Source organism: Heptranchias perlo, chromosome 12 (genome assembly GCF_035084215.1).
Source record: "Heptranchias perlo isolate sHepPer1 chromosome 12, sHepPer1.hap1, whole genome shotgun sequence".
Lineage (NCBI taxonomy): Eukaryota > Metazoa > Chordata > Chondrichthyes > Hexanchiformes > Hexanchidae > Heptranchias > Heptranchias perlo.
The window spans coordinates 18,878,520-18,950,608 of record NC_090336.1 but is presented as its reverse complement, the minus strand read 5'-3'; the positions used below and the strand labels follow the sequence as shown (position 1 = coordinate 18,950,608).

General features: G+C 43.8%; 1 protein-coding gene across 2 annotated transcripts; it reads left to right on the top strand.

The window, feature by feature from the left end:
• The first annotated feature begins 11,718 nt into the window (after window positions 1–11,718).
• th (tyrosine hydroxylase) lies at window positions 11,719–61,515 on the top strand. Of its 2 annotated transcripts, none has more exons than XM_067993479.1 (13): window positions 11,719–11,796; window positions 17,996–18,199; window positions 28,303–28,477; window positions 30,436–30,524; window positions 37,212–37,279; window positions 37,418–37,468; window positions 47,593–47,738; window positions 49,105–49,240; window positions 55,177–55,246; window positions 58,127–58,183; window positions 58,347–58,442; window positions 59,412–59,545; window positions 61,356–61,515. In XM_067993479.1, exons 1-13 carry the CDS (start codon window positions 11,719–11,721, stop codon window positions 61,513–61,515), a joined length of 1,464 nt encoding a protein of 487 aa, XP_067849580.1. The 2 variants fall into 2 exon arrangements, with proteins under 2 accessions (XP_067849580.1, XP_067849579.1); XM_067993478.1 differs by having other exon boundaries at window positions 11,719–11,802.
• Window positions 61,516–72,089: the final 10,574 nt, after the last annotated feature.

The window sequence follows — 72,089 nt, the reverse complement described above, 5'->3', positions numbered from 1 at the left end:
ATAGCAGCACTTTACAGCAGAACCCGATTCTGTCCTCACATTAGCTCCACACAATTCCAAATGATTTCTTGCTCAGTCTTGGTTGAGGCTGCAAGGTAAATCCTTGAATTATTAGGAAAGTTATTTTAAATTGCTGAATATGCTGAATATTGTTATTGAAACTCAGAAACTATATAATTTCATGTGTGGTTCAGAAAAATTAGAAACCTGGATGCTCTGAGGCATGTCTATAGCAGGAAACAATTCCCAGCTGTCTGCTGGTCAGTTTGAAGTTATATCAATTTTAACTCTTTCTCTGCAGGCGTCACGAATGGTTACACAGTTCATGGTCATGTTTGGATCCATCCAACATAAACATTTTATTATGTGATTGATCGGGCTTGAATTGTGTAAGAAACTAGATTGACTAATACTAAACTATGAAAATGCAGTGTGGTGGAAAGAAAGGAATAGGAGCAAACCAATCAGCCACACAAATCTGTTCCATCATGGCTGATCTGTAACTTTAACTCCATTTAGCCGTTTTTGTTCAATATTCCTCGATATCCTTACTTAATAAAAATCTGTCGATCTTAGTCTTGAAAATTTCAAGTGATCCACAGCCTTTTGGAGGAGTAGGTTCCGGATTTCCACTACTCTTTGGGTGAAAAAATGCTTCCTAAATGGTCTAACTCTAATTTTAAGATTGTGCCCTTCTGTTCTACCAGAGGAAATAGTTTCTCTATCTACCCTAACAAATCATTTTATCAATTTAAGCGCCTTGATCAGATCACCCCTCAATCTTCTAAACTCAAGGGAATACAAGCCAAGTTTATGCAACCTGTCCTCATAATTTAACCCTTTAAGCCCTGGTATAATTCTGGTATTATATATATATATATATATATGTATACTAATATATCTTTCCTGGGGTTCATTGTCCAAAATTGAACGCAGTACTCCAGATGGGATCTAACCAAGGCTCTGTACAACTGAAGCATCATTTCCTCACTTTTGAATTCCAAACCCCTTGAGATAAAGGCCAACATTTCATTAGCCTTTTTGATTACATTTTATACCTATGCACTTTTCGTGATTTGTGCATAAGGACACCTAAATCCCTTTGTTCCTCCACTGCTTCTAGTCTCTCACCCTGTGGAGAATAGAAAGTTTATTCAGAAGGACTGCCACTTCATTTAGCCTCACTGAGAAAAAAATGGAAATCTGCGGCCTTGATTTTGTACGTTTTATTCAGGCTATTTCACCAAATTGGCTATAAATATACAAACCAGTTTATGGTCACGTTAGTGAGGGAAAAAATGCTTCGTTACATTTATACTGAGTTTTTGACGTACAATTACGACGATCGCTAGAACGTCTGTCAAAATACAGCTGTTGCCTCTTTGATCTCCAGCTCACAGAGTGAATGAGTAATAGGTCCAAATCGTACTTTATCGCTTGTACTATACATGTAATTTGTCAAAACTGACAATTTGCAAAGGGTGCTTAGGGGCGATCTGTGTGCAAATACTTGTTATCTTTTTGTGTGTGGACTTTCTGACTCATACAGGGTGGTCGGTGCCTCTCCAATCTGAACGCCCTTTGTCTCTCCATATTCCTTCATATAATAGTGCTATTAAATACTACTGTTTCAAAATGATTCTTTATGGAGAGAAAATTACACTTAAGTAGGGCTGAATCGATCGGGACAGGAAGAGTTTATGCGTTTTGTTTTGTTCTCTGTATGTCAGCGTTTACACCCAATATGACATTTGTACTGTTCCAGAATATAGAGCATTCTTCCTTTGAATGTTCTTCTCGCTTTTCCCTGAACTGGCAAACCTTGTTGTAAGGACTCTGCATCCTGTATTTTGACTTCATGGCTCCGAATACAAAACAATTAAATAAACGTGAAAAATCTACATATCCGCAGCTCGGTTTAAGTCTCCAACGATTATTGCTTCAATAAACTCCTACAATCGCTTTATAAGTTCCCCATTTGTCAGCAGGTTTGCTAAGTTTTCAGGGTTAAAGCAAAAAAAAGGTAAACTTTTAAACACCAGAATATAGAATACGATATAGAGTTTAACTGAAAAAAATACTTGTGGCAAATATTACGTCTGCAGTAAATAAATAAAAACTACATGTTGTAAATGCACTGCTATGATACAATTATATAAATATTACTGAAGTGCCACTGACTATAAGAACAACTGTTAGTACACTATATAAATACGACGTGTATCCCTATAACGCTTATAAACGCCAATATACTATGTAAATACAACTTTAGAAGTTCTGCTATACCATTAAATGCTACATATAAATATTCCCGTGCCACCTAAATGCAATAGATGTTATAAACAATACACATAAACAGGGCTCTGCGATATAAATAGCTATCCATTCAATAGAAAGAGAACGAACTTGCATTTATATAGCGCCTTTCATGACCTCATGACCCCTTTACAGCCAATAAAGTATTTTTGAAGTGTAGCCATTATTGTAACATAGAAAACACACAGCCAAATTGCCCTCAGCAAAGTCCCACTAACAGCAATGAGATAAATAACCAGATCACCTGCTTTAGGTGTTGGTTGAGGGAGGAATATTGGCCAGGACACCAGGGATAACTCACCTGCTCTTCTTCAAAATAGTACCATGGGATCTTTTATGTCTACCTGAGAGGGCAGACAGGATCGCAGTTTATAATCTCATCTGAAGGATAGCACCTCCAACAGTCTAGTACTCCCTCAGTACTGCACTGGAGCATCCATCTAGATTATTGGATCAAGTTTCTGGAGTGGGACTTGAACCCACAACTGTGAGGTGAGAGGGCTACTAACTGAGCCATGTCTGACACTTATCATTGATGTGGTTTAGGTGCAATGTTAATTAAAGACCAAGTTATTGTTATCAAATAAAGCTGAATAAATATTCTGGGGACATGCCTCTGATATTATCTTGGCTTGGCATACTAACAATGTTCTTGTTTATGTCTATTGTTTATTACATCTATTGCATTTATGTGGCACGGTAACACTTATGACAATCAGCAGCTCCCATGGTTAGCCCCGAATCTGCCTTTGGGATGTCAAACACTTCCAGTGCCTGTGCTTCTCTAACATCTGTAGCATTGCCAGTTAAAGATGCAGAATATTGTCTTTCAAAGGTAATCCGAGAGTGTTACTTTGCCCAAAGGTGTAGGCGAGGCTCAGCTTCAGAACAGCTGAAACTATGGGATCGAAAAGGTGATACTAATAAAAAACTAGGAAAAACACCTCCGAACCTGAATATTAAAAATATTTGGGAAAAAAAATTAAAATAAAACTTGAATCAATTTCAAAGCATTACCAAAAGAGGAAAAGTGCACGACTTGAAAACAAAAAGATCTTTGAGTAGCAATGTGAAGGACAGATCAGGTTGGATCCAGTCCCAGCAGCAGTGTCCCTGATTAAAACCTGTGTTGAAAGAATGTGCAGGTGCTGTGAAGCTGGAGTTAAATTTTGATAAGAGGTGAGGGGGAAAATTAAAGACTTGCATTTATATAGTGAGGACATCCCAAAGCCTTTCACATCCCATGAAGTACATTTGAAGTGTAGTCACTGTTGTAATGCAGGAAACACCTCAACCAATTTATGCACAGCAAGCTCCCAGCTCCCAGAAAAAGCAATGTGATAACAATCAGATAATCTGTTTTAGTGATGTTGGTCGAGGGATAAATATTGGCCAGGACAGAGGGGGGGGGGGGGGGGGTCTCCTCTGCTGTTTTTTGAAATAGTGCCATGGGATCTTTTACATCCACCAGAGAGGGCAGATGGGGCCTTTGTTTAACATCTCATCTAAAAGATGGTACTTCCAACAGTGTAGCACTCCTTCAGTACTGCATTGGAGTGTCATCCTGGATTAAGGCTTGAACCTATAGCTTTGCTGACTCAAAGGTGAGAGTGCATCCACTGAGCCACGGCTCTACAACAGTAGCAACCCACTAACTTCACCAAGAGGTGTTTGATGAACAATTTTGTCATTTACAAACCCAGGAGATGAGGTACATCGGATCAAACACATCTTTTCGGGTTACATGTGTCCAAACGAACATGTGACTTTTCTCTCTCCCCAGACAGCGTCAAAGTATTTTCTATTTTTTTCCGAGAAGGCAGTTCCCCTTTAAAATGTTTGTTCCACAGCCTGAATGTGACACATTGAAGGTCTAGCCGATCAGAAGAACCCAAACATATACCACCACCTAATGTTTGTGTGCGTTATGCTGGGGCTGGGTAGCAATAGTTAATTCAAAGCATGGTGTATCACAGGAGGTATAATTATCTATTATTAAAAAATGTTTTATGGCTATTTGTGATGCAGGTTTTGGGGGGGAAATATCCAGTAACAGAGAAAACACTGCTCTAACTAGAAAATGTGACACACTGTAATTATGAAAGCTGAAATCAAGCAATTATAACCGAAGGAACCAGCATTCTAAACCAGAAGACAAATCGGGCACTTATTTTTACCGAGACCTTTAAGGACTCAGCACTTTATTGTCCTTGTCTTTGTGTGTGTGCGTTATGTTATCAGCCATATAATCTCACTTAAGAGGAAACATTTAGATAATAAGTGCAAATAAAGGGGCAACTTGTACTTTTTAGGATACTATGGAACAGTCAAAATACACCTGAATATTTTTAATAGGCAGATACTTATATCCAGACGAGGAGTATAAGCGGTCGAACAGTCATAATTGGGTGAGGAAGCCTTAATTACCTGATGTGGCTCAACAGAGAGCGATTTACTTATCATTGGTATAGCCAGTATGAATTGCTTCTTATTACATCATCAACCCACTAACAGGGGACAATTACTTATCACAATAACAGTGACTTCTTACTAAACATCACTTTAGGAACAGGAAATGACTTTAATCTTCAAACTGCTCACATTGGCATTGGTGTTTGTTTAGCATGCTGCAAGTTGTGTATACAGCAACTCACAGAAATATGTTTTCTGATGTCTCACCCTTGTCCATCCTTTGTTTTCCTTTCTAAATTATAACTGCTTTGATGGAGCTGAACCATAAATAATGAATGAAAAAGCTTGCATTTATATAGCACCTTTCATGGCCTCAGGATATCTCAAAGCACTTCACAACCAATGAATTATTTTTGAAGTGCAATCACACTGTTGTAAAGTAGGAAACGCAGCAGCCAAACAGCAATGTTTTTGATGGTGTTGGTTGAGGAATAAATGTTGGTTAGGACACTGGGAGAACTCCCTACTCTTCTTCGAAATAGTACCTTGGGATCTTTTATGTCACCTGAGAAGGCAGATGGGAGCTCGGTTTAATGTCTCATCTGAAAGACGGCACCTACAATGGTGCAGCACTCCTTCAGTACTGCACTGAAGTGTCAGCCTGGATTATAGGCTCAACTCTGTGGAGTGGGACCTAAACCCACGACGTTCTTCACTCAGAGGCCAGTATGCTGCCACTGAGCCACGGCTGACACCTTGAACTGGATTTATTGAAAAAGTAATTGGTCTTCTTAAAAACAAGCCAGGATAATTGATTTACTGTATTTCATGGTATGTTTAACTTTTTATGGAAACATAGCCACATATAGCTGGTATAGCAACACAAACGTTTCAAAATTCCACCTTCATCTCACAACAGTAACATTTGATCTGCCGACATTTGTAAACATTAATAATCTTGCTCTCCTGTCTCTCAGTTTGCAGAAGTTCAACATTGCTATAAATCACATTGAAACACACTGCAACATTGTCATTCTGACAAAAATGCTTTTTTGGCAGTCTTCTCCCTCCCCAGCTTAAAAAAAATGTTGCCTCATACTTTTTCATGAAAACAATCTCCTTTGAAAACCAGTTACCCATTTAGCAGTCACTTGTGACTGTTTCTTGCTTGATGAATTATACCTTTCGTGACATATAAATAATATTACATTGATACTGAGTGTCCATGGCATCTTTTGTGTAGGTGAGAATATGTCTGAGGCCATCGAGTAACTTATAAGCATGTACTGCATTAAACACCAGGGGTCATTTGGAGAGAAGGGACTGAACAGAATGCTGTGAGACATAATTGTCATTAAAGGCCTTTACTGATGAATAATTGAGTGGCATATTTTAGTGAAGAAGAGGTCTAGTCCACCCATCATTAGTCCCGTAAGGAAAGTAAGATCGTACTTTCTTCTGGAAGAAGAGATATACCCTACCTCCTGGAGACTGGCTTTCACACTCAATGCTTTTGTAAGTACTGTTGAGATTGCTCCCAACAAGGATTCAATCCTAAACTTGATTAATACTCAAAACCATGTTTACTATAATATTAGACATACATCCTTGGGTTTTTACATAACCTTCTCTTACTAAGTTGGACAAATATTATTGATATTTCCAATATGGCATATTGATCTAATGGATTATATTCATATTTTTTAGCCTTTTCAAAGTGTGCTGCATTATTTGTGTAAGTTATCCTTAAGAAGCATTTTGCTCCCTAAAAACACCCCAGATGCCCCATGATGTTTACATGTAAACAGACAAATAAAAAGATCCGCCAAGAATGTCCTAATCAAACATTTAATCAAACAGTTCACATTATATTCTAAAATCACTAGATGGTCCAGGACATGCACATGCCTGTGAATGAGATGGTGGGTAGGGAGGGGGGAAGGGGTATATCAGAATAGGTGTACTTTTTGCAAATAAGCAAAAATAGAACAAGCATAATTGCTGTCAGCATTCAGTATCCTACAGTCTAACATGAAACAGTTTCTAATCCACTCAGTTTCAGCATAAACATTAGTGTAGGCAATGGGGAAAGTTGGGTTTGAGATCAGTCGGTATAGGCAATGGGGAAACGTGGGTTTGAGATCAGTCTGTATAGGCAATGGGGAAACGTGGGTTTGAGATCAGTCGGTATAGGCAATGGGGAAAGTTGGGTTAGAGATCAGTCTGTATAGGCAATGGGGAAACGTGGGTTTGAGATCAGTCTGTATAGGCAATGGGGAAAGTTGGGTTTGAGATCAGTCGGTATGGGCAATGGGGAAACGTGGGTTTGAGATCAGTCGGTATAGGCAATGGGGAAACGTGGGTTTGAGATCAGTCTGTATAGGCAATGGGGAAACGTGGGTTTGAGATCAGTCTGTATAGGTGATGGGGAAACGTGGGTTTGAGATCAGTCTGTATAGGTGATGGGGAAACGTGGGTTTGAGATCAATCTGTATAGGTGATGGGGAAACGTGGGTTTGAGATCAATCTGTATAGGCAATGGGGAAACGTGGGTTTGAGATCAGTCTGTATAGGCAATGGGGAAACGTGGGTTTGAGATCAGTCTGTATAGGCAATGGGGAAAGTTGGGTTTGAGATCAGTCGGTATAGGCAATGGGGAAACGTGGGTTTGAGATCAGTCTGTATAGGCAATGGGAAAACGTGGGTTTGAGATCAGTCTGTATAGGTGATGGGGAAACGTGGGTTTGAGATCAGTCGGTATAGGTGATGGGGAAACGTGGGTTTGAGATCAATCTGTATAGGTGATGGGGAAACGTGGGTTTGAGATCAATCTGTATAGGCAATGGGGAAACGTGGGTTTGAGATCAGTCTGTATAGGCAATGGGGAAACGTGGGTTTGAGATCAGTCGGTATAGGCAATGGGGAAAGTTGGGTTTGAGATCAGTCTGTATAGGCAATGGGGAAACGTGGGTTTGAGATCAGTCGGTATAGGCAATGGGGAAAGTTGGGTTTGAGATCAGTCGGTATAGGCAATGGGGAAAGTTGGGTTTGAGATCAGTCGGTATAGGCAATGGGGAAAGTTGGGTTTGAGATCAGTCGGTATAGGCAATGGGGAAAGTTGGGTTTGAGATCAGTCTGTATAGGCAATGGGGAAAGTTGGGTTTGAGATCAGTCGGTATAGGCAATGGGGAAACGTGGGTTTGAGATCAGTCTGTATAGGCAATGGGGAAAGTTGGGTTTGAGATCAGTCGGTATAGGCAATGGGGAAACGTGGGTTTGAGATCAGTCTGTATAGGCAATGGGGAAACGTGGGTTTGAGATCAGTCTGTATAGGCAATGGGGAAACGTGGGTTTGAGATCAGTCTGTATAGGCAATGGGGAAAGTTGGGTTTGAGATCAGTCGGTAGAGGCAATGGGGAAAGTTGGGTTAGAGATCAGTCTGTATAGGCAATGGGGAAAGTTGGGTTTGAGATCAGTCGGTATAGGCAATGGGGAAACGTGGGTTTGAGATCAGTCGGTATAGGCAATGGGGAAACGTGGGTTTGAGATCAGTCTGTATAGGCAATGGGGAAACGTGGGTTTGAGATCAGTCGGTATAGGCAATGGGGAAACGTGGGTTTGAGATCAGTCGGTATAGGCAATGGGGAAACGTGGGTTTGAGATCAGTCTGTATAGGCAATAAGAAAACGTGGGTTTGAGATCAGTCTGTATAGGTGATGGGGAAACGTGGGTTTGAGATCAGTCTGTATAGGCAATGGGGAAACGTGGGTTTGAGATCAGTCGGTATAGGCAATGGGGAAACGTGGGTTTGAGATCAGTCTGTATAGGCAATGGGGAAACGTGGGTTTGAGATCAGTCTGTATAGGCAATGGGGAAAGTTGGGTTTGAGATCAGTTGGTATAGGCAATGGGGAAACGTGGGTTTGAGATCAGTCTGTATAGGCAATGGGGAAACGTGGGTTTGAGATCAGTCTGTATAGGCAATGGGGAAACGTGGGTTTGAGATCAGTCTGTATAGGCAATGGGGAAACGTGGGTTTGAGATCAGTCTGTATAGGCAATGGGGAAACGTGGGTTTGAGATCAGTCTGTATAGGCAATGGGGAAACGTGGGTTTGAGATCAGTCTGTATAGGCAATGGGGAAACGTGCGTTTGAGATCAGTCTGTATAGGCAATGGGGAAACGTGGGTTTGAGATCAATCTGTATAGGAAATGGGGAAACGTGGGTTTGAGATCAGTCTGTATAGGTGATGGGGAAACGTGGGTTTGAGATCAGTCTGTATAGGCAATGGGGAAACGTGGGTTTGAGATCAATCTGTATAGGTGATGGGGAAACGTGGGTTTGAGATCAGTCTGTATAGGCAATGGGGAAACGTGGGTTTGAGATCAATCTGTATAGGTGATGGGGAAAGGTGGATTTGAGATCAAATAGTGTGGGCGATGGGGAAAGGTGGGTTTGAGATCAGTCTGTATAGGTGATGGGGAAAGGAGGGTTTGAGATCAATCTGTATAGGTGATGGGGAAAGGAGGGTTTGAGATCAATCTTTATAGGTGATGGTGAAAGGAGGGTTTGAGATCAGTCTGTATAGATGATGGAGAAAGGAGTGTTTGAGATCAATCAGTGTGGGTGATGGGGAAAGGAGGGTTTGAGATCAATCAGTGTGGGTGATGGGGAAAGGAGGGTTTGAGATCAATCAGTATGGGTGATGGGGAAAGGAGGGTTTGAGATCAATCAGTGTGGGTGATGGGGAAAGGAGGGTTTGAGATCAATCAGTGCGGGTGATGGGGAAAGGAGGGTTTGAGATCAATCAGTGCGGGTGATGGGGAAAGGAGGGTTTGAGATCAATCAGTGCGGGTGATGGGGAAAGGAGGGTTTGAGATCAATCAGTGTGGGTGATGGGGAAAGGAGGGTTTGAGATCAATCAGTATGGGTGATGGGGAAAGGAGGGTTTGAGATCAATCAGTATGGGTGATGGGGAAAGGAGGGTTTGAGATCAATCAGTATGGGTGATGGGGAAAGGAGGGTTTGAGATCAATCAGTGTGGGTGATGAGGAATGATGGGTGTCAGATCAGTGTAGGCGATGGGGTAGGGGATTTGTTGTGTCAAATGTCCTTTGCTGTTCAATCCCTACAGTGTTCCATGTTCCTATTTTGGATGCTTTTTTGTCGTATGCCGTGCTTTTTCGTTTATTAGTGCAGTCCATGTTCATAAACTAATCCCCCTGGATATTTGTCTTTTGCATGTGGACGGAGTTTAACATTCAAGGTTTCCAGTTTAGAAGCAGCATTATTTGGTGATCCTCTGAAGAATGTAACAGATGCGATACGCAATGGAGAGACAAATGCAGCATCTGTAATTTTCTGCTTTTCCTAGGGCCGATTTCGTTTCCTTTTCAGACCAACCTCCAGGGTATTGCCGTTAAAAATGCCGTTCGACTAAAAAAAAATGTCTATTTTTGCAATGCACATAACGCTAGTCATCACTTGGCGTGAGTGTTAAATATTGCACTTGATGCTGCGAAACGCGAGGTAGAATACGCGATTCATTTTAAAAACCATTGACTGTTGTCACTTCTATTGATGCTGTTTAATTAAAGGCACTTAACTACTTTATTTTTACATTTTACCTAAGATTTCATTCTTACTTTAACTCTAGTATGTTATTAAATAGTAAATCATTTGGTGGGTCATAACGACCACCTCATTACAGTTTAAAGTATTAGTTGACCCTTTCAGCCTCCCTGGGCAAAAAAAAAACAGGCTTCATTGAGTATTACCTCTAACCAGAATCCCGGGTTGTTTAACGCTTAGGTTTCCAAACTGGGCTGTCCCGGGTCATCGGGTTTCTTTCCGTCTGTGACTGGACACATTTGTATTTTTCAGTATTTATCATTTCTGTTGCTGTTGTTGCAAAGAAACGAAAAAAAAGGGTTTTTTTTGCAATTATAACGCCTATGGACGCTTCCCTCAGGAGGGTCCTAAGGTGGGTTTTCACACTGCAAAGTTTAATAACCATTGGTTTAAAGTTCTGATCGGTGGAAATGTAATTTTAAGAGACGCCTGGGAGAATCTATCAGAGGTTTTATTATTCCACGTCGTTTCAAACGATTGGTTCTTCACTCCGCAAGTTTATACAGCCCCGAATCGTGTTTTACCTTGTTCTGGTTTTAATATAATTCCGTTCACTAGATTTCCCCGAAAGTCCTTAGAACCGTTGAGTGAAAGCTTGGAATGAAGTAGACACTCATTCCAAGCAAATGCCGACTATTATTTGACTTGACCCACACACAGGATGGAACATTTCTTGCTCCGTGTCGCCCAGGAGCGAAATTGTTGGAGGTAATGCAGTTAGACGCGTCTGGTCTCCTGGGCAACTCACATTTAAAGCTCCGGCTTTATCGTTTCCTCTGCTTCTCCAAGAACGCACAACTTGCCTGATAACATCCCACCCCCCATCTCCACCATCTGCACGTAGCACCACAAGTGAAATAATGGGAAAGGGTCTATTCACAGGTACTGTCCTGCCATACCCGAGTGGTATTTAATGTGACTTTGTGCGGAACCTCCCCTCATATGGGGCTGCATTGCAATAACGGAATAACACACGAGGGAGAAAGGAATAGAAGGATATGCTGATAGGGTGAGATGAAGTCGGGCGGGAGGAGGCTTGTGTGGAGCATAAACACCGGCATAGACCAGTTGGGCCGAATGGCCCGTTTCTGTGCTGTACATTCGGGGGTGGGGGAGGGGGTACTTTTTACAGAACTCTCTTGTTTTTTTGACGGGAGATGGGGGTAGGGGGATAGATTTGCTGTTTGCTCGACATTCAGGAAATCCAATAAATGGGACGCAATGGGGTGTCAGATAAGTAAATGAGAGGAGTTGACGTAAGGCAGAAGATGCAGCTCCCTGGGTGGCTGTCTCTTATAAATAGGAGCGATGGGGACGTGGGCTCGGTCACAAGTTGGCGAACTTGCACGAACGCTCAATGATGCCCACTTCTAGTTCCTCGTCGGCTAAGGGGTTCCGCAGGGCGGTTTCGGAGCTGGATTCCAAGCAAGCCGAGGCTGTGATGGTGAGTTTCCAATTATACTCTTAGACCCACTCGCTCTCTGTATAAACAATGATTGCATTCATTCTCTTATCTCAGCACCCTGGGATCAGTCTGTGCGCATCGGTTTGTATCCGTGCCTCTCTCCTAGTGCATGCAGAGGTGAAAGATTTGTCTTGTCTGCGAGGTATTGATATCTCTCCAATTAAAGGAAAACAGATTCCCGAGAATTTGGCATCCTACCGATTTCTTTTATGGGTTAAAAAAAACACAAAAATCTCAACTGAAGGGAATGTGAAGCCTTTACATAAATTATAATTCAAAGGAATCGCTACAAACCTTGCCATTCTCATCTTAAATTTACAGGAACCCCTTACACGCAATTCCTTTTGTTTAAAATTGGAATTTTTATTTCCACTAGATGGAAATTACCACTCCTAAACACTGCGCGCATAATCGGGTGTGCTGGCGGGTAAAAGAGTGCACTGATTTACCTGGAGTTTGTTTAACTCAAAGCCACACAGATATTCTGCTGCCCAACAGCAGGGCGGTCGATAGAATCACACGGGCGGGGCTCCATACTATACCCCCATTCTGTTTATAATACAAACACACGGCCAGAGCAATTCTGTAGAACCCACTGTGGGAAAATGACATTTACAAAAGATATTTTGAATATTTCCGAATTATTAAATCTAAACAATATTTAAACTGAGAGGATGGGATTGGGTTATAATCAGGATGTTCCTATCGGTGTAATGCTGAGCTCATCTTGAAGTTAGAACTTTTACAGTCTAACTTCGTTTTTTTCTGCAGGGAGTTTATTTCAATTTAGAAATACCTGGAGATATCTTGGAATAAAATGTCCCATCGTCACTGTCACTGAACACCATCGGTTAGTCCCGCGGTTCAGTTACTGAGCCAACTAGAAGCTGGATGAATTCATTTTCTCTTTGTGGTTATAGTTATGTTTTGCATCTTCACAGAGGTTTGGGGGGTAATCGTTACTCTTTCTCTGTGTAATCGAGTGGAGCGCCTTTGCTCCCGGAGATACGACCCCTCCTTTCGGAGGAGCAGGTTGGAAAACATCCCCCTCCCCATATCCCCTGAGTTACCCATTTCATTGAAACTCCCGAATCAGGAGAATTGGGGCAGCCTGCTGGCAAAAAGTCCAACTCGGTCAGACTCTTGAAGTAGATAATGCGATTCCAAAAATATAGAGAGAGATGCACAGCGTGAAGTTTTACATTTAAAATAAAAGCTTCTGAGCAAATGGAAAGTAAAGGTCAACAGCTCATCGCTGTCAACAAAACTTACAGGTTTCCTTCAAACGGATCCCTCTGTAGACACTTTTCACGATGTGCTGCTCAACAGGACCATCTACCCTTTTACTAACTGCTCAGTGCCGCTATATGTAGTTTCTCTCCAGCTGCTGCATGTACTGCTTGGTATTTACTGAATGTGCTGTTAGTCTGTGTTTAAACACAGGAGGATCCCTGCAGATTCTCAGTCCTACTCCCACATCCCAAGTTACGGAGGGAGAGCACTGAGCCGGTGTGAGGATCCTGTTCAATTTTAAAAAATGATTCCTTGATTTCATTTTAAGTCACAAATCTGACAGGGAGTTAACCTTATCCCACCTCCCTTTCCCCGTCTATAAATTACAACCTATCTCTCCGTTTTTCTTTAAACATTACACGTTTCGTTCCCTAGACGTGCCTGTTACTAGTTAGTGGAACACCATTATCAATCTGAAATAAAAACAGAAAACGCTGGAAATACTCTGCAGGTCAGGTAGCAACTGTGGAGAGAGAAACAGAATTAACGTTTCAGGTCGATCAATCTAGCTGATCCGTCCTTGTCCATTCAACTTCTCATCTTCGTCTCTCTCTGCTTGGTCTCACACAATGATCCTTTTCTGCCTTTCTCGGATCCACTCACTGATTTTATGTGTGTGTGTGTGTGGACGTGTACGTGTGATCTCTGTCTCAGGTATGTACTGTTTTTCCGTTTCTCTCTGTCTCACTCTAGAATCCCTCTCTCTGATCCTCTTATGTTCTAATCCTCTTTTTCTTTGATTTCTCCCTTTAATTACTCACTCTCTGGTTCGTACCATTTTCTGTCTTGCTTTCCTCTTTGATTCATCTCTCTAATGTTTACAAGTATCAACCTTGGGTCACTGGTAGCACTCTCACCTCTGAGTTAGAAGGTTAAAGGTCCAAGCCTCAGTCCAGAGACTTGAGCGTGCTTAGTGCAGTGCTGCGAGAGCTGCACCGTGGGACGTGCCACCTTTCTGGTGATATGTTAATCTGCCCCCCTTAGATGGATATAAAAGGTCCCACAGCACTGTTTGCTGAAGAACAAGGGAAGGTATCCTGGCCAACATTTAACCCTCAACCAACATAACTAAAACAGGTTATCTAGTTATTTATCTCATTGCTCATTGTGGGACCTTATGTGCAAACTGGCTGCTGTGTTTGCCCAGATTATAACAATGGCCAGTAATTCATCGACTGTGGAGCACTTTGTGATGTCCTGAGGATGTGAAAGGTACTATATAAATGCAAATTCATTCAATCTCTGATTATCTGTCTCTTTGATCCTTTTCCTGTCTCTGTCCCTCTGTCCTTTATTTTCTCTCTGATTCTCTTTTTGATTCTTTTGCTTTCTCTATTAATTCTACATTGGATTCCCCCTCTGTCTCTCTGATCCTCTGTTTGATGCTATTCTACCATTCCTTTCTCTCTCACCCTCTCTGATTCCTCTCTTTTTGAACATTGTATTCTCCGATGCATTTTTAAAAAAATCCTTTCACTTCTTTCTGATTCCTGTCTGATCTTTCTGGTTTGAACCTTTCTGGTTCCTCTTTCTGATCTTACTATTTGTGTGATACCACTCTTTTTCTTTTGGAACCAACATGTTTGTTTCCTCTTATTCTGTGATAACTGATTCTCCACCCTCTGGTGTTCCCCATCTTTGATTCCTGTCTCGTTCTATGGTCTTTTTCTCTGATTCCACTTTCTCTAATTCTCTCTTTCTGATTCCTTTCTCTCATTGACTTCTTTCTCTTTCTAATCCTATCTCTGATACTGTCTCTGATTTCACTCTCTCTGATCTTCTAATTAATTCTCTCTGATCCATTCTGACTTTGATTCCTTTGTTTTCTATGATTCTTTGTCTCTTTGATCCTCTCTCACTCCTTTGACCCTCTTGTTTTGAGACCAGTCTTTCTCTCCACTCTTTTTGATCCCCCCCCTCTCTAATTGTTCACTTTCTCTATGATCCTCTCCTATTGTTCCTCTCTTTCTGATCCTGTCTGATTCATCTCTTTCTGTTCCACCCTGATGCTTATTTCTCTGAGTTCTATTTTCTTTTTCTGTTCTTTTCTTTCATTGCTTTCTCCCCTTGATTCCTATCTTTGCTACCACTCTCTCACTCTCACCATTCTTCCCCTCTCTGATTCCTCTTTCTTCCTCTGATCATTATCTCGCCCTCTTCCTATTTCTTTGAGCCTATCTCTGATTCCTTTAATTTCACTCTCACTAATGCCCTTTTCTCTGATTTCTCATTCTGGGATCTGTCCCTCTTTCAGATCTCTCTTTTGATTCCTCTTTCTTAGTGATCCTCTCTGGACCTCTCCATCTATTCCCCTATCACCCTGATTCTATCTCTTTCTTACTGATCCTCTCTGGACCTCTCCATCTATTCCCCTATCACCCTGATTCTATCTCTTTCTTAGTGATCCTCTCTGGACCTCTCGACCTATTCCCCTATCACCCTGATTCTATCTCTCTTTCTGATCCTCTCTGGACCTCTCCATCTATTCCCCTATCACCCTAATTCTATCTCTCTTTCTGATCCTCTCTGGACCTCGCCATCTATTCCCCTATCACCCTGATTCTATCTCTCTTTCTGATCCTCTTTCTCTTCAGTTCTTCTCGGATTTCTGTCCCTGATTCCTTTTATTTTCTCTCCATGATCCTTTCTTTGATTGCTCTCTCTCTGATTCCTCTCTCTCATTTCTCTATCTCTCTTTCATTCCTCTCTCTCTCACTGATCCTCTGTCTGAACTGCTAGAGGTGTTCATGAAGGGTTTTGTTAAGGTAAATGGGGAAATTTATTTCCACTGGCTGGTGATTGAGTACTGGAGGACATAGATTTAAAATCATCATCAAAAGAACAAAGTGAATGGTTAGTAGAACTATTTTTTATGTGGAGGGTTGTAAGAATATAGAACACGTCTACTCTCTTAGATTCCTCTTCACTTGTTTCAATTTCCAATACTCTCTCTTTCCTCTCTCTCACTTTGTTCATCTATCTATCTTTGATTCCATTCTTTCTTTTGAATTCTTTTCCTACAGTCGTCTTTCTTTGCCTCATCTCTGCATCACTAATTCTTCTCTCCATCTGATCCAGTGTCTCTGATACTCCCTCTTGCTCTCTCTCTGGTCCCCTCTGATTCCTTTCTCTGATTCCTTGGACCCATCCTTCTCAGATTTCTCTCACTCTCTGATCCTCTCACTCTCTGATCCTCTCACTCTCTGATCCTCTCATTCTCTGATCCTCTCGCTCTCTGATCCTCTCACTCTCTGAACCTCTCACTCTCTGATCCTCTCTTCTCTCTGAACCTCTCACTCTCTGAACCTCTCACTCTCTGATCCTCTCACTCTCTGATCCTCTCATTCTCTGATCCTCTCACTCTCTGATCCTCTCACTCTCTGATCCTCTCATTCTCTGATCCTCTCATTCTCTGATCCTCTCACTCTCTGCTCCTCTCACTCTCTGATCCTCTCATTCTCTGATCCTCTCACTCTCTGATCCTCTCACTCTCTGATCCTCTCACTCTCTGAACCTCTCACTCTCTGATCCTCTCTTCTCTCTGAACCTCTCACTCTCTGATCCTCTCTTCTCTCTGAACCTCTCACTCTCTGAACCTCTCACTCTCTGATCCTCTCACTCTCTGATCCTCTCTTCTCTCTGATCCTCTCGCTCTCTGATCCTCTCGCTCTCTGATCCTCTCTTCTCTCTGAACCTCTCACTCTCTGATCCTCTCACTCTCTGATCCTCTCTTCTCTCTGAACCTCTCACTCTCTGATCCTCTCACTCTCTGATCCTCTCACTCTCTGATCCTCTCACTCTCTGATCCTCTCTTCTCTCTGATCCTCTCACTCTCTGATCCTCTCACTCTCTGATCCTTTCACTCTCTGAACCTCTCACTCTCTGATCCTCTCACTCTCTGATCCTCTCTTCTCTCTGAACCTCTCACTCTCTGATCCTCTCACTCTCTGATCCTCTCTTCTCTCTGATCCTCTCACTCTCTGATCCTCTCTTCTCTCTGATCCTCTCACTCTCTGAACCTCTCACTCTCTGATCCTCTCTTCTCTCTGATCCTCTCACTCTCTGAACCTCTCACTCTCTGATCCTCTCTTCTCTCTGAACCTCTCACTCTCTGATCCTCTCACTCTCTGATCCTCTCACTCTCTGAACCTCTCACTCTCTGTACCTCTCACTCTCTGTACCTCTCACTCTCTGAACCTCTCACTCTCTGATCCTCTCACTCTCTGAACCTCTCACTCTCTGATCCTCTCACTCTCTGAACCTCTCACTCTCTGAACCTCTCTTCTCTCTGATCCTCTCGCTCTCTGATCCTCTCTTCTCTCTGATCCTCTCTTCTCTCTGATCCTCTCGCCTTGAGTCCCTTCTCTCTTTAGGATCCCTTCCTCTTCCTTTCTCTAATTAACTCATCTCCCTATTTGATCCTCACTCTGATTCCTCTGTTTCTTCTGATCCTTTTGCTGATCCCTCTTTCTCTCTCTGACCCTCTTTCTCTGATACCCTTTTCATCTCTCTAATCCCACTTCGATTTCTTTCTCTCTGATTCTTTTCTCCCTCTCTCTTATTTTTCTCTAACTTATCCTTTCTTTGTGTTCTTTTCGCTCTTGATTCTTCTCTTTGATCCTCTTTCTAATTCCTCCCTTTCCCTCTAATCTCACCTCTCTTGATTCCCTCTGACTTTTCTCTGATCCTCTCTCTATCTCTTATTTCTCTCTCTCTCTCTCTCTCCTCTGATCTCCCTTTCTCATTCCGATGTTCCTGCTCGTCTCCCTGATTCATTCGATTGTTCTTTTCTGCTTTGGACTGAGCTGTGTTTTGACCCTGCATTGCAGAACCTCGCTGGCTTCATTCTGACCCTGTTTTCTTTGTTTGCTGGTGTCAGTCCCCTCATTTCATCGGGCGCAGACAGTCCCTGATCGAAGATGCTCGGAAGGAGCGAGAAGCCGCGGCCGCGGCCGCCGAGTCGGCCGATTCTGGGGACCAGCTGGTATTCGAGGAGGAGGACGGGAGGGCCATGGTTAACCTGTTCTTCACACTCCGCTGCACCAAGAGCTCTTCACTCTCCCGTACCCTCAAAGTGTTCGAGGTAAAGGCCCACATTAACCATTGAGTGCAATGAATGAGATTGACACGGGTACAAAATATGATTGAAGGTGTTTAGACTAACCAGGCTGGAGCCCAAGGGAATCCAAGACCAAGTGAACGTTCGCGGTCTTTCAACAGAAAATTAGGTTGACATTGCTCTGGCTACAATTTTTGTTACCTGCGCCGGCTGCAGTTGGGCTGCAGCTCAGTGAAATGCAGTGCTCACATATCGGAGTTATGGTCACTGACTAAGGAGGACTGCACATTAGTGCTCGGGTTGTGTGACTTCAGGCAGGGGCCAGGCTAGGGCAGAGCAAGAAAGTCTTTCAAATCATAAGGGAGTTGTGACTGAGGAAGTTTGCTGGGACTTATATTCTGGTGGGTTTGTAGTGATTGATTGAGTCGATTTTGTTTGAACTTGTGCTTGTTTGTTAATACTTCTAAAAACGAATGTTTATTTATTAAAGTGCAGAAGGGTCTGCCTGCTTTCTGGTAACATTAAAAACATTGAAAACATTTGTCGTAGACTCAAAATTGGTAGTGTAAGTGTAACCTAAATCAGCAGTTATTTTAGGCTATTTTAGATCTTGTATTATGCAATGAGACAGGGTTGATTAGTAATCTCACAGTAAGGGATCCTCTGGGGAAGAGTGATCATAATATGATAGAATTTCACATTGAGTTTGAGAGTGACGTACTTAAGTCAGAAACTAGAGTCTTAAACTTAAATAAAGCCAATTACATAGGTATGAGGGGCAAGTTGGCTAAGGTAGATTGGGAAATTAGATTAAAGGGTATGACGGTTGATAAACAATGGCAAACATTTAAAGAAAAATTTCAATATTCTCAACAAATATACATTCCATTGAGAAATAAAAACTCCATGGGAAAAATAATCCACCCGTGGCCAGCTAAAGAAGCTAAGGATAGTATTAGATTAAAAGAAGAGGCCTATAATGTTGCCAAGAAGAGTAGTAAGCCTGAGGATTGGGAGAGTTTTAGAAACCAGCAAAGGACGACCAAAAAATTGATAAAAAGAGAGAAAATAGAGTATGAAAGTAAACTAGCAGGAAATATAAAAACGGATTGTAAGAGCTTCTACAAGTATGCAAAAAGGAAAAGAGTAACAAAAGTAAACGTTGGTCCCTTAGAGGCTGAGACAGGAGAAATTATAATGGGGAATAAGGAAATGGCAGATGCGTTAAACAAATATTTTGTATTTGTCCTCACTGTAGAAGACACAAATAACATACCAGAAATAATGGGGAACCAAGGGTCCAATGAGAGTAAGGAACTTAAAGTAACTATTATCAGTAGAGAAAAAGTACTTGAGAAATTAATGGGACTAAAAGCCGATAAATCCCCTGGACCTGATGGCTTACATCTGAGGGTTCTAAAAGAGGTGGCTGCAGAGATAGTGGATGCATTGGTTGTGATCTTCCAAAATTCTCTAGATTCTAGAACAGTCCCAGCAGATTGGAAGGTAGCAAATGTAACTCTGCTATTCAAGAAAGGAGGGAGAGAGAAAACAGGGAACTACAGGCTAGTTAGCCTGACATCAGTCATGGGAAAATGCTGGAATCTATTATTAAGGAAGTGGTGAGAGGGCAATTAGAAAATCATAATATGATTAGACAGAGTCAACATGGTTTTATGAAAAGGAAATCATGTTTGACAAACCTATTAGAGTTCTTTGAGGATATAACTAGTAGGATAGATAAAGGGGAACCAGTGGATGTCGTATATATGGATTTTCAAAAGACATTCGATAAGGTGCCACTAAAAGGTTGTTAAGCAAGATAAGGGCTCATGGGGTTGAGGGTAACATATTAGCATAGATAGAGGATTGGATAACGGACAGAAAACAGAGAGTAGGGATAAAAGGGTCATTTTCAGGCTGGCAGGCTGTAACTAGTGGGGTGCTGCAGGATGCTTGGGCCTCGGCTATTTACAATCTACATTGACTTAGATGAAGGGACCGAGTATAATGTATCCAAGTTTGCTGATGATACAAAGCTAGGTGGGAAAGTAAGCTGTGAGGAGGACACAAAGGGTCTGCAAAGGGATATAGACAGGTTAATTGAGTGGGCAAGAAGGTAGCAGGTGGAGTATAATGTGGGGAACTGAGAGGTTATTCACTTTGGTAGGAAGAATAGAAAAGCAGAATATTTTTTAAATGGTGAGAAATTATTAAATGTTGGTGTTCAGAGAGTCTTGAGTGTCCTCGTACAAGAAACACAAAAAGTTAGCATGCAGGTACAGCAAGGAGGTTGGAATACAAGAGTAAGGAAGTCTTACTACAATTGTACAGGGCTTTGGTGAGAAGTCACCTGGAGTACTTTGTACAGTTTTGGTCTCCTTATCTAAGGAAGAATATTCTTGCCTTAGAGGTGGTGCAGCGAAGGTTCACTAGATTAATTCCTGGGATGAGAGGGTTGTCCTATGAGAAGAGGTTGAGTGGAATGGACCTATACTCTCTGAAGTTTAGAAGAATGAGAGGTGATCTCATTGAAATATATAAGATTTTGAGAGGGCTTGACAGGGTAGATGCTGAGAGGTTGTTTCCCCTGGCTGGAGAGTCTAGAACTAGGGGGCATAGTCTCAGGATAAGGGGTCAGCCATTTAAGACTGAGATGAGGAGGAATTTCTTCACTCAGAGGACTGTGAATCTTTGGAATTCTCTACCCCAGAGGGCTGTGGATGCTGAGTCATTGAATATATTCAAGGCTGAGATGGATAGATTTTTGGATCTAGGGATATGGGGATAGGGCAGGAAAGTGGAGTTGAGGTCAAAGATCAGCCGTGATCTGATTGAATGGCGGAGAAGGCTTGAGGGGCCATGTGGCTTACTCCTGCTCTTATTCCTTATGTTCTTATGTTCAGTTACCTGTAGCTAACTCCTACACTTCCACAGTATAACATCAGGATTAGGTGCCAATCTGACTCTGGAGCAGAGCAGTGTGAGGGTTCCACAGGGAGGACCTCTCACTTGGGCTTGTCACCCTGTGCAGTAAAACTCCAGTACGGTGTCAAGCCAGATTTAAAAAGTGCTCCGGTGCTCTGACTGACCTCCTGGGCACTTTATAAAAGTTCTTTTCTTACTGGTTTGAAAGAACCTTTGCAGGTTCCCATTTATGCTCTCAAAACATTCCAAATGTACCCGCTGGGAGTTAAGTGAGCATGTGTGGCATTCTCGCCTGACACCCGGAGTGCGTTTCTCAGCCAAGGGCAGCCTGCTGTATAATATGCTTTTTGCTGGTTGCAAATTGTACTTTGCAGCCTCTGCTTTAAAGTTTCAATGTGTGGAAGAGGTATCTGATTCAACTTAGTACTTGTACGGCTGGTGGCCATTCCGGAGTTCTGTTCATTGCACCTGTACATGTGAGGGGTGAAGTAGTTGCTTAGGTGTTATCATAAGTGGTGGTGAGGGGGGGAATTGGACCCAGATACACCCATTTACGGGCTTAAAATAGGGGCAATGAGGCCCAATTTTGCGGCCAACGTCCTGTGCCCCAAAGACGCCTGAAAAACGTCTGACCCGAAATTGGGTTGTGCCATTTTCAGGCATCCCTAGCGGCAGCCTAATGCAGGTGTTAGATGCTGTAAATATGTAAATGAGGGGTCGGACGCCAGTTTTAGGTCCTCTCATAGAAATTCCATTGTGCTGAGCGGGACAGGCGTCAGGCTTGCCCCACTTAGGATTCTTAAACAGCCACCAATGACAGGTAAGTTTAAAAAAAATTCCCAAAAGAATCGTTTCTGTCGAGCCAGGAGGAGCAGGAGAGCTCCCCGACTCCACTGTTGTTGTGATCACCTTCCCCTTCCATCAACCCCCCCCCCCACTCACTGTGTTGCCCACTCCAAACCCCCCTCCCGAGACTTACCATTAAGCCACTGCCGGCGAGGCAAGCAGTCCAACATTTATGCTCCTCAAATACGTGAGCTGCCTGTAAAGGTGCGACTGGCACTGGCAGCTCAAGTACAGAATGTTAACGAGGTCCAAAGATCAATTTTGGGCCAGCCCCAGGCCTCTGGGTTGGGGTGCGCACTGCGCAGCATTGAGTCTGGGGATAGTAATGGGGCACACGAATTTCTCCCCCCAGGGTCTTTTCACAAGTTTGCCAGGAAGAGCTGGGCTTTTTTAAAAAACATATCATGCCAGTTTATGCATTGTAAATGATCATTGGTGTTTTGAATGTGTTTCCGCTTCTCTGAATTATTTTATAATTGTGAATATACCCGCTCAGTAGTTTGGCCTGTACTAAGTGGTCTAATATTGTGGATATTTTCTGCTGGTCAGATTGACAGATGCAGTGGGCATCCTATGAGCTTTGCAGTAAACATGTTACAGTGATCGAGGTTAATCATTACACCTGGGCTACAGTAAAATAGTATGTCAGACAGTAAAAGACGCATCATAAGTGATGCTGGCCAGGATTCTGCTCCACCATCCTGCCCAATTTTGGACTGGATTGCAGTGGTGAATGAAGGAAAATGCAGGAGAGACCTGCCTATCACCCAACCTGTATTTCCCTCCCCCCACCCCCACAGGGATCACCGATTGCCCCTTTAACTTCACCTGCTGCATGGGGACTGGTGGTAGGGGGAATGGGGCACACATCGCGGGTGGATTTCCCTCTGGTCCACTTGTGTTACTGCCACTTCCATGGGCTGCCATGTGGAAGGTGGTGGTAGGCCTCAGGAGCAGTCCTGCATTGATCCTGTGAAGGGAGAGGGCCTTGTAGCAGCCTCACCTCCCTCTAGTTTGGCCCCCAACAGATACCTGGTGAAGGCCCCAGTCTCAGCCAGGGCCTTCAGTGGGACTACCTCCGATCTTTATGAGGAGGTAATATCCTTATTTTTGAATTGATATTTAGTATCTGTCCCGTCTCTTTTAGTTCTTCTCCATTTTCTGGTTACCATCTCAGGCTATTGACCTGCACTCTCTGTCAACACCATCTTTAGGTGACTGGGTGGTGTATACAAAAAAGATCCTCATAACTAAAGCACTAGCATTTCCCCTGAGATCAGGGTCATGCACAGCAGCTCGCTGTGTGGAAATTGTGGGCCTAGCACAGAAGCAAAGAGCATCAGTGCATGATTTTCCCAGTCTTTGCTGAGTTAGCTGATTTCAGCTGGGACAGCTTTAGAGGGGCTACAATTAACTTCAGAAACTCTGAGACTAAGAAAGGAAAAGTCATCCAGACTTCCGGCTCCTGATTCCTACGCAGCGACTTCTGCTGGAAGAGCACGTGTGTGTGAACATCAGGTGAGGCTGTGCTGAGGTGCCCCTTTCAACAGAAGGCCCTATCAACACTCACTGTCTAGGATCAAACATGAGTAGTAGCCAGTTGAATGAAGTACAGGAGGGCTCCCAGTGACAATGGAAGTGTACCTCAGCCACAGTCAATAGGGGTAATTTTGACTTTGGATGATAGTGTAAGATGAGTGATATCAGATCTAATGCCCATTTATTACACATCTCTCCCAATTTTCGTTTCCACTGAAATAAACAGAATTGAAAATTGGGAGCAATTTATCAAATATCACCCGTTTTACCCGAAGTCAAAATTACCCCCAATGCCTTCAGGAGAAGTTAAGGTTTCTTTCCTAATTATAGTAAATCTAGTGCTGTCACTAAATAGAAAAATACGAGAATTTCCTTGAGGGGGGGAGGCAGGGTTGTCCCGATCGGTTACCGTTACATCGGCAGAAGATCAGCGGAAACCCTGGATTGACGCATAAAGGAGGCCTTCTGCCGAAATTACGGTGGCCGATCGGGAGAACGCTACGAGGAAGTTCCCAGCCAGAGTTTCCTGTGTAGGAGTTTGCAGCAGTACAACATTTTGGGATTGAGAACCCTAATGTGAAAGGTCGTACCGCAGGACACGGCCAAGGTTGAAAAGGGTAGAAGAAATTAATCAAGAATGCCAAGCTGGGCTTTCAAGGACAACAAAGGATTGTAGGCAGAAGGGTGTTATTGAGGGAAGTGAGAAGTCCCACAGTTTAGAGACCCTGGGACAGTATCAGTTAGAGTAGGAGATGGTATACTGAGTCCTCATTTCGACATAGTGGGGATACAGGGAGGAGGAAGAGTATGTAGGATGCATTTCTAGGAAAATAAAAGTCATAACAAAGTCAGAATTACGTGCGGAGGCACTGACACTAATGCACAGTTTCAAATTGGAGTAATTACCTTAAGAAGGGATCAGAGATCTGCAGCCCCACATGAGTGATATGTGAGATAGTGGCATTCATTTCAAGGCCCCTTCTGGCAAAACAAATAAATTGTTAAAACAGATTCGGTTATAATAGTATTTGTATGCTAAAGAACAGCCTCTGGGGCTATAGCCAGAAACCAGCCTTACATTATTGTAGTCACACAGAAGGGTAATTTAATATTCAATGTCAGGTTTTTTTTTCAACTAAATTGATTGAACAAGAGACTTTAAGAAGGAAGGGTGGGAGGCTGAATAACAAACATGCAGAAATTGAATTGAGATATAGCATCACATTTATGTTGATTATATCGATCATGTGAATCAACAACTTTTTTCCCCTGATGCTGGAGATGAATTGAAGAACTCATATGTTAAAAAGGGAATTGAAGTCACTCGTTTTAGTATATTCTTCCCTGATTACCAGTTTATGCTCAGTTGGCTGATCTCAATTAAGATTGCAATAGGGGTACCTCAATCATCCTCTTGACGAGGGAGGAGCAAAATCAGCCATGGTTTATGCTCCTGCTCGCTCTCCAGTAACTCCTGCTGGGAAGTGAACAGCAGGTGAGGAGTGGTTCAGGTTTGGCCGTGTTGTCCCAACATGGTCCAATGGTCCAATGGTCCGCTGGCACTCAAGTTGGGGCTTTCTGGTCCCCCTTGATTGAGGTGCATCTCTGATGGGGCAGGACATCTGCATACCAAGGAGATGTGTCCCTGACCCTGGCTGAAGTTCTGGCTATTTACATTATCAAGGTGGGCTCTCCGGAATCCACCAGGGAGTTGCACTGAAAATTGGCGGAGGACCAAGCCTCGGAGGACTGCCGCAGTGGAAGGTTCTTTTAAAAAAAAATGCTCATTCATTTTTGACCTGTGCAAGGCAGCACACTGAGAGAGCTTGCACAGGCTCTATATATGAAGAATGGCCACTTGGGTAAGGCACCATGATATTGTTAGTGCCCGTGGAGCCATATCCTCAGGAAGTTTCAGGATTGGGAGGCAAGGAGAGAATTTGGCAAAAAAAAGAAAGAGGAGGGGATGGTCTGAATTTCAGACTGTCCAAAGTCAACAGGGGAAGATTCTGCCCTGTAGGTATGTTTGTAAAATACAATAATCGTTCACAAGCATTAAAGATGGTGAACAAGCTGCCAAACCATCTTTACAACTGCGATAAGAAGAGGCACTGTGAGCGCTGGAAAAACATATGAAGTGGATTAGTCAGCATCTGGAATAAAGCACGTTGACACACTTTAGAGTGGTGTAGCTCTGGAATATTTGTAAAAGAGTTTAAGAATAAAATATAAAATCTTAGACACGTGTGAATGAATTGAAGACTACACCTCAACCAAAAGTTTTCAACTACACATAGAACCATTTGATCATTGCACTCGAATCTAGCAACAATTCAGCAAAACCAAGAGCAGCAGAATGCTGAGATTGAAATTATAGGCTTCTGCTCAATCCCATATTCTTGTCTCTTTATGTAATACTTTAAGTATTTTTTTAATGAAATATCACTTCCTTAGGGGTGTGGAGCAGGAACTGAGCAAGGTGATTATGTGGAGACAACGCAACATAAGAGAAAGGGTCTTAAAACTGATTGTGATGTTTGACCTTAAGTGCTGGAGCAGTACAAGCTTTTCAAGTGCAGTTTATTGGTTTATGTATTATTCAGCACACAATATACTGTATTATGTACACAGAATAAATGGTGTCTGGGAGTCCTTTACGAAACTGTAATACACTTAACTGATTCAGGGATTTTGCTGGTTTATGATACATTGCCTAAATGCACCATGTAATGGCCAGAAAGATTCACAAATTTTGATGCATTGGCTAATCTCAGCCAGGGCAGCAACTGCGACACCACAATTGGCCTCAGCACCCCTAGGGGAGAGGAAAAACCCAACTCCTGATCATGACCGAGTGACTCCTCCTGGGAATTACATGTGATTGGATGGCGGGTGAGGGCAAGATAGGCTCAGCCATGATGCCCCTTGGGATCAAATAGTCTGCACATGAAAAGCAACCACATTGGTAAGATACCAGCAGTTGGCCAGCACTTGTAACCCGCACATAGCAGTGCCTTTGAGAGGAGAGGGAGAAAACTGGAAAACCTGAACTGAGCATCATGGCGTTTGTTATTCTCTGGTATCAATGTCACCATGACTACATGGTCTGGTTGTCGGTGTCTATCCTGACAGCGGCTGTCAGCAAAAGCAATAACTGGTTCAAACCTGACTGGAGTCAACCTTACAACTTCACATTATATCCATGTGTATACATTATATACATATCCTGGAGGGATTTGAAGGCTGTATTCTCATCTCAGGATTTAGACACCGGTTATAAAACTGGAAAGACTGAACAGGCTGGGTAGAAAAGAGAAGGCTGAGAGGTGACCTAATAGAGGTCTTTAAAATTATCAATGGGTTTGATAGGGTAGACATAGAGAAGATGTTTCCACTTGAGGGGGAGTCCAAAACTAGGGTTCATAAATATAAGATAGTCACTAATAAATCCAATAGGAAATTCAAGAGAAACTTCTTTATGCAGAGAGTGGTTAGAATGTGGAACTTACTACCATTTGGAGTAGTTGAGGTGATTAGCATGGATACATTTAAGGGGAAGCTAGATAAACATATGAGGGAGAAAGGAATAGAAGGTCATGCTGATAGGGTTAGATGAAGTAGGGTGGGAGGAGGCTCGTGTGTTAAATTCTACGTACACCTTTAAACGTTGCTCGGGTGCTTTCTGGTGTCTCCCAGACCTCTCAATGAGATTACTGCCTTGTGTCTATTATTCTCTTCCTTTGGATTTAGTATTCACCACAATGCTGTGCTATATCATAAGGATTTTTTAAAAATCACTTTTAAAGAAGCTCCAAAAACATGGCTAGTCTCCATCCGCCCATCTATCTATCAAAACGTTACACCTAGCTCATATTTTGTCCATCATGTTATGGGTCCAGTACCGGACTTGGGATGTCAAATTCCATGCATCTCTTGCAACAACTGACAGTTGTCAGCTGTGGCTCAGTGGTAGCACTCTCGCCTCTGAGTCAGAAGGTTGTGGGTTCAAGTCCCACTCCAGGGACTTGAGCACATAATCTATGCTGACACTCCAGTGCAGTACTGAGGGAGTGTTGGAGGTGGTCTCTTTTGGATGAGATGTAAAAGATCCTTTGACATGACTCAAGGAAGAGCAGATGAGTTCTGGCCAATATTTATCGCTCAACCAACATCACTGAAAAACAAATTATGTGGTCATTATCTCATTGCTGTTTGTGAAAACTGTGAAGTTTAGAAAAGCTATAGATCCATTGGAAAGGGTTTGGAGAAGAGTGACCAGGATGACTTTAGGTTTAAGGGGGCTAATTTATGAAGAAAGGTTTGAGCGATTGGAGAAAAGACTGAGAACACATGATATAGATCTGAAGCTGGAGTAAACAAATTACTTATCTTGGGCAATGAACATAGGACTCACAAACCTCAGGCAAGGCTAGAGGTTAGTAAAACAATGTCTTCCTTGATATTGGATATGTGGAACAAGCTCCCAGAGAATGTAGTTGTTTCTGGGTCAATTTGGAGTTCCTTTAAGAAGAAGCTGGAGTGATATCTGTTGAGTTGGGGGGATTGAAGGTTATAAGAGATATTAACACTGCTTTGTTCAGAGGACGTCTGGAAAGTAACTCATTGTTACCTAAAGTAGGAGATCAATGGATAGTGTGGGAGAGAGATCTGAAATAGAATAATCTTACATGGGATTTGGTTGGATTGGGCTCAATAGGCTGAATGGCCTTTTCTTATTATGGATTTTTAAATTTAATTATGGAGTCATGTTCTGTTTGTTTAAATACGATTTTTTTTCTCATTCTGTTATATAGACTTTTGAAGCTAAGATACATCACATTGAAACAAGACCATCAAGGAAATCTAAAGATAACCTGGAGGTATTAGAATTCTTCATCCGTTGTGAGACAAACAGCTCAGATATCAGCACCTTGGTCAGTTCCTTGAAAAGAGTTGCCGAAGACGTAAAAACAACAAAAGAAGAGAAATGTAAGAATGATGACCTTTCACTCTATCTGACCACTGCGTGTTTCCTCTTAGTTCATAAACCCCAACACTTTTAGTCTTCAGTGAATACCATCAATCATTACCCAGTCATGCTCGATACTGTTTGTATTTTTATTCATATTTTTTCCCCATCCTCCACAATTTTCTTCTCTCCTCTGCTGAAGGAATTGATTCATTCTGGGATACAGTTTCATGGTTACTGACCATCCCCAGATACCTACCCAAGTGGGTCATCTGTGAGCCTTAACATTGAGTGTTGGTATCACAGCTGAGCCCAAACAAGTCCAGCAGGAAAGTGGGGGCGGGGCAACTGGATATCAATCACAAGCAGGAACCCTGGTGATTTTTTCCCCATTCGTAGCTCTGGGGTGCTAATGCCACTTGTAGCACTGCTGTTTCCACTGAGAACAGCTAACTCAGCACAGACCAGGGCTAACCCTGACCTTTGCAGGACTCAATACCACATCAGGTGTTGCATTTCACTAACCAGGCCATTGTTGGAACTCCCGTTTACGCTTAAAAAATCCAAACTGTGCACCTGTGGCTCTACAGTGCAGCGTGAATCACCACCTTCAAGAGAGGAGGGACACGAGGAGTAAATCAGAAAGAAAATTGAAGTTAAACAAAGTATTATTGAACTTTTGAATATGGTGCTTAAATAAGACAGTAAGTCGTTGTGGTTGTCAGTGAGATACAGGAAGCAAGTGAATCAAATGGTTCTGATGGCCTGATCATAAACTGGGAAGTTAAGAACTGCAAAACTAAATTATACTCTTAAAAATATTGCATTGATATAGTGCTTTATCTCATGTCTCAAGAATGACCCAGCGCATTTCATGTACAATGATTTGAAGTGTAGTCAATGTTGATATGGTTGGTGCACATGACGGGCATTTTGCACACATCAATGGCCCACAAACAGCAATCAGATGAATTCTAAGTTAATCTGTTTTTGCTGTTAGTTGAGGGAAGAATGTTGTCCAGGTGACCAGGAGAGCTCCCTGTTCTTCTTCAAATAGTGCCACAGGATCTTTAACTTCCCACCTGAAACAGGCATATGGGGTCTCCATTTGTACCGCATCTACTGACAGTGCAGCATTCTCTCAGTACTGCACTGAAGTGTCAGCATACATTATGTGCTCAAGTCCTGGAGTAGGGCTTAAACCCACATCCTTCTACCAATTGAACCATGCGGACACACTTCCAGACATTTCACATGCTTTATATTATATAAAACAGTACGTTTCATTTTATGGATTAATTTTTTTAACCTTTAGGCAGCATTTAAGCTGAATACAACAGGTTTTTTATGTACATGATATATAAAATATGCCTGTCTTTCAATATACTATATAGAATACCGGCTCAGTACATTATAGTATATAATGTTCAGGTTCAAATCAATATACATGTTCCAATCAACACACCAAACCTCCACACCTTTGCTAAGTATTTATGTAACATATTAAAAAAACTGATGAGTGAGGCTGCAAGAACTCAATAGCAATCCTTCCCATCTATCCTCATGCCCTACAGCAGAGCTTTATGTTTGGCATGGATTCTGAAATTGGACGAATGGAAGGATTAAACAACATTAAACAACTGCAGTGCCTCTGATATCTCTGATAATTACATTCTTTCAATGGCTCATTTAGTCAGAATCCACTGAATTCCTTATGAGACTCTCATTGGGCCAAACAGTCTTGCTGCAGGTGCATACAAGTGACATGCAGCATTACCCCTCCCCTGGTTAGCGCCTCTATTTTTCATGCTGGGGTTTTCATTTGAAAATACTGCAGAATTATTCTGTCCATTACTGGCTCTACAAAAGGCGATTGATTACCTTCAGTAATGCTCAGGTTCCCACAGCACAGGGCTTCTCAATGCACTGAGATGTTGCAGCCATTTATTTTGCATTTTGTCTCTGTTTCTACCTCTAGTCCATTGGTTTCCAAAAAAGATGTCAGATTTGGACAGATGCCATCAATTAGTTACAAAATATGACCCGGACCTGGATCTCGATCATCCGGTAAGTTTTGAGAGTTTATTTGAAGTGATCCTTGCTGTGGAGATGGGAGTCAACCAAGCACTTCCAATATAAAACATTTCCCTCCTGCCATTTCTGCCACAGTTAAAGATGAATTACCAAACAGCCCCAACATATTATAAAGGGAGATAACTGTATCCCTTACTGGCCATCTCTCACCTTGCTCCTTGCTTTCATATTGTATGCTTTAGAATTGCGACTTACAGATAGGATTATTTGAGTAGGACTACCCAATAGCATCATTTAGATGGTCCAAGTGTACATGCTGCAATGAGTTGCTGGCCAGTCTGTTCGCACTTACTGCTGGTCCATTCTGCGCTCTCACACAACATTACAGATCTTTTATTCCTTAACAAGCGTATCCATACTCCAGCAGGGCACACATTCAAGGCACAACTTACAATTCAAGTCTTGGCACACTGGCATCCTCAAAGGGCTTCAGTGTAAAATCAATGTAGACAACCTACCTATATGATGCATGGTCACTCACTGACACACAGGATGGACTGCAGGCTGACGCAGGTCTGTCACTGTATGTGCACCGTCAACACTTCAAGATTACTTCTCTGCTTGCATGGCAAGATGACCCATAATACAAGAAAACAGACCCAATCTGGAGGAGGACTTGGAAATTATAAACCCTTGACTTTCTTGGAGGAATCCACAATGGACATCTTTGCATAAAAGGGTACCAATGGATGAGAAGAAGGTGAAGCCTCAGATCTCCCCCAACTTCAGGTTGGGTTCAGTTCTGCTCTTCAGCCTTGTCCCCTTCTTACTTCCTTCCACACAGGTGTATATAGAATGTTAATATCATTTTTGGTATCTCAAAGTGGAAACTTTTTGAAGGCATGTACTGGATCAAGCATTCTAGCATTGATTCCTTTGCTGTCATTGTATGCCTGGAGGAGCAGCCTGCCAGCAGTGTCTATGTCCCAGAACCAGAGAGCGACTCACAGCACCCACTCACTGAAGTTTGCAAGCAGCAGCGTAGCATACACACGTCCTGAAAAATATAATTAGGGAGCTTAAGGAAGTAGCACCAAATGAGTCAAAGTGCATTGGTGAGGAGGAGCAAGTGGTACTGAAAGAAGAGGAGCAGAAACCCATTGCCCGGATGGCCATGTGGATGCCATCAGCAACCTCCTGTACTTTAGGAAATGCAGCAGTGTGATGAAGTTGGGCAGCCGTGTCAGGCTGTTGTTGATGATCAGTGGGAATGGATATGAATTATATTGTAAATTGACTGAAGTTGCATATGTAGCCCTGAAGTAGCTGGGAAAGAACTGGAGACATAAATATTCAATGCTATGTCTACTTTCACAGCCACTGACAAGGCTGTCGCTGTTGCCGATGTTGTCTGCAAGTAAGATTCCAGCAGATGGCACTGTTGCCCTGGCAAAAAGAAGCCTGCAAAGTCAATTGTCCTTGGACATTCTCAGGTACTTGTGAACATAGCTGCATGGATAAGGGTGGGTATAGGCAGTCTACCTCTAGTACAATCGAACCTTTCGCACATCCATCCTTTCATCCTCTTTCTCCACCTCCAAAAGGCTTAGAGAAGAGCATGCAATCCAGTGCCCCATGTTAAGAATTTCGATTGCATCAATGAAAGATACAGCAATTTAGCTTTAAATACTCACTTCCTTTTATGTGGGTGAGCTGAATGCATATAAATGCATTTTGTGTTCGTGCACTTTAAGCCAGTTGGGCGAATTAGATGGGGATGCGGCAAAACGGTTTCCCAGCTCAATTTTCCAGCCCTCATTTGTACATTCCATGCCCGTGGAAGGAATTCCATTCTATTCCCACTGGAAGGAAAATTTACCCTTTTATACCTGCCTTCTGGTCTTAAGTATTTCTGAATCACAGATCATATCCCAGAAATATCCCCACCAAAAAGGCCAAAACTGTAATAATATTTAATAATAATAAAACACATTGTCAAATCTTTTTGATAAAATTGCAGTTTGAAGATTGGTTGTATTGTAGCCCTACACAATATTTGCAGCTGTTCCATTTACAGTCATTTCTCTACATGGCCAACAGAGAGCAACGAAGGTTCATGCCGTTTGATCAGGGAGATCACCAGCACTATTGTCAGGAGGCAAAGGGGGTTATATTGAATGACCCCAAAACCGGGCGCGGGGGTCATGGTGCGCGATCAATGTTGAGATGCCGGCTGCACGTAACATTCGTGCCGCCTGGTGATTTACCTGATAGCTGCGAGCAGCCAGGCCTAGCTGCCCTGTTGAATGGCTGCTCACCAGCAAGGGGGCCCCGATATTGCGAGTGGCTAGCACCACTTAGAGGTAGCTTGCACTTCGTAAAGGCAACCTGCACCTCTTAAAGGCAGCCTGCACCTCTTAAAGGCAGCCTGCACCTCTTATTTGCAAAATGTAAGATATGGGTCTGCATGGAGTCTGAACGGAAATCAGACAGTGCACACATAAAACACAGATGCAGGTCCCGTCCCTGTGTTTACAAACTATTGAGTTATGTTAAAACATTGAATAAAGGTTGTGCACTACTAAATCCATATCCTCCAATCTGCATGCCAGACCTCACCAATCTGCCAATCCGAGTTTGTACCAGGCCTGAGAGAGACCGTGCACCAAGGTTCTCTGATGATGCACTAGAGGACTTGGTAGACGGAAATAGGGACATCCTATATCTGCAGGGGGGCAAGAGGCTCTCCAGACATATGTTTCCGAGGCAGTGGGAGACAGCGGGGGATGAAGTCAATGCCAGGCGCATAGCACCACGAACATGGATGCAGTGCTGGAAGAAGTTCAATGCTTTGACACACGTGGTCAAGGTGAGTGAGGTGAACTGTCAAGTTGCATCTCCTACCAACTGCACCATTAGCCGCATCCACTGCTCCCGTACTACACCCCCCCATCACCCACATACCAACTAATTATTTCAATCAGTACTCAACTCTTCCAATCAGATGCTTCCTCTCACCCTCACACATCACCACTGTTGCAAGCCGAACACCCACAATTGACAGGTTACACACACTGGCAGCTATTCAACTATAACAGCCACATCACCCAAACATCTTGCAGGACACTCACTGACACATGTCCTGCTTTCTTGCAGGAGAAGGTGGCACATAACAGGAGGCAGCAAGTGGCAGTGGCTCCATGGAACATGAACCTGCTGTCTTCTCTAAGGATGACAGCATCCTGTCCCACCCCTGCTACTCTGCCCTTGTTGTTGCCTGTCAGCTAGCCAGCCCACTCCCTGTAGAGTATTGAAACTTTATTATAGGAACAGGAGTAGGCCATTTAGCCCCTCGAGCCTGTTCCTCCATTCAATGAGATCATGGTTGATCTGTGACCTAACTCCCTATACCCGCCTTAGCCCCATATCCCTTAATACCTTTGGTTAACAAAAATCTATCAATCTCAGATTTAAAATTAACAATTGAGCTAGCATCAACTGCCGTTTACGGAAGAGAGTTTCAAACTTCTACCATTCTTTGTGTGTAGAAGCATTTCCTAACTTCACTCCTGCAAGTCCTGGCTCTAATTTTTAGGCTATATCCCCTAGTCCTAGTATTCAAGTATAGGAGACCTCCAAAAACGGGTACAAGTGCATCAGCAGCCAGAAGCAAAGAGGGAAAAAGAAAAAGACACTGGAGAGAAAGAATGAGAGAAAGAGAGGAAAGGAAAATGAGGAAGAAAGGCAGAGAAAACAAGAGAGAAAGGGGCAACAGGGGATGAGAGAGAGGAGAGAACTTATTTGCGCTATTTGACTGTCCCCAGTGGTCTATGTAACAAATTACACTGTTTTTAACTGTGTTTATGTTTTTAGTGAGAGGCAATGCCTCAGATTTTTGGCTTGTAATTAAACATCTCAAACCCAGAGTTTGTTAAACATTGGCTAGCATTTCCAAGAGGATAGACAGGCGAAGAATCTACCAAATATTCAGGCTCCTTTACACTGGCTGCAGGAGGGTATGCCACAGTAGGCCGGGGATGACCGTCTCCTCCAATTTTATCCATCGCCCCGGGGTTGGGGGGGGGGTTCTACTTGGCAACTTGCTCTACCCACTGCTACAGCCTGTATCTGATGTCCAGCAACTCTTGACCTACACCCGTTTGATGAAAACAGAGCTCAACGTCTAACATTTTACAGCTCTTTTTTAATAACAGCATGGTTCAGTGTGATATAAATACCACTCACAGCTTAAATGGTGGTTTATTTAAAATAAACCATCCTTTGACATTGGGCCGCTATTTAACCCAGTCTCCCTTTAGGCTGGCAGATTATGCGGTCCACCATCACTTGGTAGTTTATTATGTTTTGGTCACCGCTGGTCCCTATCGTGTATCCTGAATGTAAGAACCTGCCAAAAAGATCAGCGTAACTTTTTATGATTTGTTTTCTCTAAACTACAGGCCAGAGTCTAAAATCCTGTAAGCTTTCAGCTTCGGCCCAGCAGAGCTCAGGAAGTTTACGGGACTCTAACCAGACTCAACATTCTACTGAAGCACACCATGTACTTTACATCTGTTTCTGTGCACTCGTTCACTGTAGCTGCAGCCAATATCTCTCTCTCTCTACACGTTTATTGTATGTGCGCGCATTTGCTAGTGGCTTGGAACTGGTTTTATAGCTAAGTCTGAGGTGCCCAGAAAATCATAAAATGTAAACCGGACTCCAAAGGGGATGATTTTCAAAGGGGAGGAAAGGGGCCTGAGCAAGGAGCATATCTCAGGAAATCGCACATCCTTAAGATTAAGGAAAGGCAGTGGGTGTATTTATGTGGATTTTGAGAAAGCATTTGATAAGAGACTAATGGCAAAGATAATAGAAGGCATGTGGAATGAAAGGGGAATATGACCACATGGAAGGAAGGGTAAAAGGACTGGAGAGATGCAGGGAATGGTGCTCCGCAGGCATCATCTGTGTCGGGCCCCTTTTATTTATTATATACATTCCTGATCTGACTCTAGGAACTGAGGGAGCAACATGATGTGACCAATTTGGGGGTGTATGACAAATTATCACGAGGGCGGTAAAAGACTGCAGGAGGAATTAGATAGACTGCCTGATGCAGCTCACTATAAAAGAATGTGGTCATACATTTTAGAATAAATAAAGGAAATATGCCTTAAATGGTAAGATTTTAAAAGATGAGAGGAGAAGAGGAATCTTGGTGTGCAGATACAAAAGTCATTAAAGGTGACAGCACAAGCAGGTAAAGGCTATATAAAAAAAAAGGCAAATTGAATCCTTGGTTTTGTACCTAGAGGCACAGAATTCAAAAGCAAAGAGGAAATGATTAACATTTGCAAGACCCTTTTGCATTTGGAGTTTGTATGCAGTTTGGGCATCCCATTGTAGGAAGGATGTAAAAGCAATGAAAGGGTGTAGTATAGATTCACCAGGATATTAGCAGAGATGAGGGCTTACAGTTATGAAGAGAGGCTTGGGAAGTAAAGTTTTTCTCCACCAGGGCTGAGAAGATTAAGGGGTGACCTGATGTAAATCTTTAAGATAATGAAGGATTCTGATGAGGTAAATAGTGGTGATTGTTTCCACTGATTGACAAGACAGTAACAGGAAATCAGAATTTAAGATAATCAGAAAAAGAATTAAAGGGTTAGAAAAAAATCTTTCTACAGGTAATGGTTAGGTGAAATTCTCTGCCACAAACCATTGTTGAAATGGAGTCAATTCTTTTTTTAAAAAAGGGAATCTGATGGTTGCTTAAAAAAGAATATTAAAAAGTATGGGGAGTGAGCAGGAGAGTGGGGTTAGACTGGGTGATTCATGTAGAGAAAAACGCCATTGACCACATTGTCTGTTTCTGTTCAGCAACATTCTATGATTCTATTTTATGATTTTCTCCTTCGAAGAGGTCGTGTGTTTATACACCCAAATTGTTTGCTGCAAGTGTAACAGTACAAACCTACAAATTACTGTTGACAATTAAGAGACAAATGCTTATCATATTCATATGACATTCCCTTGAAGCTGTTAACCCATTTGAAGTGAATGGGTTAATATCTGCATTAAAATACTGGAGCGAGAAATGCCACATCAACATGTAAAGCATTTGTCTGCTAATTGCTAAGAGTCATTTCTAGGCTTTAATCTCATCAGATTTTGTGCTATCTGCTAAGAATTCTGTCAGTGTTTTGCCAAATTTAGACCTGTTGGATTTCAGCAAAAGAAAAAATTGGCATTGACTCCAAGTATTAAATTCAGCAAGGGTACTCTCCCAGAGTAGAGCCTCTCTAGACGCCAAGCAGATCAAAGATAGAGCTATAACACCAAAACCACATTCTCCAATTTGCACTCCTGTCTTGTGAGTGTCTGTGCTGGGAGCCTCACCTTACTAAAGTCACCCTATAATCCCACCCAAAGATCATCCTCTGAAAAATAGACGAAAAAAGACCAAAGTCCATCTAGTTCGCCTTCTACCATCCTGGTAGATGTATGAATCAACAATAATGGAGTTGTTGACAAATCATAGCAATCAATCTCTATCATTTAGTCTACAACAGACCCAGATATGACCTAAAGGATACTGATGTTTTATTACAGATAGTGAGGAACATTCCCACAAGTTCTGCCACCTTGTTGGATTGTGGAATGTAACGCTTTCACCTTGTTTCATTATCATTTTTGTTTTTTGATGATTTACTGCAGGGATATTCTGATACTGAATACAGGGAACGACGGAAACAGATTGCAGAAATTGCATTGAACTATAAACAGTAAGTTCATTATACACTCCAAGTAGCTGTCATCCCACTTCCCATATAGTTGGAATTTGTAGAGTCTCTTTCACCGACTTGCCTTGCTTACTGTAGTGATGTAAAACCATGTGTATTAAGTCCTCCTTGTCTCCACAGTGGTGAGCCAATCCCCAGAGTAGAATACACCCCAGACGAAATTGCGACTTGGTAAGTCTACTTCTTTATTATTTTCTACTGAGACTTCTTGCGAGTAAAATTCTTCCTGTCAGTGAAAAAAATTGGTGCAAATACAAAATGGGACAGTCATAAGAAATATCAAGGTCAATAAAAGGCCATTTGGCCTAATTAAGCTCATCCCTCTAGTGCTCCACCTCTCCTGTTGTACCATTCAGCCTCGTTTTGAATATCATTGAGGTTTCCCCTCTACTAAACCCCCTGGCAGATTGTTCCACATTGATAAGAACATAAGAACATAAGAAATAGGAGCAGGAGTAGGCCAATCGGCCCCTCGAGCCTGCTCCGCCATTCAATAAGATCATGGCTGATCTGATCCTAACCTCAAATCTAAATTCATGTCCAATTTCCTGCCCGCTCCCCGTAACCCCTAATTCCCTTTACTTATGGGAAACTGTCTATTTCTGTTTTAAATTTATTTAATGATGTAGCTTCCACAGCTTCCTGGGGCAGCAAATTCCACAGACCTACTACCCTCTGACTGAAGAAGTTTCTCCTCATCTCAGTTTTGAAAGAGCAGCCCCTTATTCTAAGATTATGCCCCCTAGTTCTAGTTTCACCCATCCTTGGGAACATCCGTACCGCTTGATGTCTTAGGTTAAATGATCTACAGGAGGAACTTCACCCACATTGTGCCTGACCTTGTCTATACTTCAGACCTGTTTGTGGGATCTTGCTGTGTGCATTCCCCTACATTGCAACAGTGACTACGCTTCAAAAGTACTGCATTAGTTGTGTACTTCAACGCTTTGGGATATAGAATCATAGAATCATAGAAAGGTTACAGCATGGAAGAAGGCCATTCAGCCCATCGAGTCCGGCTCTATGAAAAGGCAATCCAGCTAGTCCCACTCCCCACCCTATCCCCGTGGCCCTGCAAATTTTTTCCTTTCAAGTACTTATCCAGTTCCCTTTAGAAAACCACGATTGAATCTGCCTCCATCACCCCCTCGGGCAGTGCATTCCAGATCCTAACCACTTGCTGTGTAAAAAAGTTTTTCCTCATGTCACCTTTGGTTCTTTTGCCAATCACCTTAATTCTATGTCCTCTGGTTCTTGATCCTTCCGCCAATGGGAACAGTTTTTCTCTATCTACTCTGTCTAGACGCTTCATGATTTTGAATACCTCTATCAAATCTCCTCGCAACCGTCTCTGTTCGAAGGAGAACAACCCCAGCTTCTCCAGTCTATCCACGTAACTAAAGTCCCTCATCCCTGGAATCATTCTAGTAAATCTTTTCTGCACCCTCTCTAAGGCCTTCACATCTTTCCTAAAGTGCGGTGCCCAGAGCTGGACACAATACTCCAGTTGTGGTCGAACCAGTGTTTTATAAAGGTTCATCATGACTTCTTTGCTTTTGTACTCTATGCCTCTATTTATAAAGCCCAGGATCCCGTATGCTTTTTTAACTGCTTTCTCAACCTGCCCTGCCACTTTCAACAATTTGTGCACATACATCCCCAGATCTCTCTGTTCCTGTACCCCTTTTAGAATTGTGCCCTCTAGTTTATATTGCCTCACCTCGTTCTTCCTACCAAAATGTATCACTTCGCATTTTTCTGAGTTAAATTTCATCTGCCACGTCTCTGCCCATTTCACCAGCATGTCTATATCCTCTTGAAGTCTATCACTATCCTCCTCACTGTTTACTACCCTTCCAAGTTTAGTGTCATCTGCAAATTTTGAAATTGTGCCCTGTACACCCAAGGCCAAGTCATTAATATATATCAAGAAAAGCAGTGGTCCTAGTACTGACCCCTGGGGAACATCACTGCATACCTTCTTCCAGTCCGAAAAACAACTGTTCACCACTACTCTCTGCTTCCTGTCACTTAGCCAATTTTGCATCCAAGCTGCTACTGCCCCCTTTATTCCATGGGTTTCATCTTGATGACAAGCCTATTATGCGGCACTTTATCAAATGCCTTTTGAAAGCCCATATACACCACATCACCGTATTGCCCTCATCGACCCTTTCTGTTACCTTATCAAAAAGCTCTATCAAGTTAGTTAAACACGATTTGCCTTTAACAAATCTGTGCTGGCTTTCCCTAATCAATCCACACGTGCTCAAGGGACTGCTCATTCTGTCCCGGATTATTGTTTCTAAAAGTTTCCCATCACTGAAGTTAAACTGACTGGCCTATAGTTGCTGGGTTTATCTTTTTTGAACAAGGGTATAACATCTGCAATTCTCCACTCCTCTGGCACCACCCACATATCTACGGATGTTTGGAAGATTTTGGCCAGTACCTCCGCAATTTCCACCCTTACTTCCCTCAGCAACCTAGGATGCATCCCATCTGGACCGGGTGACTTATCTACTTTAAGTACAGCTAGCCTTTCTAGTACCTCCTCTTTATCATTTTTGAGCCAATCCAGTATCTCAACTATTACTTCCTTTACTGAGACTCTGGCAACATCTTCTTCCTTGGTAAAGAGAGATGCAAAGTACACATATCCTGTGGATGGTGAAAGGTGTTATATAAATGCAAATCTTTTCTGTCTTTCTTTGACTGTGACTGGTAAGAGATTTGGGGGGGGGGGGGGAAGTTCGATAGGGCCCATTTTCAGGTGCGGATAGCTTGATCCACTATTACCCCGCGCCCGATGGCCCCTACAAAGGCAGCACGTGAATTTCGAGCTGCCTGCTACTTACCATGATATCTCCGTTCAGCCAATGCTACCTGCACTGCTGAGAGGCTGCACGGAGAAGAGGAAGCCTGAAATGGGGCATGCTCAGCGAACGTCATCGGCAGCCTGCACCTCTTAAAGGTGCACATTTAAAAGGGACATGCACAGTTCACGAGGAGGAGGGAAAGACGGCCGCAATGATGGCAGGACTGGCGTGAGAGAGGGTCCCATGCTTTTCGGAAGATGCACTGGAGGCCCTGGTGGAGGGAGTGGATGAAAGGAGGGCCAGCACATACCCGCAGGCATTGTAAGGCTGTGGCGCAGGAAGTAAACGCCAGGAACATTGCACCACACATGTGGATGCAGTGCCGAAAGAAGTTCAATGATTTGACACGAGTGGTCAAGGTGAGTGAATACAAGTGTCAAGTGGCACATTCTACCAACTGCACCAATACTCCATGCATCACACTCCCCGTCACCCACCCACCAACAAACACTGCCCATCCATACCCAATGCTGCACTCGGCATGCTGCATCTCACCCATACATAGTACCACACTTGCAGGCCACACAACCACCAGTCACAGGTCACACACACAGGCAGCTATTCGAACACGACAGGCACATCACCCACATACCTTGCAGAATACTCACTGACACACTGTCTTGCAGGAGAAGGTGGCGCATGACAGCTGGCAGTAGGAGAGACCCGAGGGTGGACGGGCACGTTTACACATCCTCACCCCCCTAGAGGAGACAGTGCTCAGGATCATTGGGCGGGCCGTCGCTGCAGCCGTCACAACAGCCGCGCTGGAGGTCCCGATGAAGGGGATCTCTGGATATCTAATGCTCCTTCTTGTTTCACACATCTCCCTCCTCCCATAATTTTTTCTGACTCACGTGCTGTCGATGCTGTCGGCATGCACCTCTTACTTGCTCCTCTCCCCGCTCCACAACTCAACCTGTTTCCCTTTGTCATTGCAGATACCCAAGAACACGAGGCAGCACCATCCAAGGAGGAGAAGGAGGAGGAGGACACTGAGGCCACACCGTCACTCGATCTGACACTCGCATCCACCAGCTCATAGACTCACACTGGGTGTCGTTTAGAGGATAGGTTAGAGGAGGGATCTGCACGTGGTGAGACACTGGGCACAAGTGAGCAGGAGCCGGGGCGGGGGGAACGGATACCACAGGTGCCAGCTCGCTGGAGGGCGAGGTCGCTCACTAGTTCTGCAGCAGAGTCATCAGATGAGGACATTGATGGGCCAGGCTACAGAGTACGGCTGATGGGTGTACACCACCAAATGCTTGGGGCACTGGAAAACCTGCCAGAAAGCCTGCGCACAATGAGAAGGGGCATAGAGGAGTCCAGCTCCAACTTGGCACAGGGCTTCGCGCAGAGCTGGGAGCTCATCCTTTCCAACATGGAACGGGTGGTCACCTCCATCAGCACACCTGTGGAACCCACTATGATGCAGCATCTGATGACTGATGTCGCGGCTTCCAAAGCAGCACAAACCGATGTGAATCAAAGGTCTGCAAGATACGGTTGCTGCTCAGACTGTTGCAATGGAAGCTCAGACTGCTTCTATCGTGGCTCTGGGGACCACTGTTGAATGGGGCTTCCAGGGCTTCACAGCACTCCAGCAATCCGTTCTCCAGCTGATCACCAGGATTGCTGAGGCGCCGCCCCTGGAGAGTGCAGTGACGCCATGGCAGTCGGACCTGCTGTCCTCTCTCAGGATGACAGCATCCCTGCTTCCACCCCTGCCACTCAGCCACTGCTCCTGTTGTTGCCTATTGGCCAGCCAGGCCAGACTGCTGCTGCCCATGCTGAGATGGTGCAGTCTGAAGCCCTCCCAGCCCAGAGCTGCTCGAGGTCATCCTCCAAGGCCATCTGCACACTCCTGCATTGAAGACCAGCAGCCTCCCACGACCTATGCTCCAGCCACTGGGGAAGCACCTCGAAGGAGCACCAGGATAGGTAAAGGCACACGAACAATAGGCATTAAGGCAATGCACAAGGGTGAATAGTTCTGTTCTATTTTCATAATTTCATTTATTCATTGATACTGACCGAGCTGGCCGAGTCCTGAAGGACATAGCTGCCAGACTGGGCCTATGGCAGTGGTGAGCGAACCAACATGAGGGATAAACCTAATTGACCTCGTCCTCACCAATCTACCTGTCGCAGATGCATCTGTCCATGACAGTTTGGTAGGAGTGGCCACCGCACAGTCCTTGTGGAGACGAAGTCCAGTCTTCACACTGAGGATAACATCCAACGTGTTGTGTGGCACTACCACCGTGCTCAATGGGATAGATTCAGAACAGATCTCGCAGCTCAAAACTGGGCATCCATGAGGTGCTGTGGGCCATCAGCAGCAGCAGAATTGTATTCCAGCACCTCATGGCCTGGCATATTCCTCACTCTACAATTACCAACAAGCCAGGGGATCAAGCCTGGTTCAATGAGGAGTGTAAAAGAGCAAGCCAGGAGCAGCACCAGGCGTAACTAAAAATGAGGTGCCAACCTGGTCAAGCTACAACTCAGGACTACATGCAAGTTAAACAGCGGAAGCAACATGCTTTCCAAAGAGAGAGCTAAGCGATTCCACAACCAATGGATCAGATCAAAGCTCTGCAGTCCTGCCACATCCAGTCGTGAATGGTGGTGGACAATTAAACAACTAACGGGACGAGGAGGCTCCGTGAACATCTCCATCCTCAATGATGGCGGAGTCCAGAACATGAGTGCAAAAGACAAGGCTGAAGCGTTTACAACCATCTTCAGCCAGAAGTGCCGAGTGGATGATCCATCTGGGCCTCCTCCCGATATCCCCATTATCACAGAAGCTAGTCTTCAGCTAATTTGATTCACTCCATGTAATATCAAGAAACGGCTGAGTGCACTGGATACAGCAAAGCCAAGGGCCCCGACAACATCTCGGCTGTAGTGCTGAAGACTTGTGCTCCAGAACTAGCCACACCTCCAGCCAGGTTGCTCCAGTACAGCTACAACACTGGCATCTACCCGACAGTGTGGAAAATTGCCCGGGCATGTCCTGTCCACAAAAAGCAGGACAAATCCAATCCGGCCAATTACCGCCCCATCAGTCTACTCTCAATCATCAGCAAAGTGATGGAAGGTGGCGTCGACAGTGCTATCAAGCGGCACTTACTCACCAATAACCTGCTCACCGATGCTAAGTTTGGGTTCCGCCAGGACCACTCGGCTCCAGACCTCATTACAGCCTTGGTCTAAACATGGACAAAAGAGCTGAATTCCAGAGGTGAGGTGAGAGTGACTGCCCTCGACATCAAGGCAGCATTTGACCGAGTGTGGCACCAAGGAGCCCTAGTAAAATTGAAGTCAATGGGAATCAGGGGGAAAACTCTCCAGTGGCGAGACTCATACCTAGCACAAAGGAAGATGGTAGTGGTTGTTGGAGGCCAATCATCTCAGCCCCAGGACATTGCTGCAGGAGTTCCTCAGGGCAGTGTCCTAGGCCCAACCATCTTCAGCTGCTTCATCAATGACCTTCCCTCCATCATAAGGTCAGAAATGGGGGTGTTCGCTGATGATTGCACAGTGTTCAGTTCCATTCGCAACCCCTCAGATAATAAAGCAGTCCGTACCCGCATGCAGCAAGACTTGGACAACATCCAGGCTTGGTCTGATAAGTGGCAAGTAATATTCGTGCCAGACAAGTGCCAGGCAATGACCATCTCCAAAAAGAGAGAGTCTAACCACCTCCCCTTGACATTCAACGACATTACCATCGCCAAATCCCCCACCATCAACATCCTGGGGATCACCAGAAACTTAACTGGACCAGCCAAATAAATAATGTGGCTACAAGAGCAGGTCAGAGGCTGGGTATTCTGCGGCGAGTGACTCACCTCCTGACTCCCCAAAGCCTTTCCACCATCTGCAAGGCACAGGTCGGGAGTGTGATGGAATTCTTTCCACTTGCCTGGATGAGTGCAGCTCCAACAGAAGCTTGACACCATCCAGGACAAAGCATCCCACTTGATTGGCACCCCATCCACCACCCTAAACATTCACTCCCTTCACCACGGGCGCACCATGGCTGCAGTGTGCACCATCCACAGGATGCACTGCAGCAACTCGCCAAGGCTTCTTCGACAGCACCTCCCAAACCCGCGACCTCTACCATCTAGAAGGACAAGGGCAGCAGGCACATGGGAACAACACCACCTGCACGTTCCCCTCCAAGTCACACACCATCCCGAATTGGAAATATATCGCCGTTCCTTCATCGTCGCTGGGTCAAAATCCTGGAACTCCCTTCCTAACAGCACTGTGGGAGAACCTTCACCACACGGACTGCAGCGGTTCAAGAAGGCGGCTCACCACCACCTTCTCAAGGGCAATTAGGGATGGGCAATAAATGCCGGCCTCGCCAGCGATGCCCACATCCCATGAACGAATAAAAAAAAATGTGACTTTGAATTTGCATTTAGTGGTGGTTTTTATTTGTGCAACCAGCTGAGGGGGAAAACCAATGTGCAATCAGATGGAGGGCGATTTGATTGTCTTGTGGGAACGGAAAGGTGGGGAGTGTCGGACTGTGGGTGGGGGATGTAGTTGACAATATTGATTGTGGGCATGAATCAGGCAAGTACACATAGCTCTTGCAGACAAGGTGTGTGGTCCCTGTTGCACCCTTGCGACTTCCTCCACTTCCTCTTCCGGCTCCTCCCCCTCCTTAGCCTATTCCTGCTCCTCCTTCTCAGCTTCTTCCTCCTCAGCCTCATCCTCCACCACCTCTGGCTCAGGATCTTCTCCGATCATTGGTGACAAAGGCTGGTCCCTCATGATGGCGAGGTTGTGCAGCATGCAGCAGACCACCACAAATCTACCCACCCACTCAGCAGAGTACTGCAGGGCTCCTCCAGACTGGTCCAGGCAGCGGAAGCGTTGCTTGAGGAGGCCTATGGTGTGCTCCACAATGTTGCGTTTGGCAGCATGGCTCTCATTGTAGGGCTGCTGTGCACCAGTGTCATGAGCCGTGGCATGGGGGGAATAGCCCTTAGCGCCCAGTAGCCAGCCTTTGACTTGCCGAGGCGGGTGAAAGATAGCTGGCACGTGGACTGCCGCATGACGAAGGCATTGTGACTACTCCCTGGGTAGCGGGCATCGACCACCATGATTCGATGCGTGTGGTCGCACACCAGCTGCACGTTGAGGGAGTGGAAGCCCTTTCGGTTGACGAAGACGGCCGAGTTGATATGCGGGGCACGCAGGGCAAAGTGCGTACGGTCAATGCCACCCTGCACCATGGGGAAGCCAGTAATGCGAGTGAACCCCCGTGCTCGCTCGTTCTGTTTGTCTCTGTCAAGAGGGAAGGTGATGAACCTGTTCCTCATCTGGTACAGTGCGTCTGTGACCTCCTTTATGCAGCAGTGCACTGCGTACTGCGAGATGTTGCACATGTCGCCAGCAGAGGCCTGAAATGATCCTGAGCCGTAGCAATTCAGCACCACGGTAACCTTCACAGCCACAGGCAATGCTGTCCTCGCCCTGCTCTGAGGCTGTAGTTGTGGCCGCACCAGGTGACAGATCTCAGTCACGGCTTCCTTGGTGAACCTCAGGCGTCGGATGCAATCCTCCTCGATCATGTTGAGGTAAGAGAATTGGTCCCGGAAGGCCCTCATTGGATACGGCATCCTGCTCGGTGCCCTGCCCCTCCTCGTCCTCCCTCTCCTCATAGCTTGACCTGCTATGCGTGCCCTCTCTGCATGCTCCCAGTCGTGCTCAAAGACTACCGGGAGCCCTAGCAGAACACCCAAGGTTCACTCGTTTAATCCCGGGGATGAGGGGGTGGACATATGAGGAGAGGTTGAGTAGATTGGGACTCTACTCATTGGAGTTCAGAAGAATCAGAGGCGATCTTATTGAAACATATAAGATTGTGAAGGGGCTTGATCGGGTGGATGCGGTAAGGATGTTCCCAAGGATGGGTGAAACTAGAACTAGGGGGCATAATCTTAGAATAAGGGGCTGCTCTTTCAAAACTGAGATGAGGAGAAACTTCTTCACTCAGAGGGTAGTAGGTCTGTGGAATTTGCTGCCCAGGAAGCTGTGGAAGCTACATCATTAAATAAATTTAAAACAGAAATAGACAGTTTCCTAGAAGTAAAGGGAATTAGGGGTTACGGGGAGCGGGCAGGAAATTGGACATGAATTTAAATTTGAGGTTAGGATCAGATCAGCCATGATCTTATTGAATGGCGGAGCAGGCTCGAGGGGCCGATTGGCCTACTCCTGCTCCTATTTCTTATGTTCTTATGTTCTTATGAATGTTGTTCAACCACAGTTGTAACTTTCCGAACCGTAAGGCAGTACCTGCCGAGCCACTCTCAAATGTACTCTAGGAACTCTCAGTAAGTATAGGGAACTTCAAAAAACACTTCCTATTCCACCGGCAGCTAGAAGCAATAATCCAGCAACTAACCTTCCACACCTACATGGTCCCTTTAAATAGCACTGTGGGGGTCCTCCAGGCACTGTAAGACACGTTCAGGTGGTCGTGGTTAAGACTGTGCGTTGAGTTGAGTGTTAAGGTCCAAAATAGTGTCTATCACTTTAAGTCAGCATTGCACACTGATTGTACACATTTTCTCCTTACTTTACATGCTTCCGGCGTTCGGTATTTGTGCATGTGCCTAACTCCTATACCAAAATGGCGTCCGACGCACGTCAGTCTGGATGTTCGAAAGGCCGCGTAGCGCTGAAGCAACTGGCGCTGCACGGCCCAATTTAGCGCCCTTGGTCTCTCACCTATACAGATAATGCTCAATGAGTTTAATGTGTGACCACAGTTTAAAAATTATAGTAAGGCAGTTCTGTCAATGGGCCACTGGTTGAATACACTTCCTGGTTTGGTAATGAGCTGCACAGCTCAGGAAGGTCCCAGGTACAATTGTAGGTCTGTGCTATGTTAGCTGATCTCAGCAGGGCAGTGGTAAATGTGCTAAATTGCCTTCAGTGCAAATTCAAGGAAGAAGCCTTTTAGCATTTTTACATTCAGTGATGGCTGATGAGTATATCGCTTGTCATCGGTGGCACTGTCTAGTGTAAAGCTGGCAGCTTCCAGAGACCCAGTGGTACTGAAGACCCACATTTGTCAGCTGCCATTGGCCACCTTTGAATGTTGAGTTTTTTTATTGAGGCGCAGTGGCACCATAAAACACAACAGGGCAGAGAAGCACATTAGCATTGCAGGTCTCCATATCAGTGCAGCACTCCTAGAACCACATACTATATTTAAGGTTATCCTTAAGACATCAGCAGCTTAGCAAGAAGGAACAGTTTAGCAACAAAGAGTAGCTTGTTCGATCACCAGTGTAGCAAAAGGCCTTTGAATGGTCCGGTGCTCGTTGAGTTTACTGCGTGAGTTGTTGACCTTTTTGATGTGTTGCTGTCCAACAGGAGAGAAGTGTACACGAACCTGAAGACTCTGTATCCAACACACGCTTGTACTGAACACCTGGAGGCCTTCAGGCTGCTGGAGAAACAATGCTGTTACAACAAAGACAACATCCCTCAACTTGAGGATGTCTCCTGTTTCTTGAAAGGTTTGTGCTGAGTTAGGAGACGGACTGGTGTGATCATCTCACCATTAATTTTTAATATCTGATCAAAGAGACTTAATATTTGAAACATCTTGGTTGTGGTTCATTAATGCTTCAGCTAATCATTTGAAATGCAGTGCTGGAATCTGTAGGCATTATCCAGACTTGTGACAGAACAGGACATATCAATTCAGTGTCACTCTTTTAAATAGGAAGGAAGCTATGTTGAAATAACATTGATTTCAGTCTTATGCTGAGTCAGACTGGAGTCATACGCAGCTACTGGTCTCAGACTAGGAACAAAATAAATTCCATGTATTGAGATACAAAGTTGTCAGACTGAAGTTATACTGCTCACAGCACCATGCTGCAGGTCATACTGAGGTCAATCACAAAGGAGCTCTGCGCATACGTGCTTGGACGTAGGCACTGAAATCTGCCCCCAGGCTATGTAGTGTTAGAAGCAAGTGACGAGGATTGATAGTTTTCTCATCAATTAAAAAGAATCCGTACAAAGTTTTAAAAGTTCCCAAAAGTTACACTTTCACATCAAGGCATGCCCAAAACCACGTGCCAGTGTAACAGCTCCTTTAATGATTCAGGGCAGCTAACATCAACCCTGCGCTGGGGAAGGGAAAGATATGTCAGGGATCCCACTCGTGATTGCTCTCGGTCTGTACAGGTTCAGTGAACTGCACCTAAGCTATCAGGAGAGCTGTCTTAAAGTTACTTGGGCAACTATTTGTTGGCGCCTGCCTCGAAGATCGGGCCTCTGTGTCACCGGTACCGGATCCGAGGGAGGGGGGGGGGTGGTGATCGGGAGAGGGAGACGAATGGGAGGAGGGTGATTGGGACAGGGGATGACCGAAAGATGAGAGCAACCAGGAGGGAGGGTAAAGGAGGCTGGGATTGGGAGGGTAGTAGCAACTTTCCGGGGTGTGGGGGGGTGGTGTGGGGGTTAGGGTGCAATCAGGGGGGTGAAGCCGATTGGTGGCTGGCAGCTGCTCACGTGGCTTGAATCTGGAGCTAGGACTAACCCATATAGCAGAGGGGCCCTCAATCAGGCGTATTCAAAGTGCCTAATGTTTGTTTCAGCCAAGAGCCCTGGTCGCCTATTTTATTTCCCATACCATAATGAGCGTGCGGTTCCTGCCCGCCATATTGGAGATTGGAGGCTTAGACGCCATTTATCGCCGGAAAATGGACACATGCCATTGAATTTCTAGGCCTCTATATCCTGTATCAGTTTTCATCTATAAACTCATAAAATCAAAAGTTTAATGTTCATATAACGAAAGAGAAGACTGCTGCTAATGTTATTACATGTTCTAATTTAGTGTAACCTGTGCTTCATTTTTGTCTGTGTCAGAACACTCGGGCTTTCAGCTGTGGCCTGTAGCCGGCTTACTTTCGGCCCGCGACTTCCTGGCGAGCCTCGCTTTTCGAGTTTTCCAATGCACACAATACGTAAGACATTCCTCCTCGCCAATGCACACTCCTGAGCCGTAAGTAGATATATAAAATAACCACAGGTAGCAAATTCTGGAAATTAATTAGTGAAAAATTACAATAAAACAAGAAAGTGCTGGATTTGCACTGCAGGTCTGGCAGCCCCTGGTGATTTAGCCGGAAACCCTGGCTGTTTTCTTTATGGATGCTGATAGGCCTTCTGTGTATTTCCATCATTTTCCGGTTTTATTTCTAGGTACAAATTTCTGTGTGATTACAGGGCAAGGTGGACTGACCCAAGACTGTTTCTTTGCCCATAATGCACAGCACTTAAAACTAATACAGTTAAAAAAATCTCATACGTCAAGTGCTGACATTTCTGCAAAATGTTTACTTGGGTAACTTTGCATCAGAATCACTGTTTTATATATGCATTTACAAAATACGCACAGTAAATGGAGTGCTACAAATGGCCTCAGTACCCATGGGCTAGGGAGTAATCAGCCAGATCCTAATCTCTACCCAGTGACCTCCACAAAGAAGTGAACGAGTGGGTATTAAGTGGGGGGAGGATGGGGTTTTCCATTGTAGACACTTGAGGTAATTTCACATTGGATGATAATATAAAACGCATGATATTGGCTTGAAAGCAATGGAAACAAAAATCAGGAGAAGTGTTTAACAGGTGGCCGAGCCGATATCGTACCTTTTACACTATTGTCCAAAGTCAAAATTACCCCGTCACTGTCTAAATTCACTCATCAAGAACTGCGACTTGAATGAAATTCCAGAGGGCAACTGGCAACAGTGGAACCCATATCTCAGCATGAGTCTCATCTTAAGAGAAGGGGAGTAAAGTGGGGGAAAAAAATGTTATCTGCAGTTGACCAGCAAGAAATAACTCAATTACATGTCATGCAGTGGAACTTCGTAAATTCCTGCTATATAGAATTTTGCAGGGGGTGAGTTGAACAAGCAAGGTGGGAAGGTATGTATTTTCGTGGTAGAGTTAAATTTGCAATGCAAGCTCTTCACTCCACATGCAGTTTAACTGCAGTAAAAATACTTTTGTGGATCAAGTTTCCCTGCAAAACTTTAACCCCTCAAGAAGCAGGCCACCTTATGGTCAGGATTTGCCTCTGGTTTACAGTTGACCCCAGTAGACATCTGTGCACAACAAATGTTCTCATCAAAACAGTTTAGGGACGTTTAAGGAGCATTAGTGATTGGTGCTAGGTGATAGGTGGCAGGTAATTAAACTTATAGGATTAATATCAACTTGTGAGAGGGCTCTTTATCAACCAGTACGAGGCTCATTAGCAGCCCATTGTCTTTAAGATAGGCAAGGTCTGAATGTGACTATATATGCCCCGACAAGCCCAGACAAGTACTGAACGTCTGGCATTTTGAGGCATCAGAGAAGTTGGGGACTTCTATTGTTTAACCCCCGAAACCCTCCAACAAATTTCAGACACCTCCCAAATTTTCCTATGAGTCTCCCACTTGTCCGTTATGATCTCCTGTCTGCCGTCCGGGCGGACTGATTTTCGTTTCTTTCACTAGCAATCTTATTTTTGTTTCAGCTGCTTCTGACTGTTCAGTGATTGGATTAGCCCATTGCAATCATGTGTCCTGCATGGAGCTGACAACCCAACTGTCTAAATGTGGAGGTGTTGGCGGCTGAGGTGCAGTGTGACCACTTATCGGCATTTGCTGAAAACTCTCAATGCCAAAGAAGAGCAAAATAGTAAAACCTTGTAACCAAAGCTTCGCCCTTTGAAACTGAATCAAAGGAACTTTCAGTGACACTGTAACTCTTGTCAACTTGGAGCTCATGGTTTGATAAATATTGAAAGCCACCACCGCCCCCGCCCCCCCCCCCCCCCCACCCCACCCACAGATGGTGTTGACTATGTTCCAGTGAATGATTGGCATAAAGGAGACCCAGTGAACATAAAGGACTAGGGTTTATGGGAAATTTGTGGAAAGGGTTCTACCTTGGTGTCGGGAACCTCTGGAAGCATGACAGGCAGAGCTATTTAAATTGAAAGCTTCTAAAAACCTGGGATTCTGGTTTAGTGGACCTGGTAGAACACAATCTTTTAAAAAGCATTTGGACAGTTACATGGGTAAGATGGGTATAGAGGGATATGGGCCTAGTGCAGGCAATTGGGACTAGCTTAGTGGTATAAACTGGGCAACATGGACATGGACATGTTGGGCCGAAGGGCCTGTTTCCATGTTGTAAACTTCTATGATTTTAATCCACCACTTCTTCCATATCATCTATATCCAAATAACCCTTTTCCCATTCATTAGGAGTAGGATGTGACAAATCCAAAGTCAAAGATTCAGTTGGCGCCTTAAGCAGCAGAATCTCCTGTGTCGGGGAACATTTGTTTAATAGACTGAATTGGCCATTGATGGAAGTGCCCATCAGTCTTAAAATGCAAGGTGTTCTGATGGAAAGGATCTTGAATAGGGTCTCGGGCTACCCCTGGCATGGAGCTACTGCGTCTCAAAACTGTACTAACTAAGGAATAGGATAGGACAATCGAGAAGTGGTGAATGCTGGGGAAAGACCTGTACAAAGCTTTCTCATAGGTGATGAAGCACTATTGATAATTGCCTCAGACCTCGGATTGAGTAAGAAATCAATAGGCTTTTCAGACTCCAGTATCCCAAAGGAATAGAATGTGAGAAGAACATTGACTGTCAGGCAGGAGATCATGGAAGTTAATGTTTGGTGTTTGGGACATTCGGCCTGAAATGCCATGGGGGAATTGCCATTGGATAGACACTTACTATCAATAATGATCCTGAAGAAGGCTTGATCTGTGGAAGCTGGTTCAGTTCAAGATGCAGGAACAGAACAAGTTCTTCAGAGGCCTGCCTGAGGAAATCTGCAATCCGCAGCAGTTATAATATTGCCTCAGAGCAGGATGATGTGAGAGCAGGTAGGTGGACCTTTGTAGTGTTGTCTGGTACTGATCAGAACCAAAGAGGGGTAGGAGTTTGGTAATGGCAGGATGAGTTAGAGTACACAGGGGAGAATGTTGCACCAATAAGCACAGCTGGCTTCAGGAGGGTGTAGGTCGGTGCCAGCTTGGAACCAGGATTGGGAGTTGAAAGAAGCTTTGTGGTACTAGTAGGCATGGAAGAAAGAGTGGGTCAGCTGGAATCGACTGGACAGGTAAGGCTACAGAACTGGGGCTGGAAGATAGCAGATCACGTTTGCAACACCAATTTGACAATTGGCACAAGAAAATTGGAGGAGCTGAGGGGAGTTGATAGGTTACTTACCGCATAGGGTTATTTTTCAGTACTGTTAAGTGCTGTAGAGGCTGACAAGTACACATCGGCAAACTAGGTAAGTCAACGGGTGTTGAAGTAGCCTTGCAGTCTAACACAGAAAATCTATGCATTCCATGTTTGTTTTGCATTTTTAGGTTTGTCATGCATGTCTCTTTGAAAGCTAGGGAGTGGAAGAGCCTAAGGGCACAGTGAAAAGCCAAGGCAGGACCGACAACTATTAACATTGTGATCTGAAGCAGGCATTTGATATACATCATACCTGCCCATTACTGATAATTGAATTTGACACTCTTAGTACTGCTTAAATCCTTCGACGGGGCTTGATGCGGGTATTCTGTCAGTTTGACTGACCGTCAATTTCATGGCTTCTTGAGCTTGCTTCATCATTTTGTTTTGTCTCTTTTTTTCTTCTTCCGTTGTAAAAAGAACAGGATGGTCTGATGAAGACCTATGTAAGAAAATCCATGGTACCTATCTTGATAACCAGGTCTAGAGGCTGAGGTAATTCAGACAATATCAGATAGCAATAGTGGAAGTGGGGATAAATGAACTGATGACTCCTGTCTTTCATAGAGCACAGGAACAGCCAATCACATATCAACAATGAGGTTTATGACTTTGTATTTTGCATGTTAAGCATGTGACTCCCCAGGAGCAATAGGACGAGAGATAAACTGTTTTGGTATCTGGAGAATGGTGAACAAAGAAGACTGTATCCCAGTACAAAATGACAGAATTTCCCCAAAACCCTGGAGAAACCTTCCTAAAATCATGAGCTTACCCGTCTTGGTTCCAAGCTGGCACTGATCTTCACCCCACTGAACCCCTTTTAGCAATTGAAGGATATAACGTGATATGTATGGTACGTGCATGTTGTTAACTGAACACTAGATGGCCCCCTGTTGGGAGTAAGCACACTGTAGCAATTACACTTCTCTTGTATTGCTTTTGTTTTTGTTTGATGTAATGTTCTAGAGGGTCTTGGAAATAAAAGCAGCTGTTTATTACCACACCGATGCAAGTGTTTATTCGGACATAACATAACTGAGGTAATTTATAGTGCTTATTAATATGAAAAAATTAGACAAACAAATGTCCAATGGGGAGAGACATGGAGGGAATTCCAGTTTTCTGACATCCCTCCACTCCTCCTCTCCCAATGCACTGACTTCTTACTAGGCTAAGTTCCATAGGTACTGGTCACCCTCCGGTACCTCACCCAAATGGCCATTATTCATGCGCAAGCCTTGATGCCGAGTCTCAGTAGGCTATTTGACTGCAGTGGACATCACAGCCCAGCCTGCTTTTGTCCTCACCTGATGTCACAGGGGTATTACCAACAGGTCATTTCCCTAACCCAAGGTCAATGAGGCCAACTGTAGCATTTCAACTGCCATCTCCTGGCTGAGATCAGCTAACTCAATATCGACCAGGAAACGAACCAGGGATCTTCTATTGTGCATGGTTAATGCTATCGATAATACTTCCCTATTAGGCCATCAGGGGAATTATTTTATTATATTGTATATTAATCAACAGATTGTGGGTATCAGTCACAGTAGTACTTATACTACCAACAGTAACAATTAAGCTTTGTCTCTCCTTTAACTATTCAAATAAGTAAAAGGGGTCATTAGATAATGCATCACCTGGTAGTGAGCCACACAGACCAAGACAGTCTCAGGTTTGACCCATGGCCAGTGCTGAGTTAGCTGAGCTCGGCCAGGTCAACAGTGAGGCCACTGCAATTGGCCTGTGCAAGGTAGGGAAAAAAGATCAGCCAGGATTCCCACTATTGATTGGTATCCTGTGACTCCTACTGGAATTGTATTTGTTAGGTGTGTACAAGTTGAGCTCACCTGTGATACCTCCAAGGGCCAATAACCTACCAATATTCAGGCTCTGAAACTCCTGGAGGACCACACTGCTGGTGCAGGTACAGCAGAACAGAACCTTCATCCTCCCCATACTGGTGGCTACAGACTTTATCCCAAATTGCAGGAATGGGGTCATTGTATAGCCAGGGCACTGCATCCTCCCGGCAAGGGTACTTCTGCGATGCTATCTTGAACTGCCAACCAGAATGTTGGAGCATCACCATGCAGAGAGGAAATTGGTAAAGGTCCTAGGAAACTCTTCTTCTTTACATCTTCTGCTCCCAATTGAACAAGCAAGCATTTTGAGGAAGATAATCCATCCCCTCTGTGATTTATTACCCTTCCCTAGTAAAGGGTTGGGGCCTCCTAAGGCCCTCAGTTGGACTCATGCCAGCTCCCATCGAGGTCTTTTAGGGGGTGGAATTCTCTGGGTAGCTGGAAACACTCTCAGCCCTTCCTACTGGAATTTAAAGGGCCAGTGCAAACAGGGTAGAATCCAGCATTCCACTCCAAATTGCAGACTTCCCAAGGTGGAAATCAGCTATTGTGCCTACCCAGTGCTGAAGAATTTCAGGGATTCACTGTCTAGGTTCACATGAAAAGTGGTCTCTTGGGCAAAGGACTAGAGGGCATGTGATGCCAGTGGTCTCCCACCCAAGAGAGGAGGGGAGGAATTTGGAGAGAAAGAAAATTAGTAAAAACAATGCCATGAAGAATTGTTCCTTGTAGAACTTATTGATCAAAATGAATGTATTATGACAGAACTGGTTGACATTGATCTTCTTACTCTTCATGTTTAGGGATTGCTGCCATGAGCTGCTAGGACATGTGCCCATACTGGCTGACAAGACATTTGCACAATTCTCTCAGGTACTTCCATCATCCTTTGTTGTGAATATTTATCACGTACAGTAGCAAACATAATTGCGTGAGGGCAATTCAATGGAATCTGTGAGATTTTGATTTTATATCAAATTGCGCAGCTGTTGTATATGTTGTCATTTCTCCATTGCCTTGGGATGCTGTGGTATCTACCTTGCAAAATAAATGGGATGGATTCCACAACACTGGTAGCCCCAGCACATTGTGGAATTGCTTCCAGGTAGAAGCTGATCTTCGGTGTAAGGAGGCAAGGCATACTTTGACCTGTACATTTTGATATATGTATCAACAACGATAACAACTTGCATTTTTATAGTGCCTCCAACTTCGTAAAAAGTCCCAAGGCTCTTCACAGGAGCGTAATGAAACAAATTTTGACACCGAGCCACATAGGCAACATTAGGACAGGTGACCAAAAGCTTGGTCAAAGAGGTAGGTGTTAAGGAACATCCTAAAGAAGGAGAGAGAGGTAAAGAGTCGGAGAGGTTTAGGGAGGGAATTCCAGAGCTTAGGACCTAGGCAGCTGAAGGCACGGCCGGCAATGGTGGAGCGATGAAAATTGGGGATGTGCAAGAAGCCAGTATTGGAAGAGCACAGAGATCTTGGAGGTTTGTCGTGCTGGAGGAGTTTACAGAGATAGGGAGGGATGAGGCCATGGAGAGATTTGAACACAAAAATGAGAATTTTTAAATCGAGGTGTTGCCGGACTGGGAGCCAATGGGAATCAGCGAGCAGAGGGATGATGAGTGAATGTGAATTAGGGTATGGGCAACAGTGTTTTGGATGAACTCAAGTTTATGGAGGGTGCAAGGTGGGAGGCTGGCAAGAAGAGCATTGAAATAGTCGAGTCTAGAGGTAACAAAGGCATGGATGAGGATTTTAGCAGCAGATGAATCCTATTCACAGGACATATGAATGTAATTTGTACAATCTATTGCAGTTAGTTATAGAATTCACAACTGACACAGAAGCCATTCTTTACAACTGGGATGCTGACTATTATCCAACCCTATTGCTAAAGAGTCAGCGTCACTGTGCTGTTGACTGTGCGGCCAGGTTCCATTTCTAGAACTACTTGACTACTGATCATCTCCTTAAGGTAATTGGCCAAAGAACCAGAGGTGAAATGAGGGAAGAAAAATGTATGCAGCAAGTTGTTGTGATCTAGAATGCACTACCTGAAAGGCGGTGGAAGCAGATACAATAGTAACTTTCAAAAGAGAATTGGATAAATACTTGAAGGGGAAAAGTTTGCAGAGCAGGAGAGTGGGACTAATTGGATAGCTCTTCCAAAGAGCCGGCACAGGCATGATAGGCCGAATGGTCTCCTTCTGTGCTTCTATGATTCTATGATTAAACCCCTCTCCCTGCCCCCTCCATTTTCACCATTAATAACAAGTGTGAGGAGCTCATAGATTTCTTTGCCACTTAAAGACCATTGTTCAGCTGCCTCCCTTGCTTCTCCCTTCCCCTTGACCCTTAAGCCAAGAGAATAATGAGGCTTCAATTAGAGTACTGGGTGCGGTTTGGGTGCCCTATTGCAGAAAGGCCATTAAAGCTATAGAGCGTACAACGTAGATGCACCAGAATGATGCCAGTGATGAGAACGTACTATTATGAGGAGAAACTTGAGATACTGGAACTAATTCCGATGCAACAGAGAAGGCTAAGATGAGATTTAATAGAGGTTTTTAAAATTATGAAGAGTTTTAATAAGAAAACAAAATACTATTTCCCCTGATTGGGGAGTCAATGATGAAGGATCAATAATCTGAAATTGTCAGTGAGAGTGAGGGGAGAGGTAAGAAGAAATTTCTTTACAGAGAAGTATATTAGAATATGGAATGTGTTGCCACAAGAGTTGTTGAGGCAGAGACTGTTGCATTTTTTAAGGGAAAAGGGAATAAACATATGAAGCAGAGGAAGATACAGGGCTATGAGGAGATTGCAGGGCGGTGAGAGTAGTTTTGGTTTTCTCTAGCAAAGAGCCAGCACAGACACGATGGGCTGAATGGCCTCCTTCTGTGCTGTAAATTTCAATGGGACTGTGGTTGAAGAGTAGCGTTGCTAGAGGCCATGCGGGCGCAACACACACTGGTTTTCTCAGTCAGTGAGTGGTGCGTTTGGTGGGTGAGCAGAAGGGAGACCACCCACGAGATTCTGAGCCCAACAGTCCGGTTTCAGTTGTGGCTGCCTGGTCATTTTGATAACGGAAAACTGGACAGCAGAATTCCAAACGCAGCCTTCGAGAATTGCTGCGCTATTGTCTGGGCAAACCCATCCCACATTTGCCCACACACAAACAGACTAGTTTCATCGTCACCCATAAGTAGATGGACCCATTTGATGCATGCGAACTCCGTGCCTGAGCCATACTTCCTGTCCCACCCAGCCCTGTTTTTCTGATTCATTCTGGGGATATGGGGCGTTACTAGCAGGGCCAGCATTTACTGCTCATCCTTAGTTGCCATTGAGAAGATGGTGCTCAGCCTCTTTTTTGAACCGCTGCAGTCTACGTAGTGAAGGTACTCCCACAATGCTGTTATGTAGGGAATTCTAGGATTTTGACCCAGCTACGATGAAGGACCAGCAAAAAATGTCCAAGTTGGGATGGTGTGTGACTTGGAGGGGAACTTGGAGACGATGGTATTCCCCTGCACCTGCTGCCCTTGTCCTTCTAGGTTTTGGACATTGCAGGTTTTGCACTGGACAAAAAGTGACCAGGCTGGTAGAAAGCCTAAACATGGGAGAAAAATTACTCCTGAATAATAAAGAAGAAAAGCATCAATTAGTGAACAGTGCCTGTATTGCCAATTAAGTTACTTTGCCCGTGATTACTGTAGCGACTAACTCTGTCTGTCATCTCAGAACATTGGCATCGCCTCCCTCGGAGCAACTGAAGAGGAAATTGAAAAGCTTTCCACTGTGAGTTTTACCGTATTCACACCTGCATGCAATTCATGTTGACTGTTAAATTATTTTCTCAAATAAACAATATAAAGAGAGCAGCCTCAAAATGACCTCATTACGCCCTCACACTGCGCAGAGAAAGGCTGGGTAATTATTCTTTGGTGCCTGTTTGTTGCAGCTATATTGGTTTACCGTGGAGTTTGGACTGTGCAAGCAAAATGGAGAAATTAGAGCATTTGGAGCTGGCCTGCTGTCGTCCTACGGGGAGCTAATTGTAAGTGATATTGTAATAATGTGGTCTCTTTTAAATAAACTGCAAACTGCTGTTAACTAGATTATTATTGTATAGATATTCCTCAAGTTTACACTTCATTATTTTACATTGGATGCCCGTAAGGCTGATGGGTCTGAAGTTGTGTGTGTTTTATCCCCCTTTTTGATTACAGGCACCACATGAACCTGTTTCCAATCTCCTGGTACCTCTCCAGTGATTCCCTCATAATGATTGTCAATGCCTCACAAATTGCCCTAGTCTCTTTTAGGGTTGTTCGATAAATCTCATAGATGCTTGGGGACCTATTTATTTTGAGCCCTTTTGGTCTGTCTCAGATTTCCATCTCATTTACATCAAAGTCATTGATGATCTCATTTTGGAGAGAGCATGTTGCTCACGTCTTCCCTTGTAAATATTTGGAGGAAGTAATCATTCCGAATGTTTACTGTTCTGTGTTCACCTTCAGTTTCAAGCCCGTTTGCAATTTTTAGGGCTTTCATTCCTTCTCTGATTGCCCTCTTACTAAGGCACTCTTCCTCCCCTGATCGGCCCCTCAGATCTAGTCCCATGTGCATCAGGTGAGGACAGTATTGGGCTTGGCTCTGATGTCCCAGTAGTTGAATAATCCGCCAATGTGGGCTCTTATACGAAGAATAGCCATTTGGCAAGATGCCAAATGGTTGTTGGCACCTGTGGATCTATATCCTGACAAGAGTCACCAAGTCAGCACTTAGTAAAAATGTGTTTTAAAATGCGGCTTTGGGGGAACTGGTGAGGAGGGATAATCCGTCGCTTCTTTAGATTATCCATAAAATTTATGATTTATAAATTGGAACTGATTAAAAATAAAAATGAGGCTTTCTGCTCCTTAATGTATGAAAGCAGTCACCAAACTTCTGTTAAACTTCAAAGGGAAGTTTTGATTGATGGATTTTTGCCTGACACTGACTCCGAATGTTTTGTACGCAGCACGCCCTGTCGGATGAACCCGAGTTGCGGGAGTTTGACCCCAACGCTGCTGCGGTGCAGCCCTATCAGGATCAGACATACCAGCCGGTGTATTTTGTATCTGAAAGTTTTAGTGATGCTAAAGACAAACTGAGGTAAGAGGCCTTTATCAAAAGTACAACACAGTTCAAATGCATATGGGGTTAGTTATGGCCAAAACATTTGCATTGATGTCCCGAATGATTCACGAAAGATGTCTCTCCCACTCACTATCACCTCATTTTGTGGTAGGCTGGTGTCGTGGTGATGTTACTTGACTAGTAATCCATGGATCTGGACGAATATTCCAGAGAATGAGTTCAAATCCCACCACGGTAGTGAATTCAGCTTAAAAGAGCTGGTTTCGCTAAAAGTGGCCATGAAGCTGTTAGATTGTTGTAAAAATCCAACTGGTTCACTAATGTCCTTTGGGGAAGGAAACCTGCCATCCTTACCTGGTCTGGACTATATGTGACTCCAGCCTCACATCTGGTTGAATCTTAACTTCTCTCTGAAGTGGCCTAGCAAGTCACTCAGGTGTGTCAAACTGCTCAATAATTGAAGAAGACGGCACACCACCTTCTCAGGGCAACTAGGGATGGACAATAAATCCCGGCCTTGCCAACCTCCTAAATTAAAAAATATTTCATTCAAAGCCATGTAGCAATCACCATTCTTTATTGGATGTGCTCTCCGGCCTCTCATTTGTATCCCAGTGATGAGAGGTTATGTGTGATGGGATTTGGCATCCATTTTTTTCACTTCTGGGATTAAGATATAGGAAGAGGCCTGGGTGCAATTAGCCTCAGCTTTCCTCGGCTAGAGAAGGGAAAATAGACCAGGACTTCTGTTCCTCATCAAAAAAAATAAATGTGTAGAAATAATGGGTGAGGCAGAGCTGGGCTCAACTGTGATTCTCCAAGCATGATGTAATGGCTTCAGGAGAGGAGGGGTAAAGGGAGAAAATTGGAGGGAAAATGGAAGGGAAGATCAGTCCCTTATGGTATGCACCTTAGGATGTTGAAGAAAGTCAGAAAGCAGATAGCAGAGGCTATCTTTCAGTATGCAAATTGTGCCAGGAGAACTGGAGGGTAGACAATGTAATACATGTTAAAAAAAAGAAAGACATGCATTTATATAGCACTTTTCATGACCGTGGGATACCCCAAAGCTCTTTACAGCCAATGAAGTACTTTAGAAGTGTAGTCACTGTTGTAGTGTTCACTAAGGAAGAGAAGATTAAACCAAGTAGCCCAGTTAGTTTAATGACAGTTGTGGGCCAACTCTTAGATTTCATAAATTGAGATCAAATTAGTTAGCATTTGGAAATGCATGGGATAATCAAGGATATCCAGCACAGATTTGTTGAAGGCAAGTCATGTTTGACAATTTTTTTTTGAAGAAGTGACTGATTGGCTAGATATGTTCAGACGTGTAGTTTATCAGAAGGCGTTCAATACGGTGTCTTACATGAAGCTTGTTTAAAAAATTCAGGTGAATGGTATTAGAAGAAATGTAGCAGCATAGGTAGAAAGTTGGTTGACAGACAGGATAGAAAGGGTCAGACCAAATGGTTATTGCTCAATTGGAAAGGGTTGGAAGTGTACTGCAGGGGTCAGTACTGGGGCCACTTTTGCTCTCAATATAGAGGGAGAACAATATCTACTTTTAAACCCAATTGGTCACTTCCTCAATAAACTCTATTAAATTTGACAAACACAACTTGCCCCTTAATTTTATTTTAAACTTGTTCTAGTTCAATCTGTGTGGATTTTATCCTCATTGATCAAGACTAATCTGAAAAGTAAAAGGTTATGGTGTAAAGATTTTGTCGATACACTATACCCGGCATTTAATAAACTGAATCAAAATAACTGTATGCACCGATCATTATTTCTGACGGAAATGTGACTTTTGTGCTTGTAGAAAGTATGCAGCGAGTATTAAGCGGCCATTTTCAGTGAAATATGACCCATTTTCCAAGAGCATGGAAGTACTCGACAATCCTCAGAAAATCAAGAAGTCGCTGGACAATCTGAAGGATGAGCTGAAGATGCTGGCTGATGCGTTAGATGTATTATCCTAACCTCGTGCTCTGCGCACGCCACAGAATGGGGTTGTCCTCCATCCATATTACTGTTGCATTGTAAGCTTCATCATTTGTGGGTGACAATTTTTAGCTTTCGTTTTGGTGTAGCACTGTGTGCGCCAGTGTTAATGTACAATTCAAGCAAATGGAGGGTTTGCTTCACTGCCTCCTCAATAGTTCAGTTTTAGAAGAGCAATTGGGGAGGTGAAATTAGTCTTTGTTGTAGCACGAAATATGCACCTAGCGTGACAGCAGACCATTTTACACGGGTAAAGAAAATCGGGCATGGTGTGAAACGGGCTGCCGATTCACCATCGGCTTGTTTTGTGCTACTGGCGAAGACTCATTTCACCCCTGCATTGTTCCAAATCATGCAAGTGTACAGGCCTGTCTGAATGGGAGGGGATCTACCTTCTTTTGTGCTGTCTCTCCAATTCCCTTCCCCACATTGTTCTCCAATGTCGCTTGTTGGAAGTAACTGCTGCTGGGAGATGAAAGACACCAATCTGACTATTGGATGTGGAAGAATTAATGGCTGAGGTAGCTGCCTAGACAGAGATCCCGGTGAAAGTCCTTATTATTTGTTTATTTTCATTGATACTCAGGTACTTTGAGAACCAACATCCAAATTGTGCTCCTTCTAACATCTCTGCTAGAGCAAATGGAAAACTTTGCTTCTCCACGAGGAGTTTATTATGCCAATTTGGGTGGGGGTGGGAGGTGGTGAGAATAGAGGGAACAGGGAGTTGAAAATGCTCCCAAGCACAAACATTAGGCAATGGTAAGAGGGGCAGTGCCACAATGTAGATAATTCAGCCCACATTTTACTTCTGTGATGATGATACAAAATGATTTGATCTCTGACATAGAATCATAGAAAGGTTACAGCACGGAAGGAGGCCATTCAGCCCATCGAGTCTGCGCCGGCCCTATGCAAGAGCAATCCAGCTAGTCTCACTTCCCCGCCCTTTCCCCTTAGTCCTGCAATTTTTTTTTCCTTTTAAGCAAATGGAGGGTTCATGCGGCCTTTAAAATACCTTGGTGTCTCCGTTAATGATGACGCAGCTTCCTGCTTTAAACGCTATTAGTAACGCTATGCACGATGCATTGGGAAGATGACCTGCTTCCTCTGTTGTGTCTGTCAACTGCCCATGTAGCCAACCCTCCTTCAGAGTGCGCATTCTCACCATCAAGCCTGTCGCGTTGGCTTTTGCTGTTCTCTTCCATGTATTATGTGGCAATGGTCAAGTCCTCGGCTGTCCCAGGAATCTTCAGCAGTCGGGATGGGATGTTGTCTCTGCTTTGTTAATGTAATAAACAGTGTCTTGGTTGGAAAGAAAAGAAATCTGTAATTTTGTATTGAATTACCTCCGCGAAGACTTGTACAAAGTGGCTAAACGAGAAAGTATTTACATGCCAATGTCAAAGGTCAAAAGATAACCATGGAAATCTGACATAAAAATAAACAGAAAATGATGGAAAGGCAAAGCGAGTCAGTTAGAAGCCAAAAGGAAAAAATAATTTAGCACTTCCCTCATCAGAGATGGCACAGTTAGCAGGTAGAAGCCCCTTTTGTAGCACTGACATGTACAAGTTAAAAAATACAAAGGTCAGAGGGAGTGGGGAACAGAGAGAGAAAAACAAGTAACTAGAGCTCAAGAGACAAATAGTTAGTAGCTAGGGTTTCCAACCCTCTTGGATTGGCCTAAAGTCTCCAGGAATTGGAAGGTTAATCTCCCGGGCGTCGCTGTGAGCAACTCGGGAGAAAGTGCAGAAGTTGAGTTTGATGTTCATGCTGTTACGCATCACGCCTATGGTTTGCGCACGCTGGACGTCTCACGCGACTGCCTCAAGTTCTGACGCCAAGTTCTGGCACCTTCCCTGCCCCTCCCCCCATCTCACGAAGGAGAACTCATGAAAGGCTGCGGTCAGGGGTCATCACCGTGGAAACGGCACGGGTGGGGATATCAAGTTTGGACCGAGTTCAAAACTGAACGAGAGGTGATGTAGAGTCACAAAATGTGTTATGCCGCAACTAAAGGACTAGTGTAAACAAATTTTAAAAGCAGTATTAACTTCAAACTATATTTCTTAACATGGATACATTGTAGAAATAGAATATAAAAAAACACACACACAAACACTGGACTGCACTACTCTATTTTATTTCCCTTGATAAAGCTAGAAATCTTTAACAGGTATTTGTTTAGCCTGAACGAGCTTCACTTGAAATAAAATTCAGGTGACGTGACACCGTTGTATTTCAACAACCATTACAAATATCAACATGTACAGAAATGAATCAAAGTGCATAGGAGATAAAACATATTATGCACTTTTTTGTTAAATAAACTGCTCTGAAATCTAGTACATAAATGAAATGATTCAATTTAAGAAAATTACTTGCACTGATGCAAGTTCTAAGATTTCCAAAAGAACAAACCTAAAAATGTGGGTGCGCCTTAGAAAAAAAACAGAAGACATGACAGTGTTCACAGTTTATTTTTACACAAAATGAGGATCCTTTCATTATTCTTGCATTTTTCTCCAAAAATACTGTTAAGCGTGAGCAAAGATACTCAACTACAGGGGTCCCAACCTTTATAAGGTAAATCCAATATCATTTGCAAACTACGTGATCCAATGCACCTGATCAAACCTCCAGTAATATGTCCAGCCAGAGTTGGCAACCCCATTAGTCAATTTGACTGCTGTCCCTTTTCTTCCTGTCCCCTTGCTTTTCTTGAGCGTGTCCAAAGCAGTGGTTACAAAAGTGAACTGTGGTTACAAAGATATGTCATTGTTAAAATCACTGACTATGAGTAAGACTTATGACCTGTCACAATATAACTTCCTGTGACAATCTCATGACTTTTGTTATATACAATGATGAGCTCAATATTGCCCCAAGCAATATGATTATTTTAAACGTCAGACTATATATTTTGTTAAATCTGTCACTACAAACAATTTTGGTTGTCAAATTGTGCCTTTTGAAGCATTAGAACCTTATGCTTGAGTGTGGAGATTAGCTGACTACATTCCATCTGGCATAGTAAACCATTGCAGGCTCTCCATCTGGCATAGTAAACCATTGCAGGCTCTCCATCTGGTATAGTAAACCATTGCCAGCACACCATCTGGTATAGTAAACCATTGCAGGCTCTCCATCTGGCATAGTAAACCATTGCAGGCTCTCCATCTGGTATAGTAAACCATTGCCAGCACACCATCTGGTATAGTAAACCATTGCAGGCTCTCCATCTGGTATAGTAAACCATTGCCAGCACACCATCTGGTATAGTAAACCATTGCCAGTAAACCATTGCCAGCACACCATCTGCACCATCTGGTATAGTAAACCATTGCCAGCACACCATCTGGTATAGTAAACCATTGCCAGCACACCATCTGGTATAGTAAACCATTGCCAGCACACCATCTGCACCATCTGGTATAGTAAACCATTGCCAGCACACCATCTGCACCATCTGGGATAGTAAACCATTGCCAGCACACCATCTGGTATAGTAAACCATTGCCAGCACACCATCTGCACCATCTGGGATAGTAAACCATTGCCAGCACACCATCTGGTATAGTAAACCATTGCCAGCACACCATCTGGTATAGTAAACCATTGCCAGCACTCCATCTGGTATAGTAAACCATTGCCAGCACACCATCTGGTATAGTAAACCATTGCCAGCACTCCATCTGGTATAGTAAACCATTGCCAGCACTCCATCTGGTATAGTAAACCACTGCCGGCACTCCATCTGGTATAGTACACCACTGTTGGCACTCCATCTGGTATAGTACACCACTGCCGGCACTCCATCTGGTATAGTACACCACTGCTGGCACTCCATCTAGTATAGTACACCACTGTTGGCACTCCATCTGGTATAGTACACCATTGCCGGCACTCCATCTGGTATAGTACACCACTGTTGGCACTCCATCTGGTATAGTACACCATTGCCGGCACTCCATCTGGTATAGTACACCACTGTTGGCACTCCATTAGGTTTAGCACAGCAGTGCCGGCAATGCATCTGACACCACTTCCAGTATGTTAGCCTGTATAGTAATATAAATTGTAATAAAACAGCTGGAAATATACAGCAGATCCATTAGCATCTGGAAAAAGGCAGGTTAACATTTCCGTTGTAGGGCCTTCATTACAACCCTTGTAGATTGTAATGGTAGATTGGAGTTTTCATTCAATCACCTTTAGATTCAGGATAGAAAATTCTGTGGTTTCTTCATTGAATATGACAGTCCTCTCACATGTGGCGATCTGTCGATCCACTGTACTGGATAGAATAATCTTTCTCATCACTGGTACTTCATTGTCCAGTTAGTGTAGATGAAACTTGACTAAGGATGATGGGTACGAACTGCCACCATTTTGACTTGCTCACTTTACAGATGCATCTCCCACAACAGCCTCTTTCAATTTGACTACCAGGGATCGTATGGATACATCTGCCTTGTTTCACCTTTACACACACATGCACATACAACAGTTTATTGATGTCATCAACCTGATAAACATGTTGATTAGAAGAAATCAATGTCGAAAATAGCATGTCAGTCAGCACCTTTAAAAAGAAAAGACAGGTTATTGGCATCTCAGGTGTGTACCCTTCACCACCCATGATGTAAAATGAAGAATGTGCAAATTATGGAGGGTGAAAAGACATGGGAGGGGCCCATCCTCACTAATAGGAAGGTGAGAAAATAGAGAAAGAGAGAGAAAAAAAAGTCAAGCTGCAAATCTGATCTGAAATCAAAACAGAAAATCCTAGCAAAGCACAGTGGGTCTGCAAGTCTCGGGAATAGAACAAACAGGCCAACACCACAGGCTCACACCCCGCCTGTATTGTGTTCTGACAGAGGGTCACCACCCCAAATGTGGATCTGCATACTCCCCTTTCTCCCAACTCAGGCACTGACAGACCCATCCCACGTCACAAGCACCCCTGTTGTAAATGAAGTAGGGAATCTAACTACGGTCTGAAGTTTCTAAAGTTAATTTTCAGACCAGAGGGTTGCAGTGTGCCCTAGAGAGAGATGAGATATTGTTAATGAAGCTTGTGTTAAAGCCAGGTTGGAGCAGTTCAGGAGGACGAAAATAGAGAGGGAGTGGGAGGCTGAGTGAAAGTAGCTAGTCACAGACAAGTCAGGGTTACACTTGTGGGCAGATCGGAGATGTTCAGTGAAGTAGTCACCCAATCTGTGTTTGGACTCCCCACTGTAGAGGAGACCATACTGTGAGTAGCGAATACAATATACCAGATTAGAGGAGGAAAGAACTTGCATTTATATAGCACCTTTCACATCCTCTATTCATCCAAAAGTGCTTCACAACCAATGAAATACTTTTGAAGTGTAGTCACTGTTGTAATGTAAAAAACGCTGCAGCCAATTTGCACACAGTAAGGTCCCACAAACAGCAAAGAGATAAATGACCAGATAATCTTTTTTTGGCGGTGTTGGTTGAGGGATAAATGTTGGCCAGGACACTGGAAGAACTCCCCTGCTTTTCTTCAAATACACTTGGGATCTTTTACATCCAACCTGAGAGGGTAGACGGGGTCTCGGTTTAATGCCTTTTCTGAAAGATACGCCTCTGATTTTGCAGCACTCCCTCAGTGCTGCACTGAAGTGTCAGCCTCGAGCCTCTGGAGTGAGATGAATCTTGACATACTGGCTCAGAGGTGAGAGTGCTACCACTGAACCAAGGCTGACACTAGAGGAAGTAGATGTTAACTGCTTTCTCACATGGAAAGAGTGTTTGGAGCCATAGACATTGGTATGAGAGAAGATAAATGGACAGGTGTTGCATCTCCTGGGGTTGTACAGAAAGGTACCCAGGGAAGGACAGCTGAAAATAGAGGTGGTGGGAGAGTAAATAAGCAGATGATGGAGGAACCAGATCCTCCAGAAAGCAGAGAAGGGGAGGGGGAAAATGTGCTTCGTGGTGGGACGGTGTTGTAGGCTGAAAGAAAGATATGTTTCACGTTAGGATTGCAGTGCTGGGAGGTGCCATGCTGATCACTAAGAAGCAATCAGATACGTTACTTTGTCAAAACCACAAGGGTTTTCCTTTGAGAATTTGCAGTGTGTGACTTGAATGATGACAAGTTTGGAGATGTTTAATGAAAAAAGCTGTTGCATTCCTTGATTCACAATACAATCCCATATCAGCTGGAGAGGACAGCAGACTGATCTCGTCTTCTAAGCACTGGAGTTCATTTCTAGAGGGATAGAATGGAAAAGCAGAGAAGTTATGTATAGAACCTTGGTTAGACCACACTTGGAGTACTGTGCACAGTTTTGGTCTCCACGTTATAAAAAGGATATAGAGACACTAGAGAAGGTGCAAAAAAGATTCACAAGAATGATAGCAGAACTGAAAGGATATACTTATCAGGAAAGGCTGAACAGAGAGAAAAGAGAAGGTTGAAGGGTGACTCGATAGAGGTCTTTAAGATTATGAAAGGGTTTGATAGGGTAGACGTAGAGAAAATATTTCCACTTGTGGGGGAGTCCAAAACTAGAGGTTATAAATAACTTCTTTACTCAAAGAGTGGTTAGAATGTGGAACGTGCTACCACAAGGAGTAGTTGAGGCAAATAGCAGAGATGCATATAAGGGAAAGCCAGATAAGCACATGAGGGAGAAAGGAATAGAAAGATATGTTGGTAGGGTTAGATGAAGAGGGGTGGGAGGAGGCTCGTTCTGAGCAAAAAAAAACGGCCTAGACCAGTTGGGCCAAATGGCCTGTTTCTGTGCTGTGGACTCAATGTAACTCTATGTACATAAAACCCAGAGTACTATGAATGACTAAATAGTTTGTGAAAAACAGTAAAGGTTTCATGGGTTCTGACAAGGTGTCTCAACCCAAAACTACCCTTTCTCTCTCAGAGGCTAAAGGAGCTACTGTAGAATTCTAGAATTTTCCGGTTTCATTCCAGTCAAGATATCATATTGTTCCCCTTTGTGCCAGTAGAGGGAGCTGACAGCAAGGGTTATATGCAGCCAATTCAAGACCTCCTGGTACTTGAACATAGTGGTACTTGGCCATTGGTGATGTCAGCAGAGAAATGACTTAACGCGTCCATAAGAGATTCCTCTGCCTGTTATTTTAACACAAGCCTTAGCTCCTTTATTTTAAATGAGCTAATACCTCCACTAAAACAGAGAACAGATCAATTTGGTATGAGTGTGTTAAATGTTCGTCGACCAATATTGCTACTAGTAATCTCTAGGTTTTGGAGGCTTGCTCACTGTCAACACCAAGTGGCCAAAATGCACCTCATCAGTAAAGCTGGATTCTGTACAGGTTTGAAACATTAATTCTATTAGTGGATCTCCTTTTATAATGTGGGTCCATTCATAGAATCATACAGCACAGAAGGAGGCCATTTGGCCCATCGTGTCCGTGCCGGCTCTTTGAAAGAGCTATCCAATTAGTCCCACTCCCCTGCAATTTTTATCCTTTTCAAGTCTACATCCAATTCCGTTTTGAAAGTTACTATTGAATCTGCTTCCATCACCCTTTCAGAGAGTGCATTCCAGATCACAATAACTCGCTGCGTAAAAAAAAAAATTCTCCTCACCTTCCCTCACTATGCCCTACGGCAACTGTCCTTTTCACATCTTGCAAAGCCATTATTTAATTCTCTTAGTACTTCTCCTACTTTATTTTTATTTTTCCGTGTGCATTTGAATTGGTTATTTTCCCCTCAGTAGTTCGCTCACTATCTTTCTTGGCATTTAGCTCTTTCTCTTTCTTCCTCTGCCAGTATTTTCTCCTCTCTTCTCTGCTAAAGGAACTGCGCTGAGCGCCAGTCCCCACTCCTCCTGATGTTTGCTGCTCTTTCTGTTGTTGTCAGTGTTGGCTCAGACTCACCAACTGACAGTCGCAGCTAGAACGAGTCTTATGAGTGACTAACAAGGGCCCTGGACTGACACTAATATCATCATCTGCAAATATGACTCCTGCCCATGCCTATTTTATTTGTTTACATCAGGCCATGGAATATGGGAGTCAAGAGGTCTCTAACTGGATCATTCCAGGTAGCCTCAGGTGACCTCAGTCACATTAGTCAATCAGCTGTGCACTACTACATCATCCAGGCTTGGGCTGATAACTGGTAAGTAACATTCGCGTCAAGCAAGTGTCAGGCAATGACCATCTTCTACAAGAGAGAGCTTAACCATCTCCCCTTGATACTCAATGACATTAGCATCACCGAGTCCCCCGTCATCAACATCCTGGGGGGTCACCATTGAGCAGAAACTGAACTGGATCAGCCACATAAATGCTGTGGCTACAAGAGCAGGTCAGAGGCTGGGTATTCTGCGGCGAGTGGCTCACCTTCTGAATCCCCAAAACCTCTCCACCATCTACAAGGCACAAGGCAGGAGAGTGGTTAAATACTCTCCACCTGCTTGGATGTGTACAGCTGCAAAAACACTCAAGAAGCTCAACACCATCCAGGACAAAGCAGTCTGCTTGATCGTCACCCTGTCCATTGGCTTAAACGCCCACTCTCTCCACCATTGGCTGCAGTCTACACTATCTACAGGGCAGCAGGTGCATGGGAACACCATCCCCTCCAAATCACACACCGTCCTGACTTGGACATATATCGCCATTTCTTCATCGCCGCTGGGTCAAAACCCTGAAACTCCCCACCTAATAGCACTGTGGGAATACCTTCACCACACGGACTGCAACAGTTCAAAAAAGCAGCTCGCCATAATCTTCTGAAGAGCAACTAAGGATGGGTAACAAGTGCTGGCTTTGCCAGCGACGCCCATATCCCGAGAATGAATTTTTAAAAATAGGTCACAGATGGTCTGTTGAGGTGGGCATCAATGGTTATATCATTCCCATGGACCCCACAAAGCTGAGAGAGCATGCACTCAGCTTTCACTGACTCTCGGGTTTTTCCCCAGGTACAAGGTACCATCTAACTGTTACTCCTGACCTCGTAGTGCTTGACACTTACACTGGGCACCTGAAATAATTGTGCCTTAATCAATCCTTGCCTTAACAAGGGCAAAAGTGCACAATAAGGGCAAAATTGAAACTAAAGAAAAAGTCATAGACTAAGTACATAGAAAACAAAGGAGAGGATGACAAAAGGGAATCGGAAAAAGTTAGGAAAGACGTCAAAAAAACAATTAGGAAGGCAAAGAGAAACTACAAAATTAAATTATCAAGGAATATAAAAAGAAATAGTAAAGTATTCCACAGACACATCAATAACAAAAGTAAAATCAGAATAGGGATAGGGCCACTAAGGGAAGCACACGATAAACTCACAGATAATGACAGCGAAATGGGAGAAATATTAAATAATTACTTTGCCTCAGTGTTTGCCAGGGAGACTAACATGGTGGGCATGACATTAGAAGAAGAGATCAAAAAAGATATAAAGACATTTAAGATAGAAAGGGGGGAGATAATTGATAAACTAATCAAACTTAGAGAGGATGAAACCTCTGGTCCAGATGGATTGTATCCACGTATATTAAAAGAAGTCAGGTAAGAAATTGCAGAGGCACTATTACATACGTATAAACATTCATTAGAAGAGGGAATAGTGCCAGAGGACTGGCGGACAGCTAATTTTATTCCCATATTTAAAAAGGGAGATAGAATGTCCAGGGAACTATAGATTAGCTTAATGTCAGTGGTGGGAAAGATAATAGAATCTTTACTCAAAGATGTAATAGAAAAACATCTAGAAACTGAAAATATAATAAAGAATAGTCAGTATGGATTTCAAAAGGGAAAGTCATGCTTGACCAACCTTACTGAATTCTTTGAAGAAGTAACAGAATGGGTGGACAAGGGTAATGCAACAGATGCAATATGAGAGGCGATCTTATTGAAACATATAAGATTGTGAAAGGGCTTGATCGGGTGGATGCGGTAAGGATGTCCCCAAGGATGGGTGAAACTAGAACTAGGGGGCATAATCTTAGAATAAGGGGCTGCTCTTTCAAAACTGAGATGAGGAGAAACTTCTTCACTCAGAGGGTAGTAGGTCTGTGGAATTTGCTGCCCCAGGAAGCTGTGGAAGCTACATCATTAAATAAATTTAAAACAGAAATAGACAGTTTCCTAGAAGTAAAGGGAATTAGGGGTTACGGGGAGCGGGCAGGAAATTGGACATGAATTTAGATTTGAGGTTAGGATCAGATCAGCCATGATCTTATTGAATGGCGGAGCAGGCTCGAGGGGCCAATTGGCCTACTCCTGTTCCTATTTCTTATGTTCTTATGTTCTAATTGATTTGGATTTTCAAAAGGCCTTTGATAAGGTACCGCATAGTAGACTCATGACTAAGGTCAGAACATGTGGAGTCAGGGGACAAGTAGCAGAATGGATAGCAAGCTGGCTACAAAACAGAAAACAGGGAGTAGGGGTTAAAGATAGTTACTTAGACTGGCAAAAGGTAGGTAATGGTGTTCCACAGGGATCGGTGCTGGGACCACTGATGTTCACTATTTATATAAACGATTTGGACTCGGGAATCGGAAGT

Excerpts from the sequence above, each read along its gene's own strand:
- th (XM_067993478.1), top strand. The coding sequence starts at position 11,719 with ATGCCCACTTCTAGTTCCTCGTCGGCTAAGGGGTTCCGCAGGGCGGTT. Across the intron at positions 11,803-17,995 it reads AGCAAGCCGAGGCTGTGATG|TCCCCTCATTTCATCGGGCG; the intron begins GTGAGTTTCCAA and ends TGCTGGTGTCAG. Across the intron at positions 30,525-37,211 it reads ACCTGGATCTCGATCATCCG|GGATATTCTGATACTGAATA; the intron begins GTAAGTTTTGAG and ends GATTTACTGCAG.